The sequence below is a fragment of the Notechis scutatus genome, chromosome 2 (genome assembly GCF_049901735.1).
Source record: "Notechis scutatus isolate UNSWTSFEM ecotype Mainland chromosome 2, rNotScu1.2, whole genome shotgun sequence".
In the NCBI taxonomy this organism is placed as follows: Eukaryota; Metazoa; Chordata; class Lepidosauria; order Squamata; family Elapidae; genus Notechis; species Notechis scutatus.
Genome location: NC_142010.1, coordinates 67,847,094 through 67,919,182, shown reverse-complemented (window position 1 = coordinate 67,919,182; position 72,089 = coordinate 67,847,094). Strand labels below are relative to the sequence as shown.

Here is a 72,089-nt window from a genome sequence, read left to right as displayed (position 1 = left end):
TCTTATATGGGAACCAGGTGCCACATTGAATCAACTTGTTTCTTCAGATTAACCTGAGATGGCTGTAGGAGGCAAATGATACTGCTCTGCATAAGCCTAGTATTCCTGTTGTAGAACTGAGCCACTAATTTTTATCTAATAGAAACAGTGGGATTGTGACTTGGTGACTTTACTCAAATCAGCTCTTTTGACCTGCTTGTGACATTCTGGATATGTTAATACTCGAGTCTTATCACCCAGTTTGGGGGGATGTGAGGAACAGTATGTTGGTTGCAAAGTGACAATGAGATCAATTAATCAGTGGAACAACTTGCTTTCAAATGTTGTGGGTGCTCCAGCACTGGAGGCTTTTAAAAAGAGATTGGACATCCATTTGTCTAAAACGGTATAGTGTCTCCTGCTTGAACAGGAGGTTGGACTAGAAGACCTCCAGGGTCCCTTCCAACTCTGTTATTCTGTGATGTCTAAGCTAGAGATTGTAGCTTGAAGCAATATCATGAAGATTAATAGGTGAAGCTGGGCTTTGCTTATGGATTGCCAACCCCGTTTTTACCATGGCAGGGAATGTCTCATGAAGCTCAGATCTGACTAACATTGATTGCATGGTGTATCACTTCTGTATGCTACTAAAATATTAATTGATCACCTTGATTAAGCAAACTGTAATGGGTGGCAGAGATTAATATTTATGGACCTATTTGGTAATAACTATTGCATATCTTTTACCTTAACTTTCTTTGCTTACTATTTCTTACATCTGTTCCAGAGGTGGGATGCTACCGGTTCTGCCTGGCTCTATAAAACCGGTAACTCTGAAGAGCAGCAAACACAGAACCGGTTCTGTGTTTGCTGCTGTTTTGGCCCACCCACCTGCCCGGGCTCTTACCTGTCCTTTATTTCCTGCTTTTTCAACTTCAGCTGCTTTGCACGGCACAGCTGAGGTTGAAAAAGCAGGAAAAAAGAGGCTTTTCAAATGCTGCGCACCCACGCTCAGTGCTTATCAGCTGTCCAGGCGGCACAGCTTTAGGTGTAGTACCTGCACAAGCAGCGTGCGTCTGGCGTGCGTGCGTGCAAAGCACGCAAGCGTGCACAAAACGTAACCACCGAACTGGTAGTAACACCGGTTGAATCCCACCCCTGATCTATTCTCTGGTTTTCATAGACTGCTTATCCTGAAAGAGAATAGCAACATGAGTATATTTGCATACATGGATGCTGTTTTGAAGGTCTTTAAGGCCTTAACAATACAAAATATGTACATAAATCTTACAGAGGTTTGATATGTTATTCTGTACCTTTTTGAAAACATTAACAAATATATATCACAGAAATTTGGCAGAAATTTTACTACTGAGTTTGAGTAGCTGGGTTGGGAGGGGTGCTTTGGAGAGAAGAAAAATGGGACTAGATGGTTCACATGCACCCCATAAGATGTGGGTTTCCCACTACTGATAGAGACCTACTTTGTATAATTTAATATAGTTTTTTATGGTGTGCCTATTTAAGAATATATTCCCATGGGCGAAGTGTTGGAAGTTGAAAATGCAGCGATATCGACACTTTAGCACCTCATGCTCTACTGATGGCAAAGGGCAGTGGGGTGTTGATAGGAATTTAAGGATTTACTCTGTGTTCAAGGGGGTCTACAGCAAGGGCAAAGATTGTAGCGTGACTGCCACATTGGCATCTTGGCTCCTCTCCTACAGTTATTCCTGTCTGCATCTTCTCTTTGTCAGTCTATGCTTTATCTTAATGCAGTGTTTTTTAAGCACGGCAATTTTAAGATGTGTGGATTTCAGCTCCCAGAATTCCCCAGCCAACATGTTTGCTACTTTGAGGAGATGTCTTTTTTCCTTTGTTCCCTGATGCACGCGCACATACGTCTTCCTAATAGGCTGCAGGTTGCATTGCCCCACCCCTATGATATTCCTCCTATAAATAAATTTTCTTTGTTATCATTTTAAAGCCTGCTTCACTTGATTAATTTCCCCAGTTTATATATAAAGAGTACCTACTGCTTTGCTAGTATTCTGTCCTTTATAATTACTGACTCAATGTATAAAGGCAGACAGATAACTCTACAAAGTATCCATACAAAGTTTCTTTATTGGTTCATCAGGTATCCTCATATATAACTCACGGTTACTTTGAGATTCATCTCAATGTCCAAATCTTTGCATAGCTGAATTCATAGTGTAAAAAGATAGTGCTCTTTTCACCCCCATAATGAAGGAGCAAGGGGGTGAAGCACCAGCACGCTGCTGGGGTCCAGGCAAGAGTGAAGGAACCTCCCCCAGCCCACCAAGGGTCAATTCAGTGACCAGTCAGGATTACAGATGTGATCACATGACATGGACTACATTTCCCAAGATGCCTTAACTAAATTTACCATGATGCATTCGCTTAAGGGGACAGCTCTCAATTCCTAACTAACTATCTCAATTCCCATTACCTATAAACTGTCTGGACAGCACAGCTAGTATGCAAGACATACAAATTACAGTAAAATGTACAGTATTTCATACTGGAAAGAAACACAGAGCTTGACCAAATTGCCTAACACTCCCAGCAACTGCAACTATCTTCTGAAAGAAAAAAACCCAGACAATATCAGCTTATACTCATCTTCATTGCTTTGCTAATTTGACTTCCAGGTGTGTTTTCCTCCTGCAATTCAAAAATAGCTTCCCCCCCCACAAAAAAAGTCACCTCAAGTGCTCTTTCTTGGTTCTGCTTGAGCACTTCATTTTTCTCCACAGGCTAGGTGGAAAAGGCTGACTTAGACCAAATTCATCAAGCCAAAGAAATTATATATATGGGATTGCGTCCAGATTAAGTCATATTGAAACAGCCCTGTTTGAACACAGATGAACTCCAATTACCTATCCATAATCTGAGGTCCATTAATGTCAGTATTTATATGACTAGACTGGATTCAACAGAGAGTTTTTGGGTGGCCTATGAATTTAGAGTTGTCAAAGCTTCTTATTAGAAGAAAAGGATTTCAAGCTCTTTGCCTTGAGTTAAGGAATATCAAGGATATGGCTATTTTGCAACTCTAAAAAACCAGCAGTGAAGTTCCTTCGTGGCTCTTTGTTTAAACAATAGTAAATAATTCTGAGTTTTCCTTGATGTCATGTATACAGAGACTTCTGCTCCCAAAGACAGCATAAAGACTGATTGTCACTCTTGTGCCAAAGTTATTTAATTGCATGTAAATACCCAACACTGAGTTTAAGGTTGAACTGTTGAACAAATGTTAAGATGAACTCTGCATTGACTTAAACACTGCAAAAATATAGTATTTGGCTGTGTCTAAAAAGCTATATTCTGAAATGTATATATCTTGCTTTGTATCAAAATTAATGACTCACTGCACACGATTGAATACTCAGCTAAAATTGCATCCTTGGTCCTACAGTATATTTCAATGAATCCTTAAGTAAACAGAAACATCTGTGTGGTACAAAGTTAAATAAGACATTGTTTTTCTAATTTGAATGCATTATATTTATGAATGTACACATTCATGTGTATTGTTTAACGATTTCAGTTAAGAAAACAGTGATTATGACAGGGGTAGAAATTTGGACACAATTCCAGTCAATAGTCTGTAATATCTCCTTTGGCAGAAACAACACCTTCCAAATGTTTTCTGTAGAACCATTCAAGTTCAGAAATAGTCGTAGGTTTCCTTACATGCACTGGGTGCTTGAGATCTCCTCAAAGATTTTCTTCCTCAAAGAACTCCCCAAAGAAATTCAAGTGTAGTGACTACGAACCTATTCCAAAACCTTTATCTATCTTTCTAGAAAATACTTTATGGTTGATTATGACCTGTTTCAGACTGTCATCTTGCTGAAATATCCAGCCTGCTTTCAACATCGATGTGTTTGTAATAACGAAGCCTGGTGGTGATGGTGATCAGAACAGTCTCATTTGGGATTTCTGTAAAGGAACATAGAGATGATCTTGGGGCGGAAAAACAACTCAGTCCTGGAGAAGTGGAAAGACGAGAAGGAAACTCAAAATAACCCCATCTTGATTCTGTTTAGTATAAGATGGAAGAGAGAGAAATTCCAACAGGCTTTCAAGACTCTGCTAATGCATCCTACAAGAATGAAGTAGTATTCCTACAATCCCTGTGGTATCTGTTTCTTGACCTGGCTTATTTCAGAACCTGACAATTTCAGACTGATGAGGGCACGCCCCCTCCCTTTGGGTCCCTTGACTGCTGCCATTCTGCAGCGATCTCCTTAAAACACTGCACATTGCTGTGCTATTGATTGATCAAAATTGTGCAGTAGCACTAAAGTAGACCATTCAGCTAGATGAACCTCTGGGGCTTTAGTTCTGTAGCCCTTGGTGCTTGAGTAGGAAGCTGAAACAGTGTAATAATGGAATAACAATCCCTTTCCCAACCCTTTCCCAACTGGAATTATGAATGAATCCGGAAGTATGTATATAAAATTAAAAACAAAGGCAGGGATGGTGGGGGGGAGAGGAATCCTACAGCAAAGCATGGCTTGTGAGTGAATTCCCAATTCTATTTGACTTTTTTTTACATTGCTCAATTCTGGTTCTGACAGGATCGGCTATAGTTGGAGGGATCCAGGAAGGAGCAGAGAGTATGATCTGCTCCATGTTCACTACAATGCCATGACTGGCATATGTTTATCCTGTAGCAGATGAAGGGTGGAAGAGGGAGGGCTGTAAAACTTGTCCATGCCAAATCAGGAAAATACCATTTGGCAGTGAATTTGAACAGAGACAAAAGAGGCAGGACAGGGGTCAGCAGAGGGGTCTACAAGCATCAAGCTGGCATAATTTTCTGCCGACTCAAGCACGGGTAGAGAGCACTTTCACTCAGCAATGAATAACGGCCAGAACTTGTAATGTTACAGGATTGGTAGGATTCAAAAATGCTGGATGACTACATCATAAGGAACTTCCATCTTTCTGTACCGATATTTACCTTCATGTGCTATTATCACTTATAGTAGGACTCCTCGTTTGGCTAATGATTTTTTTTGTTTCAATCCCCAGACCGGCTGAAATGTATAGATGAACATGGCAGTTCTTCACCCATGCTGTGGGGCACACTGTTTCAAGCACACCCAGACCAATTTGTTTTTCCCTTGGCTCTAAGAAAGCATTTGTTTTTTTCCTTGGCTCTAAGAAAAGTCAGATGCTTTGAGAAAGTGATGCAGGCTGAAGTGCAGAGGCAAGAATGGACTCATTTGAACCAGAACAGCTGAAGACTAGTTTTTTTTCATGCCTTTACAGGAGAAACTGATGCTGGCCTCTTGCCATGATAAACACTAAATTTCCACAACAAGGGTGATAACAGCTGCTTCCAGATAATTTCCCACTCAAGAGCAGCATGGACAACTCTGAACCATTTTGGTGTCTTTGTTTTTAAACTTTGCCCCTATCCATGACTTCTTCAGTTAATGCAAATGATGCCTGGCTTGCTCAACCAGTGTCAAAACGAAAACCCTCCTTTGTTGAAATAACACACCTATATTTTATTCTACCGACTGTGAAGATCTTCCTTAATGGCTTCTTATTGATCTGCTGAAAGCCTATATTCCAACCCCCTGCTTTTCAGTGGGCGGAGGAGGGAAAAGACATCATCATTATTTCTCAATGTCTACAACAAGCAGATACGTGTCAAATGTGATATTGTCTAGAATTGCAAGCATGAACAGGATATCATCTATTCAGAGACAAAAGCAAAATTCAAGATAAATGGAAATGACTGCCAACTCAAGCCACCCTTCTGCCTTCCAGAGGTTTCAGAATACAAAATCCTTCATCTACAGATGCTAGCATGGTGGCTTGGTCTAACAATTGTAATACAAATGATCTGGAAGGTATTAGTTTGGAAAAAAATATATTCTGGACATAAAAAGAGCCATGTAGTAATACAAAGAGTACAATGAATAATGGGTTACCTATAATAAACTAGTTTACTTCTTCAAATGAACTCTGATGTCTAGGGGGAAATCTCACAGGTGGCTTTATCTTTGCATTGGTTCCCTCTGGGTTTCATCTATTTTACAGTTGACCAAACTTTCCATTAATAGGCTTATTAAAGCAGCTGACAGTAGCCCCACTGTGCCATTTGGACTGTAAAAATGGGGGAGGAAATGGTTGATGTCCATAAGGAGCATGACAGCTGGTACCGTTTGAAAGAGACAGGAGAGGGACAAAAAGGCAAACTTGGTTGAATAAATAGGAGATGGAGAGCAGTGAACCTGAAATAGTCATGGCTAAGAAATCTCATTCGTAACATTGGACATCGCCATGGAATGATGTTGCCACATATGCCAGCCTGGGATCAATCCCCCCTCCCTCCCCTCCCAATCCCTCAATTTTGAGTGAGGATTTTGGCAGAATTGAAAAAGATGCCAGGAAAAAGAACAAAAAGAGTTATTGATTTTCCCCTCTGAAGACGGAATGAAAAGCAACAGGTTTAATTTTCAAGAGCATCTTTCCCAAGTTCTGAATTGAAATGCTGTCCGCTCATCCTTCAGTCAGCAGAAAAATAAATGAGCATGAAATGACCTGTAAAAGCCTATATTACCACTAGATCATCACTGAGCCAATACATTCCTTGTAGGATGGACCAAACTAACACAACACCTACAAAGCAGTAAATATGTTAGATAGCATATGAGGGAATTCCTAAATGGGTATATATATTCTATGACTTGCACTTTTATGTATTTTTTTCTAAGAAGAAGAAAGAGAAAAGTCTATCTATAGTGTAAAATTACTCAATGTTCCCTTTTCCAACTCAACTTGGCCCCTTAAGCCCTTTTGCATTGTATTCTCATGTACCGGTAGCACCATTTTAAGAAATATATATATATATATTTTCGCGGGTACTTACATGTATGGTATTCAGCTTTGTTCGGGTATTTTCCCATGTCATTATAGTTGTGCTTTTAAAGTTGTAGCGTTTTTAAAGTTGTAACGTTTCGGCAGAATCTCATCTGCCATCATCAGGCTTCTGTATAGTGTTTGTCTGTGAGTCAGACTTTCACAGCCATTTCTGTTTTAAATTTGGTGCTACCCTACTGCTGTGTTAGAATGGTTTTTTCTTTACCCTGATTGGTTGGGAGTCTTGGTCTGTGTTTATTGGTCTTGGAATTTGCTGTGTTCTGCTTGATTGGTGTTTCTAAAATCTTCTGTCTGTTTGTAGCTTTTTTTGTCTTGATTGGCTGGCAACATTGTGTTTCCTGTATTGGAGGCTTTTGGCTCCGAGTAAACAGACGGCTATCATTTATTAGGAAGCTAGGTTTCATCTGGGTGCCTGGTTGGGGTGTGTTTGAGCTGGAGGTATCAGGGGGAGTCTGTTTGTGCCCAGGTGTTTGCCTGGCTTGTGGTGTGGAGATTTTTTTGTTTGAGAGTGCAGGTTTTCAGATAATTGACAGTCTGGTGGAGTCATCTCTTCTAATCATGCTTTCAGGTCTTTTTTCAATCTCTATGGTTTCCCTGATAATTCTGTAGCTGGGGTTTTCTATAGTGGTTAGGGTTTTGTTTGTTTTTTGTCATAATGGAGACCTAGAAGATGAACAGACCTATGGAATAGCTGTCCTGCCCTACATAAGAGGTACTACAGACAAAATCAGTAAGATACTACACATGCATCACATCAAGACTGCCTTCAAAACAGACAGAAAAATAGAAGCCATCCTAAGAAACCCCAAAGATAAAATTGACCTGGAAAACCAAGGCATATATGAAGTCCCCTATGCATCATGCCCTGCCACATACATTGGACAGACCAATAGAAGAATAAGTACCCACCTGGATGAACACAAAAATGCAGTCAAAAAGCTGGAACACACTTCCTCACTAGTCCAACACATGACAGCCACAGGTCATAGCATCAACTTCAATGGCACCAAAACCCTAGCCACTATAGAAAACCCCAGCCACAGAATTATCAGAGAAGCCATAGAGATTGAAAAAAGACAGACAGAGACAGACAGAGAGGAAGACACACAGAGAGAGAACATAACAAGAGCCTTAGTTAATTGTTTTTCAAATTCAATTGACTACACCAAGATACTGCCCTACAGAAGTGGGTATTGGAAGTTACAGTTCATCTGGGGTATATTTGGTTACTTTCTGGATGGTAAAATTGGGCTTCCTTATTTGGCATACCTGAAGAGCATAGATAGTGAAAGCAAATCTACAATGCTCTCCAAAAAGACTAAGAGAGAGGGAACATGTATGTTCATGTACCAATTCAGAAACTTCAATAGGATGCCAATGAATGCTCTGTGATTGGTTTCCTAGGAAGCCCAGCCCAGCCCTTCCACAAAGAAAAACCCTGCTGAGTATAACTGGAAGGAGATCCTTATTTGGAGAACATCCTAGGCTAGTGATGTTGAAAAGAGCAGACACAAAACCTCCTGGCGACCCTCCTAACAAAGGATGCAAAACAATTAGTGAAAATATTTGTAAGGCTGAAAATATGCAAGGAGTTGGAGGCGGGAGAGGAAGAGAAGGAAAACAGACCAAAACATGTGCAAGGTTTTCATCTGCCTGAATTAATGCTTCACGAGAAAGTTCAGGACCCAGCCGGTTGTTTTGCATTGGGATCCTGTTAGCTTCCTTCATCTGGATTCCTTTTACAAAACAGATTCTGCTTTCAATATTCAATGGAATATGTTCCTCATTATGGGAGCTTGGAATTGGAGGCACATATGGCTTGTGGTACAAAAATACCTGGATGATGTTAGCAGGGGCTCTTTGTTTTAGATCAAGGCACCCAACTTTTGGGGGTTGCTTGGCACATTTGGAAACTTGAGAGAAATCTGTTGTGACACCTTTGGTTAAATGATTGTTATTAGAGAGAAAGTCCATTCATATAAAGGCTGTCAGAGTGGACAGGGTTACTTCCAATTTGCCAGAAGAAAACCTGGTGATGTATTTCCTGGCAATCTGGGCCATCTGTCCATCCCCCACCTTCCTCTTTCTTTGACTGGGTTTTCTGAGCAGATGGGATTCTTCCAAACCGATCATTGCATAGCACAACCCTCTCTTTCTATTTTACAAAAATACATATAGGTGGCAAATAAATATGATGTGGGCCTTTTTATTTTGGAACTTGCTATTTCTAACTCAGATGGGGAAAACTGCAGCCCAGGAAAGGTGTGATACAATTCCCTAGTCATATATATTACCTTGCTTCTGAACTGCCACCAATTGAAATATTATATCAAAACTTTATGTCTCTTTTATATTAAACTATTTTGCTTTTATTGGGTGTGCAAGAAGAGAATGATCCACACCACTGAATACTGCAGCTATATTAGACAGGGTATAAATATACAAAATAGATAAGGATGAGTAGAACAAGGAAGAAGCTGCCTGACTGTACATTGATGGCCAAGGTGGATCTGGACAGCCAAGGTTACTTGGAGAAAGGCTGGATGGAGGACAAGTAGCTCAGAAGAATTTGAACCTCCTTCTCCTAGAAGGAACAGAGACATTAGCAATGGGTGCCTGGAAGAAGAGAGGAACAGGCTAGAATCCCAAATAGTCTGTCAAATAGCACAGGTGGCTGGAACTGGGACGGAAGCCTAATATTAGTATTATTGAAAGTTCACAGAACTGTTCAGACAAATCTGAAAAGTTATCAGGATGGCAATCAATCCAACCACCCAGCGTTATGCACTCATTAGATGTGCCAACATGGACCAAACAGGGAGCTGCATAAAAAGGATATCAGAAACAGTGTTAAAGAAGACTGAGCCTGTTGGTTTAAATTAGTATGCCTGCCCAGTACCTGGCCACCCATGGCAGCAAGGAACATTATTGGACATTCAGGTCTGATTAGCCTGCATGCCTAGGTCTAAATTCTTGTTTGGGTAATAGCTATCAGAGAACTCAGGTATAGATTTGGATGTCAGTATACAATATTTCCTTCTACTATACTATTTAAAAGTGCAACTATTATTTAGATTACATGTATGAATCTGATCAAAGTGTATACCAAATATGTATGATTGTTGCAGGAGTAGTAAAGATTTATTGAGTACCAATGACTATCTCAACAACTGATTCTTAGGGTACAAACCACAGCAAATCAAAACAGCAAATACCAATATCAGTGCTGGGTATATGGATGTACTACATTGGCCTGTTGTGATGGCCATGCCAGGTTTAGAGTTCTTTCCTTCCTTCTGTCCATCCATCGGAGTTGACTCTTGTTGGCTGCCTGGACTATTTGCTGCAGTTTTCTTGGCAAGATTTTGGAAGTGGTTGACCACCGCTTTCTTCCTGGAGCTGAGAAAGAGTGACTGGCCTAAGACCATCCCACTGCTTCCATGCCTAAGGAAGGACTAGAACTCACAGTCTCCTGGTTTCTAACCTAGTGCTTTAACTACTAGATGAAACTGTTTTCTTATCTACCATAAAAGACGAACTCCATTGTCATGGTTCATTTATAACATGATATAGCTTAGCACCAGTGCTTTTAATTTTGTAAAACAAAACAAAACAAAACAAAACAAACAAAATATAAAGCACTTTTGTTAACGTCTGGTGACTGTGACACCCAGGCATACCAAACTTCACACCATCCTATACCACTGAATTGGCTGGTGGGGTGGGGTTGGGAGCTATAGTTCAAAATGTGGAAGCCATCAAACCAATTAGAGAAGCATTTTGTTCACATTTTATGTTTACAAAGACCAGCTGGGGTGAGCAAGGAAAGGACTACATGGGTAATACTCCCCTAGCAAGCCAGCTCTTAGGGGAGCAACAGCCCCCACCACTTCCAATTTTTTTTCTTCAATGAGAGGAAAAGTCAGTTTTGGGCTCTGAACATTTTCCTCATGATCGTGATTTTTAAAATGTGGAAATCCTCAATAAAAGAGATCTAATTTAAAGGGGCACTGGGAAAAGAAAACCTTGCTACATGATACAATATACATACTATTAAAGATTTAGCTTCTGGTCTCCAGTGATTTTCCTGGAAGATATTTTATCTCCAGAATATCCACTGTGAAGTCTGAGGCCTTAACTCAAGAGGCAGTGATGTGTTTTAACATGGTTTATATCTAAAGGTCCATTAAATAGAGTATAGCAATATGGCTCCTAATGTGAACTTTACCAACCTGAAAGTGGATAAGGATCTTATTATTTATTAAGACATACAATAATAGCTGCCCATTAATATACTTTCAGTGTATCATCATCACTCTTATATGGAACAATGAATATATCTTTCAAAAAAGCACTTGAAACCAAAATGGTTTGCCAAACAATTTCAAACTGTAATACATAATTTGTGGCGCTCAATAGATGGTGCTAAAGAACACAGATAAAGACAAGAGAGTCTGTAGATCCTGGATAGCCCCATGCTTAACAAAAAACAATTGTAATAACCAGCTTAGAACCCATCATAATAATTTTTATATGGATAAAAGAATTAATTCCTTGAGCAATTGCCTATTCACGATGCGTCTATCTTCCAAGTTCCTGCAAAAAAAAGACCCAGCCAAATTCACTGTCCTCATCTTCCAATTCTCAGTTAGATTCAGGGGTGGGATACGACAGGGTTAACTACCGGTTCGGGATTTACGAGCTTCCCTGCACACTGGAGCCGCACACCTGTAAATAGTCATCAGCATGCTGTGTGCAGAGAAGCAGCCTTTGAAACAGCCCTCTTTTCCTGCTTTTTTAACTGCAGCTGTGCCTCGTTCGGCAGCTGAAGTTGAAAAATCAGGAAATAAAGATCACGTAAGAGCCCAGGTGGGTGGGTGGGCAAAAACATCAGCAGACATAGAACCGGTTCTATGTCTGCTGCTCTTCAGAGCTACCGGTTCTACAGAGGTGGACAGAACCAGCAGAAACCCACCCCTGGTTTGATTATATAAAGATTACTTTTTATCTTGTGCATAAACTATGCTACTGGTTAATAAATATTTGGGATTGTATGGTCCAATAAAGAAATGTATTTATGCCACTTAGTGGCCTGAGATATTTGATATTTATTATTGGAAAAAGGGGTTGGTCACCAAATGGAAGATTGATCCTGAAGACCAAAGTGGGAAAGTGCTGAATGGTTAGGAGAAAGAGCTTTTGTGCAGCTTGAAGATATAGTGCTCTTGTGTGCCCTGGGTGTGCGTGTATACCTTGGAATATAGCTCCAGTAATGGAGCACTCAGAATTCTGGATGCTCTATTGCTAGAGTTTTTCAAAAAATAGTCTGGACAACTGTTTGACTTGGGTGGTGTAAAGTCTGCCTTGATCAGGAGGTTGGCCTAGAATACCTCAGAGGTACCTTCCAGATCTATGATTCCATGTTTGTCCTCCCTCCCTCCACCCACCTCTGACTCTGACTCTCACTCTCTGTGTCTCTCTCTCTCAGAGTCTCTGACTCTCTGACTCTCTCTTCTCTCTATAACTTCTATATGCATAGCATGCAAGGAGACACATTAATGTTCATTCTTAGAACTCAGATATTTCAGATCAGAAATTAGATTGCAGGCTTTAAATTTTTTATTTGGAATAGTTCACACTATGCAGATATTAAAGACAAACAACAGCGTTTATTGACATCCAGGTACGTAAATGAGGTTGGGCAGCTCCCTGCTCTTCTTTGAGGTTCTGTTGAACATCTTTATCCAGGTGTTCAGCAGTCCAAACTGCGAAAAGGGTGGGTTAGTGGAAGTGTAAATATTGTAAAATACAATCTGCATGTACTTGGCACTGTTATTTGCAGCTGCTTGTCAACCAACTGAAGTCTACCTTCTAGGTCGTACAAGTGCCAAACTATTTCCTTTCCCCTCCATATAAAAAGAATAAAGCACAGTGAGTAACTCTACAAGCCTTTGAGAGACACTACATGCCTTTGAGAGACACTACATGCCTTTGAGAGACACTACATGCCTTTGAGAGACACTACATGTCTTTGGCTATGAATTAAACAGAAACAGAGAAAAACATGATCTTTTGGTAACATCATGCATAAGAATTTGTTGCTCTTCTCATGCTATCAGACTTTCTCTAGTCCAGGCAGAAGTCAACAATGACTTTCAAAGATTTTTTTTTTTTTACTAAACCTGACTATCTGGGCTGACTACAGTCAAATTTCCCTTTGAACCTGGAAGAGATCATAACTATTAAACCTAATAATTGGGGCAATTAGGATCAATTGGGCTGACTTGGACATAATCTTGCAAACACTCTTTGTTGTTCCCTGACTTGTACAGAATAACAGAGTTGGGAGGGACCTTGGAGGTCTTCTAACTCCCTGCTCAAACAGGAGACCCTATAGCAGGGGTCTCCAACCTTGGCCACTTTAAGCCTGGAGGACTTCAACTCCCAGAATTCCCCAGCCAGCTTTGCTGGCTGGGGAATTCTGGGAGTTGAAGTCCTCCAGGCTTAAAGTGGCCAAGGTTGGAGACCCCTGCCCTACAGCATTCCATAACAAATGGCTGTCCAATTTCTTCTTTAAAAACTCCAGTGATGTAGCACTCACAACTTCTGAAGGCAAGTTGTCCCACTAATTAATTGTTCCAACTGTCAGGGCATTTCTCCTTAATTCTAGGTTGGTTCTCTCCTTGGTTAATTTCCATCCATTGCTTCTTGGCTTCCTTCAGGTGCTTTGGAAAATAGGTTGACCCACTCTCCTTTGTAACAGCTCCTTAGGTATTGGAACACTGCTATCATGTCACTCTTAGTCCTTCCTTTTATTAAAGTACAGGTCCCTATTCCTGCAACCATTCTTCATATATTTTAGCCTCCCCTAATCCCCCTTGTTGCTCTTTTTAGAATCTCACCATCTCTTTTATACTGTGGCAACCAAAACCAGGTGCAATATTCCAATTGTGCTCTTACTAAGGCATTATAAAGTAGTACTAACACTTCACGTGATCTATCCCTCTGTTAATGCAAAAAGCTTTAGCTTTTTGGAGGCTATAATACACTGCTGGCTCATATTTAAGTGATTGTCTACTAGGACTCCAAGATCCCTCTAAAAGTTACTAGTACTGAGTACCACCTATTATAGACATGGACAAAGGCATAAATTGCCTCTGCCATAATTAAATTATCACCCCATATAGCCATCCTCATTGATCTTCTGGATATCTTTTAAACCCACCTGCATGACTTTAGCCATATTGAAATTCCCCATTTGTCGATTACATCTTTGTGGAAGGATAGATATCTTTTGATTCTGGCTAGATGAGAAGTCATTTTTACCATGCCTTCCACAATTCTTTATTAGTACAAGTAGTCCTCAACTTAACAATAGTTCATTTAGTGGCAGTTTAAAGTTATAACATCACTGAAAAAGTGACTTATGACTGTTTTTCACATGTATGACCATTGCAGCATCTCTATGGTCACATGATCAAAATTCAGCTGCTTCACAACAGAGTCATATTTATGATGGTTGCAGTGTTCCAGGGTCACGTGATCACCTTTTGTGACCTTATGACAAGCAAAGTCAACGGGGAAGCCCATTAGTTGTTCAGTTAACAACCATATGTGACGACTCCTCCAGACGCTTCCCTAGATGCCAGAGGAGGATGAACCAGTCCCTTCAGGAGGGGAGTTGGTCAATGGCTTCAAGCAGCTGGCTAAGAGTGATTTGGCTGAGGCACATCTGTAGCAGGACAGCCCTGAGGTTTCAGGTGGGGAAATCACCTAGCTGCAGCAAGTCCGTTGCCTTCTACACCTGATCTGAGAACATAGAGGGAAAAGGCAGGAGCAGCAAAGGCCATCCTGATTACTTGTGAGGAGGCAGCCTTGTCCCTCTTGATGGGCTGCACCAGAAGTTGGCTACATAGAAGTTGGCTACTGCACCAGAAGTTGGCTACATAAACGACCTTTGTGATCATATTAAGAGCAATTGCGTTCTCTTCGCTGATGATGTAAAGCTGTTCAATACCACAGACAATACTGCTACCCTACAAAAAGATCTTGACTATGTATCCGAATGGTCAAACAAATGGCAACTTCAAATCTCAACAAATAAATGCTCTGTCCTACATATTGGCAAAAAAATCAGAAAATAAAATACAAGCTGAATAGTCAAGATCTTGTTGATGACCCAAGCTCTGTAAAGGACCTTGGAATACTCACCTCTAATGATCTAAGTGCTAGAGCCCACTGCAACTACATAGCCAAAAAGGCATTAAGAGTTGTTAACCTAATCCTACGTAGCTTTTTCTCTGGTAATATCACACTACTAACCAGAGCATACAAAACATTTGCTAGACCAATACTCGAATACAGTTCATCAGTCTGGAACCCTCATTACGTATCTGATATTAACACAATTGAGAAAGTCCAGAAATATTTCACAAGAAGAGTTCTCCACTCTTCTACTCGTTGTAGAATACCTTATGCCACCAGACTTGAAATTCTAGAACTAGAAAACCTTGAATTACGCCGTCTTCGGTCTGACTTAAGCATGGTATATAAAATCATACATTGCAATGTCCTACCTGTCAATGAATACTTCAGCTTCAACCATAACAACACAAGAGCACACAATAGATACAAACTCAAAGTAAACCGCACCAAACTTGATTGCAGGAAATACGACTTCAGCAATAGAGTGGTCAATGTCTTGAATACTCTACCCGACTCTGTAGTCTCTTCCCCAAACCCCAAAAACTTTAACCTTAGACTGTCTACTATTGACCTCACCCCTTTCCTAAGAGGTCTGTAGGGGCGTGCATAAGCTCACCAACGTGCCTACCGTCCCTGTCCTATTGTTTCTCTTATTCTTTTATTTTTCTTATATGTACCCATTTCATGTATTCACAACTATGTATACACTTATACTTATTATCTTGTAAACAATTGGCAAATCAAATAAATAAATAAATAAAATAAAATATTTAGCACAGCAGACAGATGAAAAGATGCTGGGAGCAACATGTACATTTCCTAGATGTGTGTTTTCTGGTTGTTATGATTCCAGCCTTGCCTGGATTGACCCCATGCCTTGACTTTGGATCATGCCTGGTGAACTCTGGACTTCTCTGGCCACATGCACCCTCTTGGATTGTGGATTTAATTTTGCCTAGTGGGTTTATCTGATTTGGGAAACTTTCAAGTGCCTTGTGGACTCACTGGCCATTGTTCTGTGGACTAGCATTGGTGTGCTTTTAGCTGGACATAATTGGGACAATTCTGGGTTTGTAGTGAAGGGAATTGCTGGGGAATATTAATAAACCTACTAATCCAGTTACGTATTAGTGAGACAACACACTGTTACTAATTTAACAACTGCAGTGATTCATTTAACAAATGTGTCAAAAAAGTAAAATGGGGCAAAACTCACTTAACAAATGTCTCAGAAACATAAACGTTGGGCTCAGTTGTGGTTGTAAGTCAAGGGCTATTTGTATTTGGCAAAATTTACTAAGTGTGTGTGACTGGAGTTTACCCTGCTGTGGCTGTATGACTTCTGAGTGCATAATAAAACCAGCCCGGCAGAATCATTGGAAATTTCATTAGAATATCCTGACTGATGATCCAAGGAGTTTCCCCTACATAGCAGGACTGGCAAAGTGATAGAACTGGAATCTTTTCAGTCTTTTTTGCTGGCAATTTCTTTGTGTCATCTCTTTCTATTCCAGCTCCTCCATCCTTTCCTGCACGAGAAGGTTAGAAATAAAGCTATTTATCTAGACTTGGAGAAAAGATGGTGCAGTACCTTTAAATAAGAACTCCCTGTGAAAAAAGGGCTAATGAGATGAAGTTACACTCATGCCTATATAATGCATGGCTTGGCTCTATGGGGAGCTGTAATATGCACTGTCTAGCCTTCTAGACTCCAGCTTCAGCTCTTTGGAATGACAAGCCAATGATCCTATACATATACTATATGTAATCTGGCAGCTCTATAGGTACTGCATGTCTGGCTGATAAAGAGCACATTACATTATATGTACTCAAGGTGGCAGATTTATTTAATCAGAATAAAGTTGTGCCCCATGAGTGCAAGTTACGTGACTAGCATACAGAGGCAAGGGATGTTGAAGGTCATATGTCTTTTTTTTTATATATATAGAGGCCTATTCTTACGAGAAGAGCCAGTCTGCTGTTGTGGTTAAGGCACCAGGCTAAAAACCAGGAGATCATCTGTTGTAGTCCTGCCTTAGGCATGAAGGCACCTGAGTGACATTGGGCCAGTCCCTCTCATCCCCAGGAAGGAGGCAATGGAAAACCACTTCTGAAAATCCTGCCAAGGAAGCTGCAGGGACTAGTCCAAACAATTGCCAGGAGTCAACATTGACTCACTCACACACACAAAACACTATTATTGACATGTCAATGCCAACACATGCCCAGGCAGCAGCAGTGACCTATTTCTTGCAGTGCTGATAACAGTGTGGCAGCTGCTGGGTTTCCCAGCTTCAGCAGGTGCTTTTGCTCAAAGTTCCCTTTTCTTTGCTTTCTTCATTGTCATTTTTATTAACACCCCAGAGTTTTCCCATTATTAAACTGGGAGGCACACAAATTCCACTGGCTTCCTTATCTCAGTTTCTCTCAGTGAGGTGTGGAAAACTTGATGGCAATAAGTTATGATGAATGATCTTTTCAGCTTCACACCTTGCATGGTCCAAAGATTTCAAGGTCTCCAAACAAAGCAACGCTTAGAAGAATCATACCACAGGTTTGAGTAATTCTCATACTGTGTTAAATCTCATCTTGGATTGTTCATTTTTTAGGCCACCAAACATAAATTTTGCTAAAGAGACCCTTCAAGTTTGACAGTCTTCCTTGCCCCCCGCCCCCAAATTCTAAATTCCTAACTTGCTTGCTCCCTTTTACCTATCCATATTTTTGCCATCTGGCTTTGCTCTGATCAATGAATCCCCGAATTGTATTGTTTCCTGCTGTAGTAACGTAGTTATGTTTGCCTCTTATATAAATGTCACAGTTCAGCTGTGGAAAAGTGTTGCAGTTCATAGATATACCATCTGCTTTGCCTTGTTTTGCTTCCCAGTGGATTAGATCCATTCCCAGCATCTACTGAAGTGGAATAATTGGGGAAGAAACAAGTATTCAGTGTACAAGTTCTTGGCCTTGGAGCATTTAGAACCAACCTCAAATTCAAGGGTATATATGTTGCTGAATTGTTAGAGAAACTCTGCTGCTATATGAAGGGAAGGGCTCAAGGATCATCACATGATAGACTCCTATCTTCTCTGGTATGGTTGAAGTGATAAAGTTGCCCTTTACAGCAGGTTTTGCATGGCTATTATAAACGACTGTTTCTTCATTGCTTGATGTCTAAATATTTTAGTCCTACTCCTTGACATTTACATATAGCAATTTGCATGCTTAATGGTAAACTACCTGTTGCTATTGTGCTGCCCATTTACCTGCTTTGCTGTATTTTAATTTGAAAGTGTATTGTTTTCTTTAATGTATGTTTGTGTTCATAATTAAATGCATCCTTTTTATTTCCAGCATTGTCGTACATAGAGAGTTCTACTCTCACCTTAGGCATAAATCTACCTGGGATACCTTGAGGTGGTCACTCTTTCTCAGCTCTAGGAAGAAGCTGTGGCAAATTACATCCAAAAAATCCTGGCTGAATTTCCCCCCCAGAGATTCATCTAGGAGGGTGCCCAGAATCAACAATGATTCAAAGTCATAATGCTTCACTTGTTTTACTGAAAGTGTTCTGCATTGAGCATCAAATCACTTTCAATACTTTATGCAGATTTGGGGTTCTATCACTGCACTATGTTAGTTGTATTTCGAAAATTTATTCATTCTGCATTCTGTTGAAAGTGTTGTAAATTGAACATCAAGCTACTTTCCACACTTCAAGTGGATTTTGGTTCTGAAACGGTATTGTATTATTTGCACTTGGAAAATCTCTCTCTACAGGCACTGAAATCTTTAAGGTACTTGCAAAGCTTAGTCTCAAAAGACATTTTAATAGAACTAACAGATAATCAGAGTTGGAAGGGACCTTGTAGGTCATCTAGTCCAACTCTCCACCCAAGCGAGAGAGCCCACACCATTTCTGACAAATGACAGTCCAATCTCTTATCGAAAGCCTCCAGTGATGACACTCCCACAACTTTGCAGGACAAGCTGTTCCATTGGTTGATTGTTCTCACTGTCAGAAAGTTTCTCCTTATTTCCAGGTTGAATCTCTCCTTGCTCAGTTTCCATCCATTATTCCTTGTCTGGCCTACAGGTGCTTTAGAAAATAGCTTGACCCCTTCCTCCCATCATACAGGTTGTAAGACAGGCAGACAAATAAATATATAAGCAAGCAAGTAAGTGTTTAAGTAACACCACTCACATTTCTTGTCTCCATATATTCACACTTGAGCTAAATCTCAAGCAACTGTTCCCTTGCTTTGATCTGCTTATCCCTACCTTATCCTGAAAGAGGATCATCATCCCCAAACACACAACACAATGTTTAAGGACCTTTTAAAGCACTCTGTGTTTTAACACCCTTTCCCTATTTTACCAAATTCTGGATTCCTATGTGACAGACTGTGTACATTCCTAAAGAGGCAAAATTCCCCTCTTTACTCAGCCTTGTCCACAGACAGATTCCATCTGCTGTTTCTAATGCTGCAATTGGATTTATTTTCCAGATATTCTATAGCATGTTCACACATCATATCCTTTAAAGTATCCTTTGAACAGCACCCTGAGATAAAGGTCTGGTCCACACATGCTATTTTAACTAATTATGTTACGACTTGTTTTAATATTTTATCTGATAAATCGCCATTGTGCCAAAAGGCAACATGAAAATACTTCAGATTTTAAAAAATGCAGCTGGATAGACAGCTGCCTTTGTTTTCAACTCTTCATAGAGCTGCATAGTTTGCTATTATCATATTCTAAAATCTCTAGATAGAGAACAACAGTTAAAAATAGTTTCTCAGTCTTTTCCAAATCTCGTGCCTTCTTAGGAGGATTGTACATAGGGTAATAATACAGGGATGGGCAAAAGGTCAGAAATGTTGTACCTTATGATTCTTGATGAATGTATCTTTTCTCTTTATGTACACTGAGAGCATATGCACCAAGACAAATTCCTTGTGTGTCTAATCACACTTGGCCAATAAAGAATTCATTCATTCAATCAATCCAATCAAGAAACCATCAAGATCATTCCTACCAACACTGACAGGGGAAGCCATTAATATATGAGAGCAAACCCCTCTCCTTACAAGCAGTGATAATGTTCCGTAGTTTGGTAATGAAATCTCTGCAAGAAAGGACCAAGGACCACACAATTTAACCCTGAGCTACAGGGTTTACTTCTATCAGTAGAAGCAAGGTTTGCTCATAGACATTGGGCTAAGGAAGATGGAGATGGGTAGCAAAACTCAACATGGGACAGAATTATAACTGCAAAAAGTATTCTTTTGCCCCACAGCAAGAGAAAACATTTAACTGGGCTACAACATCTCAGCAGTAACTGAAGTGGGAAAGGCAGCACAAAATAATTGCTCCAAATTCATCAGGGTTAACTGACCTGGGCAGGGAACAGTTGCTCATGAGTTAGTCCTGATCAAGTGAAAGCATTGGGCAGATAGCTTCCTCTCTCCTTGTCTTGAATTCTTTTCATGTCTATTTTGTCTTGGCAGCCGGCCACCCCTGAGGTTTTCAAGCTGAACTGAGCTGTGGATGGGAAAAGCAGCTCTGCTTAATGGTAGAAAATTACAGTTTGGGGAGCTCACACCAAGGCGATGGGGAGAGGGCTCCCCTGCAGGGAAGGATAATGCCCAGCATATGGTAGGGAGCTCTCTCTCTCCAACATGCAGGAGCAGCAGCTCAAGAAAACCAGTTGCTGTTCCTTTGAGGAGAGAGATCATGTTCAGACCTGCCTAGGAAGAGATTTTTTTAAAAAAGGGGGGGGGTGCAATTGGCAGAAGTTCAGGCCCTGCTCAGCTTCTTGTCTGAAGCCCAATCAGATTTGATAACCGAGCAGCCATTGACACTATGGTTCATTTGAAGGTACAAAGCTGGCATTGACACCCCCGCAAAGTTCACTCCTGCCGGAGAGGCAACATTTCAGAGAAGGAGGAAACCCTAACCCTTTCCATGTTTGATATAAAGTCTAAGTCTGATTTCCACCTTGGGCAGCTTCTCTGGAGTCTGTTGTAATCCTTATTTCACCTTGCTTATAAGACATCTTTGAAGTTGAGTGTTGGAGAGACCACCAGAGAATATTTGTGCAAAGCGAGCAAAGAGAATTGCATGGATAATGAACAAATCAACACAGACTTCTCACTCTAGAAAGCACAAACGACCAGGGCTTAAATTATCCTGTTTAAGACACCTTATATGAAGACCCAGCTTTCTGGAAAGATGGAAGGAAAGAGAAGAGGACAACTGGCAGCAAGATGGGTGGACTCAGTTACAGTGGCAATTAGTGCACAGTTGGGAGACCTGAAGGATACTGTGTGGTTGCTAGGACTTGATGGTATGCAATCAGTCAACCAATAGTGCTATAGTCATCCACATTGGGAACAGAGACCAAATTGGCTCTCCAATGAGAGGAATGCTTCCTAGAAAGGCAACTTATAAGGAGCAGCCACTTTCTGGGATGAAACTTTCTGGGCCTGTCAGAATTCACATTTGAGTTTGGCAATAAAACACCAGTCCCCTAATACGGCACCTTTAGTTTAATTTCTTCATTTGACATGGTAGAAGGCTTATGAATACAGCCAATTGGGGAACATTGAAACCACACAATAGCTGATCGTTTGGAGATTTCTCAAGGGCTTGGTCTCAAGGCCTCTTCCACCTTTGCAAATTAACAGGTATTTGGCCTGATGTTTCTTGGCCTTAAAGTCAGGCAGTCGTAGTGTATTTCTGTAACAACTACCTGTAAGCCTGGGAGCTGTGGGTTACCTTTTCAGCCTAACCCCTTACAGAAATAAGCTTTTGCTTTGTAATCATTACTAGTGTTTTCTGAGCTTGGTTGTTTTCTTGAAGACTATATATAGTATAAACAGAGAGCAAATCCCATTCACTCCTAGTGCTGAAGATGTTACTTAATAGAATAATGAAACATCTGCAAGAAAACAACCAAGCTTAGAGACTTCACAGGCAACTTTGAACTGCAGATACTCTCTTCTATTGGTAAGTATGTGTTATATTATTTTACCCCCCTTCCTTTCCCCCCCCCTTTGATAAATAAACAGGAAATAGCACTACTTAGACTTCAGAACTCTGAAAAAGTTTTTGTCCACTCCAGTTTCATCCAATCCCTTTCTTTCTTTTAGGACCTTAGTAAATGAGAATCCTCTGTATAATTCAAGGCGATGGCTGAAATTACAGGATTATCCTCCAGGAACTCATTGTTCATTCTCCTTTAAATCAATGGCAAATTATCAAAGCAAGATCTGGTTTTAAGTTTTCAGTATCTTGAGCATAATGAACTTCATTACTTCTCCTGTCTGGGAAGACAGGATAGTTTCTCCTGCCCATATCAAATCTAGGAGGAATTCGTAGTTTCTTTTTTTTTTACTCCTCTGGAGGCTATAATTCATTGTTTCCAAAGCCAATATTCTGCATACGTTTAAAATTTCAGGTTAGAACTGTGAGGCTTCAATTCAAGCCCCTATTTAGTCACATCTTTGGGTCAGTTCCTTTTTTCAGCCTAACATACTTTATATAATTATTGTGAGCTGAGCAACCCATGACTGTTTTCATTCTCACCCCAAGGTCTCGAGTTCATCTTGCTGAAATTCAGTGCCAAAAGAGCTTTTTTTTTTTTTTTTTTTAATGGCAAAATTTGCATTTTGGTCTGTATGTTTCCAAAAGAAAGTGGAAATGGAATGGGAGGCTTCTGGTTCCTCCCTTAAAATTCCCAAAAATTGTGCTGCCAAGCAACCATCTTGCTCAATTTTGGCATCCTGATTATAACAGAGAGATTTTTAAGGATGGAAATGGGGTCCTCCTAGATCTTTCCTATTCCCATTCCTGCCTTTAAACTGTCCTTCTAAAATAAATACATAAATAAAAATGAGCTAAATAAAAATCTACTCCTGGCTATATGGATGATGTCACCTTCTCCTTTCAGCTAGTCAAGGGAATTGCTGCCTTTGATTAAGGAAAACTGCCCACTGCTGACTTTGGATTAAGAGCTATAAAAGTGTTAGAATCCATTTCACTTAATGTTCAAAGACATGCTGCTCTTACTTCATTTCTATGTAGCTCTAGCATTTCAAACGTCTCTGCCAGATAGTTAACTTTCTAACTGTGCTAGAGAGCCTTGCTGCTGGAGCGCTCATTCAACCATCACATGAGTTATAAATTGGAACGTGCTACCCTGATCTATTGTATGAAGGAAGGATATCACTTTAACAGCCCTTAATAAGGGCTGAGTTCAGCTGGAAACACACATCAATGCCATTCTCCCTTCCAGATCTATAGCTTGGTTCCTGAAAACATCTCACACTGGTTATTTTGGAGCCAACATCTATATATGGTCCTTGACTTGTGTGGGTCTATCAGAACCTCTGCGCATTTCCAGCTTGCATTCTTGGGTTTCTTTTGACTGTCCAGGGTGAATTTGCTTAGCCTTTCCTTCTCCCGTCTTCCTGAGCCATCTCATCTGGTTCCAAGCATGAGAGGCCAGTTTTACCGTCTTCTTTTAACACGAAGCAGAAATATATATGCATGGGAGGCAGACAGCCAGCAGGAGGTTGGGGGAGGTGGAGGGGAGAGAAAACAGCGTTTAGATGGATTATGAGCAATTTCATCCTCTGAAGGCAAAGCTTTATTTTAAAGGTATTGGAAACCCTTTGGCTCTCGGCATCTGAGCTCAGTAACTACTCCTGCTGCTCTGGTATCTTTTAGGGGGGTTGAAGTTACAGGAGTTGTTGTAGGCAATTTGGGACTTTCAGGTAAAGTTGGGGAAGGCAGAAAGAAATGAGAAAGCTGCCAACATAGACCTTTTGTGCATGACAGACACTGGAACTCAAGACCACACAATTTAATCAGGGTTGGAAATATTTTTTTTTCAAAAGGTTCAGCCGTGATCTCAAGATGACCAGAAATTGTGGATGGTAAGAAAAAGATCTGGCATCCTTTGAGGCTGTAAGTGGATTCTAGCAACAGCTTGAATCTCTGCCCTAGATGGAGAACTCTTGCCTTGAGTGGGAAGACGATTTGGGGAGTGTAGTCTAAACACATTTGGTGGGTGCCAAGTTGAGGCAAGTTAGGTGAAAGTCTTTCCCAAAATGTGATACATGCTATTCACATGCCATGTTCTAAACTGTTAACAGATTTATTTAATATTTATTTATATTACACCTTCATTAATTATAAATAATTCAAGGTGGTGAACATATACCTAACACATCCTCCTATTTTCCCCTGTGACATGAGTTGGGTTGAGAGTGACTGGTCCAAGGTCACCCAGACAGCTTTCATGCCTAAGATGAGACTAGAACTCACACTCCTGGCCTGGCCACACTTCTAGCCTGGAACCTTAAATACTAGACCATACTGGCTCTTTCATGATGATGATAAAAAATCTTAATAAGATCTTCAAAATAAATAATGTAGATATGCTAGACTGATTAAGTTTGGATCTTGATTACTAAATAAGGGGCAAGATAGGACAGTGGTTAAAGACTCTGAACTTGTCAGCTGGAGAGTTGACAGCTTGGGTTCAAGACCCAAGCTCCATGCAACGGGATGAGCTCCCGTTACCCCAGCTCCTGCCCACTTCAGTGGGAAGGTTCTGGGTGCCTTTGGTATGTAGCTATACTGGCCACATAAACTGTCTTCCTCAGTCAAGAAACAGAGATGAGCAACATGCCCTAGAGTTGGACACAACTGACAGAGAAACATTTACTTTTACTTGGTTAGTAAATATAGAGAAAAATGTTTTTTTTTCCCAGGTATTCATGGGTCTCCAGACTCCAGGCCATTTGGGGTTTTATGAATTAATGCCAGACCTTGATGATCTCCTCTCCCTCCCCCCCCCCTCCCCTCATAGGGATGGGCAGCCACGTCAGATGGCAAATGCCAGTTCCTGGGAGCAGAATAGCTGGTTTCAAGCTAATTGCAGTTTCAGTGCATATTAAAATCACAGGAAAATCATATTGGGACTTGAAGTTGAGGAGGAAGTTTATATGCCTGAGAGAGAAAGGATAACTGTAGGCTTATCTACCTTTGAGTTCAAAGAATGAATTGGGACAAGGTTCATAGGGGTGTCCCCATATTTGGCCAGAAAGCAGTGGTGTTTGTTTCAAAGGATATAGACAACATTTGATGTCAACGGTGGCCATTGTTACATCTGAAGCAGAGAAACACATTGCAGAGGAATGATGGTGAAAACCTTGAAAAGAACTTCAACAACCCTTACGTAAATATCAATTTAGGAAGGGGTGAGAAAAAAATAATCCTCAACATTGTCCCACCTTTATTCTCTACGATATAAGGTAGGCAAAAGAGTCTGTGCTGGGCTTTTAAGGTTTTCTTGCTATAAACAATAAAAGAAAACAAAGTTCCAACAGTTCATGTGATTTCTGTTTCCTGATCCAGTCTACCTCAAAGGAGCTAATATAAACCGATGGCGGGCTGTCTTCCTTCCATTCCTTCGCCTTCTTCTAATTTCCTGGGACTACTCTTAATCCAATAATTGAATCTGAACTGGTGGAATGAGTTGCAGGATGAAGGGGCTCAAATGAATTGTCTATTGTTAGGGTTTTTTCCCCCCTCCCCAATGATCATTCTATCCATTGCACACCCTCTTCTCAGCCACCCTCTTCTCACCAAGGCTGGTGTCAGTAAACACACGACACCAGCCTTGGCGGGGCCAAGAGAAAAATTCTCACAGGTTTCAAGTGAACATTTCCTATCTCACTTCCCCACCCATTCCATACCAGTATGATTCATGGGGAGATGAAGGGGCCTTTGTGCTCCAGCCAGAGTGGAACAGATATTGCAGAACCCTGCAGAGGTGTTGGGTATCAGAGGCTGCCAAATCCACCCAATTCATGCGCAGCCACACGTCAGGTGAAGGCTTGCAGTGAACTGGAACTGAACATTACACTTGTCCCCTGCTGACAAAATAGGTTTCGCTGCAGGGCTGCGTGGGCCAATTGAGCATATGGTATATTGAACAACGGGGGGAAAGGTGATAGCGGGGAACAAATTAAGAAACACAGCGTGAACGATGCATATTTATGTCCATTGATATCTAAGCCATGCACATATAGGCATATGCACCCTGAAAGTACAATGCATACATCGTACGTACAGAGCTTTGTGGTAAGTCAGCAGGCATGCATGAAGGTTTCAGAGTTGCCTCGAAGGGAGATGGGTGGCAAATAAATCAAATAAATGAACAAACAAACAAATAAATCCAGAATGTGCTTATTTATTTGCAGAAAGGTACATTAAATAATATTCCTGCAGATCCGTACATTTCTGAACACATAGATGTGCTACCCATTTTTAATCTCCCCGCCCCTCCCAGCAGTTAAGGAACTAGAGATCTGGACAGGGGAATAAATATTCAGGCAAAAAATAAGGGGGGAAAGTCTAGAAAAGGCCACCATTTGTGGACCCTATACATCCGCCCACTTTGAAAACGGCTTGGAGGTAGAGCTTTGAATTTCGCATAAATCTGAGCATGGCACCTCTATATTACTCATTATTGTGCCATGTTTTCTGCATGAGCCTAAAAAGGATGTGGCTGCTTTAAAGATTGAAATGGATTAATTCATTTTCCCTCCCTCAAACTTGTGCAGATGTCCAACAGAAAGACGTGCTACTTTAATTTACAGCTGCAAAGTGTTCCTGTGAGGTTCAAAGCCGTTCTTCTGAGTCATTTTCAGAGTGCACACAGCCCTAACACAGCTCAGCCTATTACCTTACTCTGGAACTGCCCTATGCTGCTTTAGAAACAAGCTTCTAAATTAGCAAATAGCAATAGCACTTAGACTTATATACCACTTCTTCACAGAGCTTTACAGCCCTCTCTGTGCGCGGCTTACAGAGTCAGCATGTTGCCCCCAACTATCTGGGTCCTCATTTTACTGACCCCGGAAGGACGGAAGGCTGAGACAACCTTAAGCTGGTGAAACCCGAACTGCCTAACTGCTGACAGCTGGTGATCAGCAGAAGTAGCCTTCAGTACTGCATTCTAACCACTGCACCACCACGGCTCTTATTTTCCATAATTTCAGCTCTGCATGATTGTAATGTTATCACCTAGACTACAGAAACGCCTGCTTCTGTACATATATTCATTTCAAAGAGTTGGGAAGGTATGCCAGACCCACTGGTCACTTTCAGCATCTTCTGTTTTATTTAGCTGGGAATCTCCTATGATTTCCCCATTGGGATATATTGACGTCTTTTGAAAAGCTTTTAACCTATTTTCCCCCCTCTACAACGAGAGGGTTTCTGGAGACTTGAATCACATGGGGGTTACTTTATTCCAGCTTTATCGCTGATACTGACCTCTACCCACAAACGGGCTTTAAATCGATAGCTCTGGGACTACTTTCTTGGATAACAAATCAGGGGCTCAAGAACCATGTTACAGTTTAATACTGAACATCTTCTTCCTGGGTTACCAGATTATTATTTTGGCCATTCCACTTTTCCAAAAGGCTTATCTATATTTATTTCTTCTAGATAGAAAAAGTGAACCACGTGGACCCCTGTGTGGTTAAATTTTTAATTTGTTACCAAAAGAAATAGGGGACTTGAGGGCTCAGTGGTTAAAGATGCAGCTTGTCAGCGGGAAACTGACAGCCTGCATTTGAGATCTGAGTGCTGTGTAACGGGATGAGTTCCAGTTACTTGCTCCAGCTTCAGCCCACCTAGCAGTTTGAAAACACGCAAGTGTGAGTAGACAAATAGGTGGGAAGGTAACAGCATTCCATGCACCTCAACAACTTATGGTCATGCAGGCCACTTGACCATGGAAATGTCTTTAGATAATGCTGGCTCCCTTAGCTAAGAAATGGAGATGAGCACTGCTCCCTAGAGTCAGACATGACTGGACCGAGGAAACCTTTACAAAAGAAATGCTATTATTACAGTATTTAACAGGAACAAACTGATCTTCACTTTTCCCTTTGTTATTCATTTTATTTTTTCCCCATCAGTTTCAATTGCTATTTTATTTATCCTCAATGTTTTCTTGCTTCTAGGATAAAGAGGGAATGGCTGTTTTCTCCTGATTAATCCAAGCATTGTGAGAAGATCAGGTGGCGGTTTAGTCATTTCCACAAAACCTCAAAGAGACCTATTATCAAATCTCCTCCTTCGGTCTGCCTCACACAGTCTTGCAGTGAGCTGTGGTTTGCAAACTTGTGGAAAGGACAGTATGAGATTCTTAAAATGTATGGTATAAAAATGTATAAATTTCTCTCAGGCCCTCTTTTAACACCTCAGTGACATCTGCCAGACTTAATTAGAACTTCCATCTTTCTTTGAACTCAGAATCTCCAGCAATGGGCAGGAGTCTCTGAGATAGACAAACTTGAGGGATATGATCGGGCTGTTGTTCAACACACAGAGAGGAGAAAGGTGCTATTTGAAGTGTCTTTACAGTACTGTATACCAAAATAGATACTGGAGGTCTTTGAATTCCAGTGCCAATAATCTGATTTCTAGTTATGCAACTGGTGACTCATGAGAAAATTTCACTCTTCCTTCCTGTGTTTTCTTTAGGTCAAACTTGACCTGATGTTGCATACCTTCTTCAAAGTTAACTTGATTTTTTGGGGGGAGGGAATGCAAATTGCATCTGATAGAAAAAGTGAGGAAACTTATCAATTGGGTTAGGAATTCCAATAGGTAGGGAGTGAAGAGCTTAACTCTTTCCTCCTTAGCAATGGTCCTCAGGAAAACCTCTCCCTTAAAGAAGCTACAGAGAAATTGCCCAGTGTGTATCCGAATACGCATGTACCCTTGAAAAAACTGCAGTAGAGAAGAAAAAAAAAAAAGGTTCTTCCAATCTTTTGAAATTCTCATTCCACCACCTGTCCTTCCCAATCTCTCTCTCTCCCCATTCTTAGATACCTCTTTTGGATAGTAGGATTTATATCTACAGGGAAAAAACCTGCTCTACCATAGAAGACTCTCCTGAGTCTTCATTGCTTAAGAAAGCTTGCTGAAGCTTCATTGCTTAAGAGAGCTTGTTGAAGACCATTCTATGCTACCTGGGTTTTTTCTTCCAAAAATAAAGCAGGGAGATATGGAAAAAACTTCAACAGTATTATCAAAGCCTTGCACATTATGGCACAACCATATTTTATTCTTAAAAATTTACTAGAAATAAAAGTTTCCAGCTAAGTAATTCACAGCTCTTTCCTTCTTTTTCTTACATAATCTTAATGATTTAGGACCAGATATTTGGCGCAGATCAATGAAATGGAGAAGAGAAAGATGTGAAGTTGTTCTTTCTAAGAAAAAAATTAAATCAGAAATGTGATTTATGGTTCAGTGGATTTGAAGGGAAGCTGCAGAGCTCACAGGTCTACCAGCCAGTTTATAATAATATAACATTCTGGTTTTGGATTGCTTTTAACAATAATATCTGGATCAGAAATCAATTAATTGAAAAAAAAAAACCCAAGTTATTTTATAGGACTGCAAAGTTTGAAACAGCTTTTGGTTTATTGTTTGGACACAAATAGCACCTAACTAATAAGTTGGAATTATGTGACTTACATAGAAGAGGTAAGATGAAGGAACTGGAGGACAAAACAGTGTAGTAAAGTTATAACAGCCTTGGACTTAGTATGTAATAACAGAGTAACATAATTGGAAGGGACCTTGGAGGTCGTCTAGTCCAACCCCCTTGCTCAAGCAAGAGACCCTATACGAGGGGTGTCAAACTTGCATCATTCATGACAGCGTCACATGATGTATCACAACTTTTTTCCCCCTTCACTAAACTGGGCATGGCCAGTGCGTGACACATCCGGCCTGAGGGCTGTGAGTTTGACAGTCCTATTCCAGACAAGTGGCTGCCTAGTCTCTTTTTAAAAGCCTGCAGTAATGGAGCACCCCAACTTCTGAAGGCAAGCTGTTAATTGTTAATTGTTCTGGTTTAATTGTTCTCACTGTGAGGAAGTTTCTCCTTAATTCTAGGTTGCTTCTCTCCTTGATTAGCATACGTAGCAGCCTGTTACTTATGGATCTTACAGAATGCCCTCCCCAATTATTTATTTATGTACTTTACACTGGATGGACAGGCTTATTATTTCAGTTGCTAAGCACGCCACCAACATTCTTTTCCTTTCTCTCTCCCCCCACTCCTTATAATTGCCGTCTTGCAAAGAGGCTGGGAAATACACAGAGGACTACAGAAACTGATAGAAATTCTTCCAACTCTGATTTAAAAACAGACTCGAGAGAAATGACTGAATAGAAACCACTATCATATCATCATCATGCCTATAGGAATAAAGAGGAATTTGTTTCTACTACTCTGCTTTTCATAGAATAAGCATTATGTTCTACAAAAGGATGATATATTCAAATCCTTATGTATCACCTCCTGACAACGCAATGTTTGCTTTAAAATGATAACACTGTGGTGAGCTAACCAGTCTTGTTAAGTCCAGGCAGATCTATAGGGGAAGTTTCTATCAACCTCAGGTTTTGGATGATCATTTGAGTCCTCTGTGACTGTTCAGCCCTAGTCATGCTGCAGAACATGTTTATTTGAAGTTTAAAAGCAAAACCTTCTCAAGCAACAATATATAGTGTGCCTTTGGGGATTTAGCTCTTCATTAATTTATTTCCAGGCAAATATATTTTATATTAATATTATATTACATTACTTATTTATTTATTACATTTATATGCTACCTATTTTGCAGTCATGCGACTCTGGGTGGCTCACAGTATAATAATTTGTAACTTATACATAGTATAATTTGGGTTCTATTAATGCAAACACACACACACACACACACATAGAGATAACTATATAAAGTAAAGGAGATAACTCAGCGTGACTGGCTTTCCACAAATATTGTATTCATATTTTGTATGTTTGTGTTTTACACACACCACACACACACACACACAATATTTGTCTATGAATACAATATTCGTGGAAAGCCAGCCATGCTGAGTTATCTCCTTTATTGAGGGCGTGAAACTACAGTTTAGCAGGGACAAAAATCCTGCTGTGTAGATTGTCGGTAGGTGGACTTTCAAATCAGCAGGCCTTAAAGTGTGGGGAAATATCTTGAATTTTCTGGCCAGCTAGAAAATCCTTGGCATCCTGGTAGGGCAAGAAAGTCTTATTTAAAGTACTTTGGAGCCACTTGAGTAGAGCGTGCTTTGTGGAAAGGTGACTCCAGTTTCTTTCAATGTAATAAACAACCAGGAGGCCGGAGAGTGATGGGTGGCTGATGGAGATAAAAGATAGAAACTGATACATACTTGTAGAACAAAAGAGCATTTCCCCTGCAATAAACCTTCGATAATAAAGAGCAACAAGATCTCCCTATCGGGGAGATGCCAAGCTGGGTGATTTTCAAAAGCCAGCACGCAGCCTTTGTAATTTATGCCGCTCTAGGGGTTTGCTCCCAAACTGTTCGCTTTGTTTGTATGTGTAGTGCAGAGTACAGGCCGCTGAGAATGTATATGCTATTAATAAGCCTCAGAGACAATGAGCTTAAACTGCAATGTAATGAAGACCACAGGATTGGTCTGGTGAAGTGGAATCGAGACAGAGGCCGTCGCTTTCAATCCTTTTGTCAAAAGCAAAGCATTGTGCACGTATGTCTGTATGGGCTGTTTAGCCTGATTACTTTGAATATTGTTGGACAATCGATCTCTGGGGAAGAGAAGGCCTTGACTCTAGAGCACACTGCAGGGCCCGGTTGCCAGAATTTCTGATGTGACCACTGGGGAGCAGTCTTTGCTCACTGTTAAAGGCCCAAGAAAGCAGGGGTCTGGCAGGAGTTTCATATATGTGACTTTACCCTGGGGGTAATCATGAAAATAATGCTCCTTAGTGCCCCCTGATGTGTCTAACAACAAAGAAATCCTCTAAACAAATCCTCTGTTTGGAAAGGAGTTTAGCTCCTTAAAGGATATCAGGAACGTGTGCGGAAAACAATCATTGTCAATCTCTATCAGTGATCTGCACCAGTTTCTTTAGCACAGAATAATAACACTGAAGATTTGGAGGGAAGCATTGGGGCCCTCAAGCCCAACTAAGTCCAGGAAAACGGCTTTCTGTAACTTCCATTATTCTGGGCCATTCATTCTGGAAGATAGAATAGGTCTTGATTTTAAAAACAAAGTTGGATGAGGCAGGAGTCAGGAGTTTCTAGGTGAGTTAATACCGAATCAATATTGAAAAAAAGAGAGTAGTATCCAATATCAAGGCTAAGGGAAGAAGGCCAAATTTCTATGGACTCAAAAAATGAGGAGGAAAAAGCCTAGAATCGAAACACTGGAATAAAGGAGTGCATGGATTTATTTATTTATTTATATGTTATACCTTGTATTCCAACATATTTTGAGACATGAGATTTCTTTTTAAAAAAATCAATTTTTATTAAAGAAGCTTTAATAAACAATATAAATTTAAAGAAAAGAAAAAGTAAAAAAGTGAGTAAGTAGAAAAAAAGAAGATATAAAAAGTGGCTTTTTATCTTTGTAGCAATTATAAATAAATTTATATTTTGTCTTCTCTCTAAGGTTATGTCACTGCTCCCTTCTTTCTATATTCTACCCTTTATAATTATCAAACCCATTAATCACAAGTTCACTTTTTTCATTTTCAGCAAAAAGCCCATGAAGCGTTTCCAGTCACTGATAAATGTAATTATTCCATTAGAAATCAATAATTGTAGCTCAGAATTGAACTGTGAAGTGCTTGATCCTCTATGACCTTGCTTGCTTGCTGACATTTTATTACCTAACTAGGTAACATCATCATTATAGGTGTTATGAATGTGAGGTTTGCCCTGCCAGTGATGTGGTGGGGGTATAGTTTTCTCCTTAGGAATTCTTTGATTAGGATATTGTTTTCTACTTACTTTTGTTTGTTTGCTGTTAATCCTTGCTTATCTGGGTGTTGGTTGCTGGAGAGGATGTGGTTTATCTCTGTGTGTCTGTTGATGACCAATTTGTCTGAGAGTCAGACTTACAGGAATTCCCTAATGTTTTTAGATTTAACTTCCTAGTTGAAACTACAGTTGTAGTGTCCATATGGTGTGAGATTAAGAAGTTTCTGTTGTGCTTTCTGACTGCTAGTTGATAGTCATGGATGCATTCTGCTTCCTACAGAGTGACTGTTACAGTTCTTAAACTGCAATTCCTGGGTTTTTCCCCTTGTACTAATAGGTTTTTTTTATTTCATTTACCATCTCATTTTCTTTTTGTTATTACTGTTATTAGCATCACAGTTTAGAATGGAAAGATAGGATACATACATATATAATGTATGTTATATATGGTATATAAAATCATACATTGCAATGTCCTACCTGTCAATGAATACTTCAGCTTCAACCATAACAACACAAGAGCACACAACAGATACAAACTCAAAGTAAACCGCACCAAACTTGATTGCAGGAAATACGACTTCAGCAATAGAGTGGTCAATGTCTGGAATACTCTACCCGACTCTGTAGTTTCTTCCCCAAACCCCAAAAACTTTAACCTTAGACTGTCTACTATTGACCTCACCCCTTTCCTAAGAGGTCTGTAGGGGGCGTGCATAAGCGCACCAACGTGCCTACCGTCCCTGTCCTATTGTTTCTCTTATTCTTTTATTTTTCTTATATGTACCCATTTCATGTATTCACAACTATGTATACACTTATACTTATTATCTTGTAAACAATTGGCAAATCAAATAAATAAATAAATAAAATAAATAATGGCCATCCATACATAAAAAGATGGATACTTAGGCAATACAAGGTATTTCATATCTAAGGGAGCCATTATTTCCTTCAATGCCTAAAGTGAAGGAGGTTGTGGAAAATTGGAACTTTGACATACAGATCATTATTTCCTATATTATCTAGGCATGATGATTGTTTGAGGGAAAGTGGTTTGCCTTTCTGTGTTGGTAAATATTTCAGGATGAATAGATTTCTAAACAGTACACATAAAATTAAACGTGTGTATTAAATAAATGCAAAAATTAGTGCTACTGCCATTTAGCAATTAAAAGCCTGGAGAAGGCAATATATCTTTGTACTTTTTCTAAACTCTGAGAAGACGCCAAGCACCTTTCTTGAGGAAGTGCACTCCATAGTCCGGAAACAGTGAAACAGAAGGCTTTCGTTCATAAGCGAGAAAGACAGGCCTCAGAAATGAAGTGTCTCTCCCCTAGAGATCTTTTAACAGCCATACTAGTTTGTAATAGGAGAGGCATCTCTTAAGTAGTCAGCCCCTAAGCCACTTTGCCATGGCAATTTGAGGTTAAGTTTATTAAACAAAAGTTAGCACTACCTAGACTAAACAGAACTGCCAACATCCTCCCCATTCCAAGTACAATTATTTGCGCATTATATATTATTTCCTTCTAATAACTTTTACCCCACTTCACAAACTTAGAAATTAGAACTATCCCTGCTTCAAAATGATTTGGAAAAGATGCATCAGATCACGTAAAAGTATTAAGCCCAATACCGCTATAAAGGAACTTTATTAGCTTTTTGTTCATACTTCTACCGGAGCCTAAAAAAAAAATATGAATTTTCTTTTGGTAGTTGACTCTTTAAAGTAGCTGTCACTTACATGTCATGCTTGATGGAGCCACTTTTTTTTCTTTAGAATTCTGTGAAAACCCTGAAAAGAAAAAAAGACATGGGCTACTTTAAGGAAATGCAATCTCACGGTCATGGTATTGTGAAGCATGTCTTCTAAATAATTTTTAAGTGTGCATAACCAGGGGTACATGGGGTAAGGATATGAAGAAAAAAAAAGGCTATCCACAAACAGCTTTCCTGTCCAGGCATGATAGAAACTACAATCCTAAACCCTGAAAAACCACCAAGTCAAGAACAATCATTCTACAAGCTTCCTATTCTTGTTTGTCTTCCACTTGATGACTATTTGTATTGATCAGCTCCACATGGCTTCTTCTTTAAAGAGAAAATCCTAATAAAATGTCGGATTTCCCTGTCTTAGAAGACAATTAGTGGGAAAATGAAAGAAAAAAAAGCTGTGTTTAGCCCTGGAGTGATGCAAACTCATCTTGATTTCAAAGCAGCATGCTTAGGAATGTGTCCTTTAATCATGACATTCAGCTTACAGCTGTAAGGTGGTTCCTTTTGCTGAAAACCTGGCCAGATCCCCAATGAGGAAAGAGTGGATAAATCCCAATGCGATTAGATTCGTACCCAAAGGAGTTCTGTACCATTAGGAGCAAACATAGATGTTTGTATATAATAAAGCTTTCTCCAATTTGTCCTCCAGATGTGCTGGGACATCTGGATGGGAATTCTGGGAATTCTCCAACTCTGAATATAAAATGAAATTCAGTACCTATGCGAGTGCCTGAAACATTCAAGTATGCTGATGCTTAATTAATTTGCTAGAGACTCATATTAATTTGAAGGACACAACACAGGTGTCCTTTCTTTGGTAAGCAATTTCTTTATTTAAACCGATTCTCCTGAGTGTTTCTTGCAAAAGTGTTACATGGTGCTCGCCTGTCATAATATTTCAAAACATATTTCCCCCCTTAAAACTATTTTTTGTTAGATGTTGTGGCTGACTTTCAAGAATGGTCTCCACACTAGCTAGTACTAGTTCAAAGGTGGTGTACCAGTGGTGGTATTCTACCGGTTCGGCCCAGTTCTGGTGAGCTGGTAGCAGAGATGAGCAGTGGAGACCGAACTGGTTCTCTCCACTGCTCTGCTGTTGGGTCCACCCACCCGCCCGGGCTCCCATACTCACCTTTGTCCGCTGAATTTGAAGAGCAGCTGCTTTGCGCGGCACAGAAGAGTGCCACGCGGCAGCTGCTGAAATGACCGGGATCATGCAGGCTTGCAGGAGGTGAGTTAGAAAGCCTCTGCGCCTGCGCAAATGCCTCTGCGCCTGTGCAAAGTGCGTGTTTGGTGCACGTGTGCAATCAAAGTATGTGCATGCACGCAAAGCACGCCCACCAAGCCACACCCACTGAACCGGTGGCAAAAATATTTGAATCCCACCACTGTGGGGTACCTGAGGTGAAAATCAAGCCTATCATATCTATAGATTTAGGACTTTTGAGCTGCTTAACTATTTCCACTTTTAAGCATAAGAAATAGACTGAAACTGTCCAATTCAATTTTCAAATAACTGTGGTTTGATTGTGGTATATTTTAGTTTGATCTGAAGAACAAGCTAATATTAGAAACTATCATTTGAAGTTGGATTGTGTCCCTAGTATATAGTTAAAAATAATTAGTTTTTTTCTGGTTTAGAAGCAACTGTAGCTAACTGAAAAGAGAAGAGGAAGTTGCAGCAGGATCCAATCTGGGCTGGGACCAGAGGTTTTGTCTTCCAAGATTTCAGACTCATACTGGAGCCCATCTTCAGGGAGCTTCTCTCTAGCCAACTGTATGCTGTTCTCTGTGTGGTATTTATATGGTACCTGTTGAATGTGGCTTTTATAAGTTCATTGGGGTGTTGATTGCTGCCTATTAAGTCTTTGGCTGTCATTTGCTTGTGTTGCTCAGACGTTACCTCCTAAGTACTTGAGTACAAGTACTTAGATTGGATCCAACTACATTATCCTGGGACATGTATATTTGCCTTCATTCCAGAAGAGGAAGTTTTTATTTTGATCCTGGCAGCAGCATGAGAGCCTGGTAATGCTCACAAAATCAGGCTTATGCAGGTAACTGAAAGCACCCCTTCCAAGCACATACGGTCAATCTACATGTGCCAATATTGCAACTAGGCAGTGAGGTCTAAGACTTTTTGCAAGATTTTCTTTTAATTATTTGAGATAAATGAGTCTCGCCTCAAAAATTGTTCACACATACATATTATATACACACATACATATATACACACACATATGGGTCTGTATTCTATTTCTAAGGACAGGCAAACCGTAATTCCTGGATAACGTATGCTTTGGAAATATATCCTCCATATCATAGTAAATCACATTTCCATGATTTCTCCAGATGGAAGACCTGAGAAACTAGCCAGGAACGTTGAATTGCAATTCAAACCTTGTACACTCACTCACAAACACAGACAAGGTGCAATAACAATTACAGGTACTGTATTTGGTGGCTCTGTTAACCCAATTATACCGATTGAATCAAATGCAGGAATACAATATTAGGATTGCTAAAAAGCAGGATGTTTTCTCCAGGTCTCTTAATTTTTCAGCTAGTCATTGTCTTAACCAGTCCATAGATTTTCAAATAGAAACTTTTCAATATATTCTGCTTATATGAATGTTTTATCAAACATGTGTTCCTTTTCATTTAAAATTTAGTGATAGATTTAAATTCACTGATCCAGAGTTTTCTCATAATTGCAGATTGCTATCCTCATTTTAAAATTTTAGCTAGAAATTTAATAAACACAACGATTAATATAAATATACCCTTAATCCTCATCACTGTGTGAACGAATGTGCACCTAATTACTAATCAGCCCTGTTGCTGTATTTATAAACCAAAGGGTCCAGGAAATCAAAACTGAATTCCTGAGCCCATCATAACATGTGTGATCCAGAAAGTGAAGCTGAAATGGGATGGTGGAGGGGTGGGGAGGGACATTTTGGAAAGCTAGATGAGGGGAGGAATAAGGCAGCAGTGATTTAAATCTTTTCTTTTTCCTCAAATAAAAGGCAAGTAATCTTTTACAGTATTACTAAGTGGAAGCAGGTGGGCAGGAATGAAGTGGTCTTTATAGTCTCTTCCAGATGTGGCAGGGAAGAATTCCAGCCAAGGAAGGAAGAAAGAGCCAAGAACGGTCATGGATCAACACAGCCAATCAACATCTTTCAAGAGGTTTCAGGCATGATATGAAGTGGGGGGGGGGGTAATTCTGTGTGGTCAGTTTGTCATCTGACCTTGACTTAACTTTGTTTGGCACAGTAGTCAGGGTCACAATGTTCAATGGGCAACATATTTCACCACTATGAAATGCCTCCCTAAATAAGCATCCATGCTTGTAGGGATTACTGTTCCACTATGCAGTGGTTCTCAAATGGGGGTAATTATGCCCAAGGGTATATTCTGGGGAAATAGAGCAATTTGTAACTGCTTGTTTGAGTCGAGGATTCAGTTTGGGACTGTAGCTGCCAAGATATTTGGGTACCTCAATATAGACTGGGTTTTGTGTGTGTGTATGTGTGTATGTATGTGGAGGTAATGACATTATTTGAGTCTGGGAAAAGGGATAATTGGGTCACACGGTTTGAGAACCACTGTTTTAATGACTTCTCTGCCATCCCTGAAAGTATATAAAGCATGTCCTCATTAACAGTTATTTTGACACAAGGAAGATTGGATGGCTCATAGCATCTTCTAGTTATCCAATCATTGCTGGGTCAATATAAAGGTAATAAGAACATGTTTTATATCCTTTCAGGAATGCTATGAAGTAGGGGGAAAGCTTTTGTGGAATATGACTCCGTAGGATATCCTTGAGACCTATTGCAGGGGTGAGTAACCCCATTTCTTTTGAGAATGGCAGTAAATTTTGGGGAGGTGTGGGTGTGTATGTTGTGATGGGTGAGGCCAGAGCAAAAGGAGGTGGTCCCCCTTTCTTTTTGACATATATTTCTTTTTTTAAAAAAGATCTTGTTGCCAAAAATCTCAACCAAATAATTGCAAGAGGGCTTTGAAAATAAGCCAAGCACCTCCTGTAGCCCCAAAGTTGCAGATTTTCCATCCCTGCCCAAGTGAAAATTTATCAGGTATTTTGGAGACACCCTACCTTTCTTGCTCTGAGTTGTGCATCTATGCAAATTTCATAGACATGGATTGCTTGTCAAAAAGGATAACTTCAAGTATTTCATTTAGGAAGAAAAGCCAGAAGACGTAGACATGTTGTTGAGAGAAGGTAATAGGTTAGTAACAAATAAGGAAGAAAAAGAGGATTCCTCAACTCCTATCTTACTTTGATTATCTCCCCAAATTGATCTAAAGAACAACAATTAATAGAAGATGAAGTGGCAACCCAAGATAAGTAAAGAGAAAGAGAGGATCTGATACCCTGAGCAAATATAAGTCTTCAGGGTCATGATCAAACAACATTTGAGGGTTGTGAAGGAACTTGTGGATATCATCTAGGAAACCCTTTCTTGCGACTTTTGAGAAATCATGGGTGATGGGCACAGAGCCAAAGGACTGGAAAGGTTTGTTTTGTCTTCAGAATGGAGAAGATGAAGGCCAAGGTAACTACAGATGCAGTATGCGAGTTTGAGGTCAGTCCTAGAGAAAACACTGAGAATGACTATTAAGCAATATTTAGAAACTCTTGCCAGCTGGTAGGTATTTATTTATTTATTTATTTATTTTATTTATTTGATTTGCCAATTGTTTACAAGATAATAAGTATAAGTGTATACATAGTTGTGAATACATGAAATGGGTACATATAAGAAAAATAAAAGAAGAATAAGAGAAACAATAGGACAGGGACGGTAGGCACGTTGGTGCGCTTATGCACGCCCCCTACAGACCTCTTAGGAAAGGGGTGAGGTCAATAGTAGACAGTCTAAGGTTAAAGTTTTTGGGGTTTGGGGAAGAGACTACAGAGTCGGGTAGAGTATTCCAGACATTGACCACTCTTGCTGAAGTCGTATTTCCTGCAATCAAGTTTGGTGCGGTTTACTTTGAGTTTGTATCTATTGTGTGCTCTTGTGTTGTTATGGTTGAAGCTGAAGTATTCATTGACAGGTAGGACATTGCAATGTATGATTTTATATACCATGCTTAAATCAGACCGAAGACGGCGTAATTCAAGGTTTTCTAAGTCTAGAATTTCAAGTCTGGTGGCATAAGGTATTCTACAACGAGTAGAGGAGTGGAGAACTCTTCTTGTGAAATATTTCTGGACTTTCTCAATTGTGAGTTTAACAAGATTAAATCATGCCACACTATGATAAAATATGGCCTGGACTATGCCACCTTAGAAGGATACACAGCTTGGGACACACTGTACCCCAAGAATGGAAAGAAACATCGAGTGATTTACTGAGGGATTTTGTTCTAGTTCAATATATTTGTAAATGGTTGGATGAGGATTTGAAAATTTGATTATCAAATTCACAGAGACAGGGAGGTAGCAAATACTTTCGAAGTACATTGGCAAGTTTCAGGGATTTCTGGTAAGCTACAATAGTGGCCAGAAATCATCAGAATAAATTTCAACAGGAACAAGTGCAAAGTCTTACATCCGAAGAGGAAAAATTAAAGACATCTTTATAGGAAGCTAGATGGAGAAATATACTGAGTAATAGTAAATGGAAAAAGGATCTGGGGGTAGGGCTTGATGGACATGAGCCAACAGTGTGATGCAAAATGCAAACAAAACAAAACAACAAAAACAATTCTAGACTGCATCAGCAGAAGTACAGTGTCAAGAGCCATTATTCATTATTCTGCATTAGTCAGATCATACCAAAAATATTGCACCAGGTGTAGGTATTGAATCTTGGAATGGACATTGATAGAACCTGCAAGATCATAAGAAGCCTTATCTGAATAGATCAGAGGCACTGAATTATGCATTGTTTGGAAAAAAAAGAAGACTTGTAAAAGGCACGATAGTCATTTTCAACTATCTGAAGGACCATCACATATAAAGCGGAGCAGAATGGTTTCAAACTATTCCAGAAGTCAGGACACGAGCAGTGGGTTTAAATTACAAGGAAATTAAATTACAAGGATTTTAGTTGGACATCAGGAAAAAAAATCCTCATGACAAGAGCTGTTCAGCAGTGGAAGAGACTGTATCTGGAGGAGGTAGATTCTCCTTCACTTGAGATCTTTAAACAGAAGCTTAGATGGAATGGCATAGAAGTGGTTTCTTAGACAGAGCAGTGGTTGGATGAGATGGCATTTATGGTCCCTTACCACCCTTATGCTTTAAAACTTCTCCCCAATTCTTTCAATGCACAGCTGCTTTCATCATGTTTACAGCCCTGCTAGATAGGCCTGTATTATTGTGACCAAATTGTAGGCTGGTGAATTCTGACAGCTATCACTGGATTTATGGCTGCTGCTATCTTTGAGCAATGATTTCTTGTATGAGATAAGGAGCTGAATGGGAATTGAGCTGTGCCTTTGATCAGTTGTGCAGAACCGCTGCAGGAAGAGCCCAAGGCATGAGTGTTCCTCTTGCCTGGGCAGGTGCTTTTCCACCCCACTCTCTCCCTGATCAGGTTGATTTAGGATGGCATTTATGGTCAGTGAAGAGCTTTGTAGGCAGATGACGTTTTCCTGAGAAAATGCCAGGAGGTAAGAACTGAAAAGCATCTCTCTGGGTAGTGCTGGAAGTTTTAGTGCTGGAAGCTATTTGCAATAGTTCCTGGAGCAAATTTATTTTGAAAGAGAAATGCTGGTTCTGAGGAAGGATCCCCTTTCTTCCTCCTCCCACTAAGCTTTCCCACAATATTTACTACCTCTCATAATTCCACATGTAGAGGAAAGGAAACTTGTGCTGATTGCAGCTACTGCTGGCCTGTGTTTTTCTCCTGGAGCCTTGCCCCCAGTTGCTCAGCTGACAAGCCTACTACCTCCAGGTGTTATACCTTAGGACTATGCATACATTGTAAGGAAGAATAGGTTAGAATACTTGGGTTGGAAAGCAAGTAATTCATGTGAAACCAGCTTCAAAATGGTGATCTGGTACGAAATTCACTGCTGGATCTTGAACACATGATTGTTCTTCTTCCCTAAATTAACTCGCAGAATCGATCAATATCCACCTGTCCATCCCTCCTGAAGTAGAAACAGAGATTAGCCAGCCATCTTTGAACTAACTCCATCACTTGTGGGCTTGTAGGAATATAACTGTTCTGTTTTTTTTTTTTTTTTTAATGAGATACTTTTCCAGTTTAATGTTACTTCTTTATACAAAAGTTGGGATCTATTCCATCCTTAAAAAGTTCTCTGATTTTAATGATAGTGATACCCAGAGAACAAAAACCTGTCAGGGCAGGATGAGAAATAAAAAATAAAAGAACAGATTCCTTATGAACACCAGCAATTACATACTTTACCTCTAGTCCCCATCTTCAGAAATTTCAAGAGCTAAGGACATGTGACAGAACTTAAATGATGCGCAGCTCTTGTGTATACGGGAAGCGACAAAATTGTACTTAGTTGCTGCTTTTTCTCTTCGTAAGCAGCCCTGCTTTTCCTCAGTGACACTGCCTGGAATAAGATTGCCACTCCCTGCATGCTAAAAAGTCTTCCTGGATGAAGGCCTGTTTCTCATGCTCCCTTGCTTGCAATGAAGGGGCAGCTGCCAAGCCATATTTGCTTTGTTTTCTGGCCATCTTAACTTGCATAGCTCTTTTTTTATATATAAATTCCCTGTTGCCTTCTATGTATAGACTTGTATATGTGTAAATAACATATAGAAGAAAAGCCGTTCTGATATTTGTATGCCTAATCTGGTAAGAAACGTTTCTGTTTTCTGTATTGAAAAATTCTAGGCAATGGCTGTGCTGGATTAGATTTTTTCCCCCCATTCGCTGCTGAGACTATAACTCTATGAAGAAGAAAGGTGATAAAAGAGGACCTAGAGACTCTGGCTGTGGGAACGACAGAGACTCCCAGCTGGAAAACATAACCAGCTCTTTACTTGGGTTTTCCTTTCGGAGGTGGCCTCCTTTTTTACGTAGCTCCCTAGCGCCAGAGAGACGGGAAGCTGCTGGATCCTGAACAGAGAACCTCTTTGCTTGTAGCTTGGTGTGTGTCTGGGATTTCCTTCACTGGACAGTCTGGCTTGCATCTGAGCCCAAGAAGCAAGGGGTCAAGCAAACACAAACATAACCCATGTTTTCTCAGGAGAGGTGAGGACTCTGATGCCAAAACGTCAGCAGAGGGATGGAGGAAAGATATGTATCTGACCAAAGCTGAATTACCTACTCTATTTAGACCATGTCACTTTTAGATTCAGAGACCAGCCAGCCAGGAGTCTGTTTCCCCCCTGAAATAGTTTGTCCCATATCTTACCTGCACGGTGTGATTGTTGCTGTGCTAAAGCTTTAGACTGACCACTTTTGTATTGTCTCAACTTTATTGATTTTTTTAAAAATAGAAGTTTATTGCTGAAGTTCAGAAGACAGGTATAGAGGGACTACAAAACTGAAAGTTTGGGCCCCAATGCAGACATAGAAAGCAGCTGGAACCATCTGGATCTTATTGAGAGAGCTTGTCTTACCATAGTGTGACCTAAGGCAATGGTTGTAACTTTTGACTGATAAAATTGAATTAGGTTTGTGAGTACAATATAATCTTATTGAAGGATCAAAGTTGCCAAATTTCAGATATATATCTACAAGGGTTTGGGTTTGTTTATTTATTTATTAGTCAAACTTCTAAACTGCCCAATACAAAAAGGCTCTGGGGAGCTTCACAAAATTAAAAATAAAATAATAAATACAACATATATAATATATCCTCAGCTTAAAAAGGGACTCACCTAAACCAACTAGTCTAGTCTGAAGAAACAATTAGGTTTTAAAAGATAATCTGTGGGCAGCCAAGGTGGGGACCGTATTAGTCAATGCTATCAACGAATTTACGGTAATACCAACTCAGTATTATAATTCTATCCAGCGCTCTGTGTAAAAGCAATCCAACCACCTTTTTAACAACTTTCTTCAGAATGGGAAAGGTTGGAGACTTGACAGAAGCCACCCAAAGTGATTGGTCCAATGACGACATCTTGAAGAAGTCCACTATCAACTCATCCAAGGCCCATAGAAACATGCCTTTGCTCTCAGGCCTAGGAAGGAGCTAAAGGCAAAACACCTCAGAAAAACCTTGCCAAAGAACTCCCAGGACTTGTTCAGACAATCTCCAATAAGTGGACACAACTGAATGGAATAATAAAAAAAGAAGAAGGAAAACACCAGTAAAAGACCATGCTTTTTAAACTATTGTCTCTGTTGTCTAGTCTCTCCACAGTCTCATTTGTGACTCTACACCAGTGGTGTCAAACTCACGGTGTCATGGCAGCACCACGTGACATACCGGGACTTTTTTCTCCTCCGCTAAACCGGGCATCGGCATGATGCACCCATGGGCCAGGAGTTTGACAGTTTACACAATAACTAATACCTATCACAGGGGTGTCAAACTGGATTTCTTTGAGGGCCGGATCAGCATTGTAGTTCTTCTCTGCAGGCCAGTGGGGGTGGGGGTGGTTGGATGGATGGGATGGATGCCTCCTGCAGCACTCTGCCAGCTGTTTTTGCCCCATTTTTGCCTTGTTTTAGCCCATTTTTACCTATTTTCTGACCCATTTTTTACCCATTTTCCAACACATTTTGGGGACAATTTTTGGCCCATTTATGCCCATTTTGGGCTGTTTTTTGGACAATTTCTAACCCATTTGGGGGCCATTTTTTCCTCATTTTTGGCCCTTTTTCAGCCAGCAGAGTGCTGCAAGAGGCCACGGAGGGTGAAAATGAGGCATGGGGGGGGGGCACACAGCCCGTTTTAGCCACCAGAGGCACTGCAGGCCAGTCCTTTGATATTTCCAGGCCGGTCCCACAGACTGGATTTAAGCACCCTGTCAACTGGATCTGGTCGGCGGGCCTTAAGTTTGACACCCCTGACCTATCAAGAAAACTTTGTTTACCACAGTCCCCAGAAGTAATTTGGATTCCTTTAAAATTTTAAATGTTGGCTTTATGGTGAAGCTTTGGGAAAGGGTTAGGCTAATTAAGAGAACCTAATGGTCTCCTTAAAGTCTCCTTTCTCATGCTCCTTTCTTGCTAACCGCTAATTGATGTATCGGCATCACTCTTATATATCTGCAGAGAAACTGAAACCCAATGGAGTGCTCTGGAGGTTATGGTATTCAACTGACAGCTGGAGCCTGTGAGTAGGCCACATTCAGATGTGTAGTGGCAACAGGAGCACCACCGCTCCACTTCTGAAAGGAGATGATAAAACTGAATGGGAATGAGCTACTCAGAGCTCATCATTAATGTGAATTGATTGCTTCTGGCTACAGAGCCTTTTCTAAACAACAACACAAAAAAGTGGGGAAGAGGGAGAATTTATGGCAGGTTAGGTTTTCCACAAGGTATTGCTGTTCTTTGTCTCTTCTTATCCAAAGATATTGATTCAACGGCATCTATGTCTCCTCAAAATGATGTTGTGTAACTTGTGTGGCTCAGTACGCAAAAGAATAGTGAAGCCAAGTTAGTTGTTTCAGCCTCTGCAGCTGCAAAATCCAGAGGGTGCATGTTTGGCTGATTTAGAAGGTGGTCCCTCTGGCACTAACCACTTACAATTTCTCTTGGCTTTCCAAAATACAGCTTTATGGCACTATAATGATGGTTTATTTATACCAATTGCCTTTTAATTATCTGTATCAAGTCCTATTGGGATATCTGATATATCCCCCTGCTTTGATTATTAATATCCACTATAAATCAGATTCAGAAATGTGGACGCTATACCTTGCAAAGGCTCTGCAGAGTTCTGCTATTCTTTTGGTTTTGAATTTGGGAGGGTATCCACAAGAGTTCCATTAGCAAACCTACGGTCTCCTAGAGAGATGGCTGCATTTGCCTTAAACTAGCCTATTGACTTCTGAAGCTGAAGTTATGACCTCTCAGAACTCTAATTCTAATCAAATATCACTGTACTAGGACAGTGCTGGCTTGGCTGGAGGTTATGTATGTTCATGTCACAATGGCTAAAATCATAGAGAAGGACAAAAGAGAAGCAATTCATATATACAGTAGCAATGGGGCTGGGAGATATTCTTCCCAACCTTCCAAAGTGCACATTCTCTTCTGACATAGCTACCGTTGGATTTGTGATTGCACAAACATTCAGGGTTTCTTTTCTTCCTTCAGGCTCTTTGTTCTCCTTGCACAAAAGTTAAAGGAGGACATTTGGATTGAATAAAACAATATGGCTGCTACCATCCCATCTTTGAACAGACAGATCGTTTCTGCACAGAGTTTATTTGCTGATTTCTTGTAGCACAAAGGTGTATGGACTGCTTCTATGGGGTCTTCCCTAGTGCAGTTTAGACAAAGCCTTAATAAAAGTCCAGAGCAAGTGTTGCTATGGCCTAAATCAATCTTATCAGTTCCAGCCAGTTTTTAAATCTCCCTTGATTGTTTTGGTCAGATCTGGCCTTTAAACTCATACAACTTGTTAAACACAAATATTATGGCTTGGTTTGTTGTAAATTTAGCCAGTTGGGTCTTTCCTCGAGGTATTTTGGACCACTCCAAAATCCAGCTATATGTCTGCAGTGAAGTCAAATTATTTCTGGCTCAACTTCATTTTGTCCAAAATACTAAAAATTGATTATGATTTCTGTTTTTGAATTGGCAGGAATTCTTGTCTCTGTTTGCTCCTAGACTTCAGCTGATATAGGCTTATATTCTCAGATCTTTAAATGGGAAAAGTTGCTTTATATCACACTCATATCGTCACAGTGACATCAAGTGACACATCAGGCCTTTTCCCCCCTTTGCTAAACTGGGTACGGGCACGACTAGTGCAGGATGCAGACAACCTACAGGCTGGAAGTTTGACCATTCTGCTTTATACCTTTGTAGTTTCCATAGCAGCTACTTGAGATCCCCCCCCCCCCAAACAATCTGAAAATTTACACTAATTTGATGATTCCATTGGGATGGATACGGGTAGTTTTGACTATTTACAGATCCTTGCAATTGTGCCTACCTATGTGGTTTTCCAAGCCGATGGAAAGGGATGACAATAACAAGACTTCTGTCTCACCCCCCTCTTTTGCAAAAGGTCAACCAGAGCACAAAGTGATAGTGATAGTTTTAACGATTCAGTTGTGTCCGACTTATAGATAAGTCCTCTCCATCGTATCCAGTTAAGCACAGCTTCTTTCAATTGGTGGATGTTCATCTTTGTATCAGTTTTGATGTTATCAAGCCAGCATGTTCTTTTCTTGCCCCTTCTTCTTGTTCCACTAACCATTCCTAGTAATACTGACTTCTCCAATGAATGTTGGTTCATGATGTGGCCAAAGTAAATCAGATGTGGTCTTGTAATTTTGATTTCTAGTTTTATACAATTCAGCACCTGTCAGAGCACAAAGCACCAGGATACTTAATTGTTTCCCCACCAAAAGTCTGCTTGGTGAGTGGGAAGGGATGTGCTCTTAACTTATTTTCTTCTTCTTTTGTGGAATGAAGTGTGGTGCAGTTCCAGGTTATAAGTAGTATTTTCCCTCTCTGACACATTTTTTTTGTTTGTTATGGATATATTCTCACAGACTTCCTATTAATTCCTGTTCTTTGATTCCTATCTGTATATGCAAAACGAATATTCAGTACTTCCACTTGTCAACAGATTATTTATGATAAAAGCCATAGGCTGATCCAGGATACAATCAATTTCCAGAGTTTTCTTCCCCTGCCCCACATTAAATTGCACAGCAAATTAACATTTAAAAGCTTTGTCAGGAAGCTTCCCAAAGTCACTATAACTCGGAAATTGTTTGGTGAGGTCTCAAAATCTGTGGAGGTTCTCAGTCATCCAGATCATAGTTGTCTCAAAGGCGTTTGTTTTTTCTTCAAAAGACAACTGCACTGTTTTTCCTTGAGGATGAAGAAGAAAACACTTATCCAAGAAGCTTTTGAAGAAAAAAACAACTTTGAAATGCCAAAGGGACAATTTCTGTTTTTTCCCCCCCACTAAGTACATGATGGAAAGAATCAGGAAGAACTTGGGTCAGAATCCTGCATTCTCTGTGATCTGGCACTGACCCTCATCACATATACATTTTTTTCCTACCCAAATCAACCAGTTCAGCAAAACTTTTACTCTCCTAATGAGTTTCCATCCTTGCATTTTGTCTCCTGTTCTTCAATTGCATTTTTTAATTTGAGGCCTCAAGGCTTGTACTCTGTAGTCAAATGCCAATTGCTTTCCCAAACAATTAAATCCTATTCATACTGATAGAGCAGGATAAAACAATTTTGTGATGCAGCCAAAAAAAGAGGAAAAATGTATCCAATATCTCTGACAGCAAATATGTGAATGTAAACATGTGGATACTTAGAAGTCTAGATCTTTGTAATTTTGAACAACTCTTTCTTGAACTTGTTTGCAATATGACTTTATTAGTAAATTTTGAACTAAATATATTTACTGAATTATTTTATATAGAACTATTTATTTTGATTCCAGCTTTCCTTCAAGACCTCAAGGAGGTTTACATGGGCCTTGTCTTCATTTGATCTACACAACAGCAATGCCTGTGACTAGGTTGGGCTGAGAAAGATTAAAGGTGAAGGTAAAGGTTCCCCACACACATACGTGCTAGTCGTTTCCAGCACTAGGGGGCAGTGCTCATCTCAAAGCCGAAGAGCCAGCGCTGTCCAAAGCTGTCTCTGTGGTCATATGGCTGGCATGACTAAACACCGAAGGTGCACGGAACGCTGTTACCTTCCCACCAAAGTGGTCTCTATTTTTCTACTTGCATTTTTACATGCTTTCAAACTGCTAGGTTGGCAGAAGCTGGGACAAGTAACGGGAGCTCACTCCGTTATGTGGTGTTAGGAATTCGGACTGCCGAACTGCTGGACTTTTCTGATCAACAAGCTCAGTGTCTTAGCCACCACATCCCCTGGGGAAGATTAGCTAGTGTAAAATCACCAATGAATTTCCATGGCTAAGAGTAGACTTGAGCCTGGATTTTCTAGTCTTAACCAATCCACTGCTTTAACCACTGCATCAAATTATATGGGGGAAGGAACTATTTAGGATATAGTCAATCAATGTTTTACTCAATTCAGGCAAATTAAAGTGCCCCTACCAGTCAGCTGTTTAGCTTTTAGTTGAAAACATCTGAAAAGGGAGAGTCCTCTAATTCTTTAGGTAATGACTCCACTGTTGTACTGTTGTTCCTGTTAAGAAATGTTCCGCAAAGTTCAAGTAGAATGTTTTCCTAAAGCACTTTGCAAATAGAATTCTCTGATGAAGTCTCTATGAGCCAGTTTGCTCTAGTGGTGAAGAGACCAGGCTGGAAACCAAAAGACTATGAACTGTAATTCCGCCTTAGGTATGAAAGCTATCTGGATGACCTCGACTGAAAAAAGTGCTCACTCATTCTTTGTCATCCCAATCCACATCACAGGGTTGTTCTTGTGGGGAAAATAGAAGGAGGAATGGGTATGTTGCTGTCTTGAGTTATTTTATTATTATTATTATTATTATTATTATTATTATTATTATTATTATTATTATTATTATTATTATTATTATTATTATTATTATTATTAATTAAGGGTGGGATAAAAACAAAATAAATAGAACTAAAATACACTAAAATCAGAATTTTTGCAATGCTCTCGTACTGCCTGCCTGCCTGCCCAGCATCTCTGAGCCCAGTCAACCAATTTCTGCCTAGCTTAAGACTAAGTATTTCTCAAACATTGAATCACTTCAAGAAGAATCCTGATTCATGAAAGCCTTGCAGAGACTTTAAGACTGACTCCATTGGCCATCCCTAACCTTATTCTACTGTCTCTGTTCCAATCCTTGCAATTTCCTGACTGCCCTCTGAACTAAGAGAAGACAAGTCTAATGGTTTTAATATATCTGGAGACTACCCTTGGTTGGTACTGGGTTTAGCACTACTTTAATAAGAATTCAGCTGAGCTTAACTTAAGCCTCTTTATGCTCAAAGGCTGCGGAGAAGACGAAGGCAACTTTACAGGGACAAGGAAGATAAAGAATATTGCTAAACCATCTTTGTGCCATGGTTAGATGTGAGTCTGGACATCTAAGCCTGGTTACCAAGCTTAGAAAATAAAACCCTGATGGCTGGAGCTTGGTGCTGTTTCTGGAATTGCTTTCCTCCCATCTAGAAAAAGGAAAGATTAGTTGCAGGGAAAGAGACTATTCTGGTGAAGATAATTCAGAGGTTGAAAAATATGCACCATTAACTCATGCAAAATATGATTCCCATTTTGGGAGACTTGGTTTGATGTAAATATGTACAGAATTGGAATCTTAATTAGTTGATTTACCAATTGTCATAAATATGTTTGTTGTTTGGACAGTAAATGTGACCTGACCATAAAACTCTTCCTACATAGCACAACAATAAATTTAAGATGGGTTTGAACACAATTCTAGACTAAAATCTGACTGACTGCTCTGTATTCAATGCACTGTAGTCAGTGTGATTTGTTTGTAGTTCAAAATGTTGTATAAACCCAGACACTTTGAATAATTCAATAAACTATGGTTAAGTACACTACAGGTTAGTGTGTCTGTGCCTCAGCCATTCATCTGCATCTGGCAGATTCTAGCTTTGAGTGTCTCCAAGTTATTTTGTCTGCTAAAGGCCTAGAATATTCTCCACAGAGGCTCAAAACATGGTCTTGAGGTTCACCACTGTTCAATAAAGTGTGGGATATCTGAGAAAGAACTGCTGGTTGCCTTTCAATGGACTGATCAGGGTGGATAAATCACTCTCTTTTGCTGACCTTATCACCATGATGTAATCCCTAATGTGGGCTCTTAACATGTTCAGTCAAATCTCTGTCTCCTGACACATCATCTGCTAAGCCAAACAAAGGTCAGTTTTATTGTGTAAACATAGTGTTGGTGTACAATGGGACAGTTAGCAGTATAAGACTTCAACTTCTAAAATATCCTTTTGACTGACTCTAGTATGGCTGTGCATACATGACTGTTTTCTCACTCTACAGTGTTTATATTTCCAAGCAATAAAAGGAAGGTACTGAATGTGTTTTTAATTTAGCAAAATATGGTGCATTTTAAGTATGCTTCCTCGGAACTCTGAATATTTTCTTCCATTTATAAGCAAAATAAACGAATGCAAGATGTTGGAGCAGAGATGGACTTTATTTTCTCCATCTCTTTCTACCTGTTGTATGTTTTTTCACCACCACTACCATGCAGTGGTGGGATTCAACCTTTTTTTACTACCAGTTCTATGAGAGTGAGCTTTGCGCACATATGTGTACTTTGTGCACACGTGCAACATTCCAAAACTGCCAATTTTAAGCTTCAAAACTTACCTTCTATTCAGTGCTGGTGAGTAAAACAGCTGAGGCACGAATCTTGCTGGGCTTCCCTAGAGGTAGCCTGATCTTCTTGTAGCCCCAAGGCACTGGCTGCTTTTGGGGGGGGGGAAGGGTAAAAAAGGAGACCTCCAAAGATAAGGAAATTAGTTGAGACATTTCCCTTAGACATTTCCATGTAGACGTGTGTCTGCTGTACAATGGGGAGACTGAGCAGGTTTATGCCAAAGAAAGAGGTGGCAAGCGAGACTGGCTCTATGTCACCTGCCTCTGGAGACAGGGAGGGTTTTGGCATGCTGTAGAATAAGGACAAATGCTTCTGGGAATTAATCGGACAGATAAAAATAGAAACTGGCAAGATCTATGATGGGACTGGGTGGGGGTGAGGCTTTTCTCAGCACACTCAGCTTTTCAGTCTATTTTTTCATACATGGGAGACCTGTGTACTTCGTCCCTAGCAGAGCACATTAGATCCAATCTCTTCTCTGTATTGACTCTCTCTCTCTCTCTTTTGCAACCTTTAAGTCATTCCATTTTTATCATCACATTTCCACACTGTCCATCTCACCTAAGTGATGTGACAAACACCCTTCTTATCTATCCTTTCTCCTTCCCTTTGGGGGTGTATTTTTAATTTTTTTTCTTCATACTGGCTTATGCTTGCCTCCTTCACTAGATAAACAGAAAATTTAAATCAGATGCAAACCTTATAATAGCCAATTTCCCCAAAGCAATGCGATGTTTCAATGCTGTTTGATCCATGTTGTATTTGAAGCCTGGCTCTCACTTTTCTTTGTGGGAAGACACTGCAAACATATTTGCCAACCAGAGAGGAGATGCACTTTACAAGAGAATTACGGCACAGATACTATGTTGTTATAATCTCTTGACCCAGGCAATCTCAAAACCCCAACAGTTGAGTGAGTCCATTAGAAACTGCGCCAGATCACTGAATTCAGGATAATCTGCTGGCTGCAAACCTTCAGCTTTTCATACCAGAGTCTTTTTCAGTATTACTTGAAAATATCAGGCATTGAACTTGGAAGCTTCTGTACACACAGCATGCACTCTAATAATGCTCCTAGTGTCATTATGAGGAGTTTCTTGGTTGTAAACAAGAGTGTAATCCTGGCATTAGTTTTTGGAATAAATGGAGTTTTGTTTCTGCCAATGGAAATGCAGACAATGATCCATTTCCCCTTAAATTATAACCAGGAGTTTCAGTGGTAGGCAGAGTTGGCACTAATGCAGCTGGACTCCAGATACTCTACCTTCCAAGCAATTTTTTTTTAGAAGAAGAGCAAAGGGATGGGCCAGGCAGACATAAATCACAAACTGAGGACAGGAAGAAGGCAATAATTATGTGAAGCTTTAAGATTTTTTTTTAAAAAGGAAAACGTGTTTGGAAGAATTTGGAAGCTTTCAAAGTTGTAGGCCATGAATTTCTGTTCAGTTATTCTGTTCTAGAGACATTACTGGTAAAAACTTCCAAAATTTCAATATTAGGATTATGGCAGCTTTGGATGCGCTGAATCCAAATGTCAATGCATTTCCTTAGATCCTGTTTCTCAGGGATGCCAGGCTGGAAGTGGCATGTAGGAAAAAAAACACAACACGATCTTTTCTAGGGTTTGTTCTGCTTCTTCAATTTTCCCTTTGCATTGTTGTATCAGAAACCAAAGATAGCAAATGGTATTCTTTCCTGTAATTTTATATTTTTTATTATTTATTTATTTTTACCTCATCTTTATTATTTTTTACAAATAACTGAAGGTAACGAATATATCCAACACACCTTCTTATTTTCCCCAGAACAACTCTGTGAGGTAGTTTGGTCTGAGAGAGAGTAACTGGAGCCAAGGTTCACCCAGCTGGCTTTCATGGCTAAGTTAGAGACTTGAACTCACTGTGGTTGAGTAGCCTGGTGTCTCAATCCCTAGACCAAACTGGCTCTACTTCTGATATGGTAAGAAGCAGTGGTTGGGATTCAATTTTTTTTACTACCGGTTCTGTGGGTGTGGCTTGGTGCACGTGGCATGGCTTGGTGGGCGTGGCAGAGGAAAGAATACCTTAAAATCCCCATTCCCTCCCCACCCCACTAACCTGCTTTCCAGCTCCATTCTCTTGTGCAGGGCAACAAAAGAAGACCCAGCAGATCAGCTGGAACTCGGGAGGCAGAAAATAGATGGGGGTGGGGCCAGTCAGAGGTGGTATTTGCCAGTTCTCCCAACTACTCAAAATTTCCACTACTGGTTCTCCAGAACTGGTCAGAATCTGCTGAATACCACCTCTGGTAAGAAGCTTCTGAATTCATTATATCTGCATTTTTTATATATGCACGTGGTTTAGCTGAATCCAGATATGTTCAGCATTATGGAAGAAACACTTTTATTTATTAATCAAGTTTGTATAGCCACCCATTTCACCAAAAGTGATTCTGGGTTGCACACAATTTCTCATCAACTGTTTCTTGAAGCTTTACTGGTACTTCCCCTTGGGGGCTGCCAGAAGCCCTTCAGGGTTGGCTGTGAATCTGTGCTACAATTAATCGCTTCTGGCATGCCACTGACACCCTCAATGCTATGATATTTCAGGTGTCAGTTCTCTTGGAAACCTGGGCTCAGCTATGGTTGAAGAGCTTTTAGAAACTTGAGCTCCTTGGGAAGGATGCATGGCTGGCTGTTGCCTTTGTTATTTCTGAAGGAAAAGAATAAGCAGTCTATGACAGAGGTATCTTTCAGGCCTCAAAGCTTACATCATCCCGTCTTGAGGAGGTGGTGAGGAGGGAAGTATTTAATTGAATCTTGATGAAAATAAATGTGGGCTTCATTTACCAGAATGGCAGGAGGTAAAGTCTTTTTTTAATTATTTAAACCCAAAACATCTGGAAAAAGCCTGATGAGAACCTCCAAGTCCTCTGACTGATTGCATCTTCCTGGGTCTTTCCAGATGACATTTAAAACATAGATGCTTATTCCCACACAAAGGAAGAAGGCTTATGTGATACCTCAAACTTTGATGGAGCCCTGATAATACAACATCTGTCTCCTTGTAATATTGGAGGCAGGTTCTTTGTAGAATGAGGGAAATAATTGCATCAGAAAAAGATGGGTGGGTGGGGGAATTATGTACCTATTGCAACTGGGGAAAAAGAAGTATAACCAGATATTTAATGTGCTTTCGTGCTGAAAAGAAGCCATAGCACTTAGATTCTGCTTCACAATGCTTTACAGCTTTACCTGCTGGTAATAACACTGCAAAAGTTTCTAATGAACCTATCCAGGATGATTGGTCTAGCTTATTACATCTTATTTCAACGCTTTAGTCTTTGCTGTCATCCAAACTTTTGAGTGTGAAGTTGCATTAAATCTGTAAGGTGTCATAGATATTCTTTGGAGTTTTGCTACTGACATGAATTGCCAGCATCTTTTTATGATGTAATATTCATATGCAGCAATAGTGAAAGGAAATTATAATAAAGCATAATGGAAAATAAGTAAAAACAGGAGATAAATAGGCCCATCCCTGATTAGTATTTGAGTAGAAGATTGCCATGATGTACCAGGCCTGTTGATCTAACCAGGAAATTAAGGGAGGAAAAATCCAGAAGAGAAAGGAGCCGATGATGGTGGCAAACCACTTTTATATGATTTCCATGACATCACTAGGAGTTAAGCTCAAAAAGATGTTTCTTTTATTTTCCCCAGCAGGTTTGCCCATTGCAACCTCAGGGTCCTTCAACTTTTCAGTTTGTCCTCCAGCAAGTAAAAAACATCATTTACCACTGCTGAGCGGAGGTTTTCTTTAATTGTTTCATTTTGACTGTTGCTTATGCTTGTAGACTAATAGCTATGTGACTGAACTCACACAATCAGGCATCCTATTATTTGGAAATTTCTCTATTGGGATCTGTACATTATTGCGATTTCCTCTTTCCTCTCTATTCAAATAAACTTTTTTGCTTTTGGATAAGGACAACCACATGTCCAAGTGACTCTTTACCATGGAATTGGACAGTATGGCCAGGCCTACAGATGCTGAACCAATATCATGGATGTGCCAACATTTACTGGTGCAGAGTACATCCTTGGAAATATCTCCCCCCTCCCATTTTAACGTTCAGCTGAGAGTTGTGTGCTATCACTGTTCTGTAACACTTCCTGTTAACAGGTTGCCAACAGATTCAGAGAGTCTACTTGCACTGAATATGAAGCCCCTTTGCATTTTAATACTGCACACTTACTGCTACATGTGAGGAGGGGAAAATGTAATTCTGATTTCTAGCCCCATTTTCCAACATTATTTCTCTTTACCCAGCCACGTGCTTCTTTTTTTAAAACAACAACAACAATCCTCTACTATCAGCAGTTTTTAACTTTCCCGTTATTGTATGTTTTGGAAAATGTGCTATTATACATCTGGTTGAGGGAAAGGATGAAGTCTTCCTGCATACTGCAGTTCTAGTCACCACACATTTACTCTGAAATAAAAATGGAAGGTGTGCAATATAAATCTTACATCGTGTAGTTTAGCCCTGAAACGTTCCATAATTATTAAGCCCATGCAAAAGGGGTTCTGCTCTGCCTTGAGTTGTCACAGTGAGCAAGACCATCACAGCAGTCTGAAAAAAGAGGATGCTTTAACCCAGAAAAGTCCACACACGCACACACGCACACACACACAGCCAATTGAAGCCTCGAACCTGGACAGCTTGATTTGGTCACCATTTCCATCTGATAGAAAGGAATATTTCTGCATAAGCTGCTCTTTTAGTGTCTGGGCTCAAGCAAGGGAACTGATCCAACGTGGCATTTTGGAGGGGAATGACATTTTGATTCAGTGCTTTGTCTCAAAGGGGAACCTGGACCAAATCAGTGTGAAATCAAGGTGACTCTTCAGAGTTCTACACAACCTTAGCAATTAATTGACATTCCAAATCAGGCTAAGGAGAGTTCACTCATAATTTCCTCCAGAGTGAGTACTGGTCACATGTGTTTCTCCAAACAAAAGAATAAAAGAAATTTATCTGCATAAAATATGCACGTACTGATTTATAGGTATTGATGCAAAGTTAGAAACTGCAGCTCATGGGACTGATGCCACCAAAATGTTAGGGAGCTGCACAGGAGTCCTTTTTATAAATGAACAAGGTCCTGCTAAAAACATATCATTCATGCCCAAATGCATATTTCTTTCCTTGCTATTTTTGGGGGGACTGAACGGGTTTAACCAAGTGACCAAGATTAAGAAGCGGCTTCTTTCCTACTATTTCCTAGTTTTTCCTCTTGCAAGAAGAAATCCTCGAGAAGGAGATTTAGGGTATTAAGAACAAGGACGACCAGATTTAAGAACAGTTTTTATCCAAGTGCAGTTTGAGTTTGAATGCAGGGTCATAAGATTTTTGTGGAACTTAAATGGCTGAGAGTAATGGGGTATTTACATTTTTAAATTGCATAGAGATTATTGTATGGTTGGTTGTGTTTAGTTCAATTTTCTTTTTCTTTTAGTGGTGTTTGTCCAGTTTTTACTTTGTGGAAGAGCACCTCATTTCATTGCACCCGCGAGCGAGTGTAATGACAAATAAATTCTTATGTCTTATGTCTTAAAGTCTTTCTGTCATTTTCCAAATAATTAAATGAAAGAAGCACATAACTGAAAACCACAGGGCACTTTCCTCTGCACAAAATATGCTCTGGTAATTCATTTTTAAATTTCCTTTCCCTTCTCATACCACCAACCTTATGCCACCAGACTTGAAATTCTAGAACTAGAAAACCTTGAATTACGCCGTCTTCGGTCTGACTTAAGCATGGTATATAAAATCATACATTGCAATGTCCTACCTGTCAATGAATACTTCAGCTTCAACCATAACAACACAAGAGCACACAATAGATACAAACTCAAAGTAAACCGCACCAAACTTGATTGCAGGAAATACGACTTCAGCAACAGAGTGGTCAACGCCTGGAATACTCTACCCGACTCTGTAGTCTCTTCCCCAAACCCCAAAAACTTTAACCTTAGACTGTCTACTATTGACCTCACCCCTTCCTAAGAGGTCTGTAGGGGGCGTGCATAAGCGCACCAACGTGCCTACCGTCCCTGTCCTATTGTTTCTCTTATTCTTTTATTTTTCTTATATGTACCCATTTAATGTATTCACAACTATGTATACGCTTATACTCATTATCTTGTAAACAATTGGCAAATCAAATAAATAAATAAATAAATAAACTCCTAACCGAAGCAGCTTAAAGGCTTCCTTAGCTGCTCCAGCTTTAATGTGTTTTTTTCCCCTCTCCTTTTCAGACATTCTTGGGTCAGCTCACCTTGGGTTTGAGGGAGAAAATAGGGAGTGCTAAAAATGCCATCTTGAACTCCTGAATGAAAGGCAGCATATCAACCAATCGTAGAGGTAAATAACAGTAATAACCCTCCCCGCTTTTTACAAGCCTGTAGTTCCTATTCAGGGTAGAGTTGGGACAACTAGATAGAGCTGAGCAGAGGTGGTATTCAGCAGGTTCTGACCAGTTCTGGAGATAGCAGAACTTTCGGTAGTTCGGTAGCAGAAATGTTGAGTAGTTCGGAGAACTGGCAAATACCACCTCTGACTGGAGATTTTATAGTATCCTTCCCCTGCCACGCCCACCAAGCCACACTCACAGAACCGGTAGTAAAAAAAATTGAATCCCACCACTGGAGCTGAGCATTTACTGGCTGGATGCCCTTTCTGACACTTATGCAGAGTTTGCAGCAGTTATTTTTTCTTTGCACCTTAGGAGAGAAACATCTGCCAGTACCTAGGACTGAACTCTCAACCTTCTTTTATGGGAGGTGAGTGTCTTCTCCACTAGGTCACCACATTGCTCTAGAAGTAAATAATCAGTAGCCATGAATTACTTCTTGCTTGTTTCATTGATAACTACTGCTCATGGAGTAGGGCTGGGACCTGACCAGCTCCCTCTGGCCATCACCTTTAGGGTCTTCTGCAGGTATAGCCCCCTCCTTCTACAATCACTGGCCTTTGAGCTTGGCTTGTAAGAGATGCTGAATACCTACCTTCATAATGTCAGTCTGCTTGCCGTTCTCACACAGGTATCTTATGAACACAAGTTGATGGATATTTTAAAACAGCTCTAAACCAGTGTTCAGAAGTATCTTAGCTGACAGTTCCAAGGCACAGAAGAATAATACAAGGTGAAGCAAGATGAACATATTTTGATGTTCCTGCTTCATGTAGCCCCTCATCCATTCTTGTGACGTGTCAATGAGGGTACTTTTCTATAGGTAGTCACAACAGGTACAAAGGACAGCACCCTTCATCAGCCTTGCTATTGTTGCAGAATGAGGATTAGCAATAGGCATAGCACTATTATCCTAGTTCACAGATAACACATAATTGATGGGTAACAGAACCATCTGAAGATCTCAGAGTGGCTGCAATCCAGTGGCTTGCTACCTCAGCATTTTCACCCTGGTGTCACCATGAGGTTTCTCCTTGCAAGAGTCGAAGAATTCTTTGCTTTAGACCAAATGCAAGTTACTTGTCAGCAAAAAGAACGATCCATCATTGTCAAATGGTGTCAGATCAGGACAAACAGTGTTGCAAATCTTTGCAATTGCTTTCACATCCCACCGTATTCATTTGTGAGCCAGTTTGTTACGGTGGTCCGAATGTCGAACCAGGAATTGGGAGACTGGGAGACTTTAGGCACAGAAACTGGCTCAAGGATTTTGGGCAAGTTAATCTTTCTGCTTAACTCAGAGGTAGGGAAAAGGAAAGAAAGAAGCCTTAAGTACACCACACTGAAGTTGTACAAAGCAGAAGTAAGCCATAAATCAAACAACAGTACAATGAAATTGCAACCTTGTTCAATGTGCTCACCATATCTGGAAAAGTGAACTTAAAATGTCTAAACTTTGCTGTCACAGCAAAGCCATAACAGTTAATATAAGTAGAAACTCATTAAGGAAAAAATGGTTGGAAACAATAAGCAAAGCAAGTTAGAACACAAGAAAAACCTGCTGAATTGGACTAAAGACCCATTTAAGCTGGTATTACAATTCCAGTCAGATAACACCAGGCAATTTATTAGTCTCATGTGCAATTAAGAACATTATTAAACCAATAGATCTTCAAGGCTATTTATTATTTCTCCAAGGAGGCATACTGTTAAGTAAGCATCTGATAAAACAGAGTGCTTGAGGCTTACGCTTTATTTACCCTTTACATATTTTCGAATCCCAGCTAGGGCTTTTCAGTGTCCCTTGCAAAGTTGGTTCAGGATTGGAGGCAAGTCGGAGTGAGTGACTCTACCTTCCAGCTTCTTATAAAAGTCCAGTTTCAATGTAGCTGAAACTGGACTTTTATAGGGAGCTGGAAGGTAGAGTCATTCACTCTGACTCGTCTCCAATCCACAGTGTCCATGTGCTTCTCAATTTACTCTCCCTCTGCCATTGTCAGAGATTCAATCTGAAGGTCTGCGATATCAGGACCTATTTACTGTTCAGACTATTCATTATCACAACTGAATGTTGCTTCTGATTGACTCCAAAGATTCTCACAAGCACAGGAAGATAGATGCCTTTAGATATACTTATGCACAATCTAACCTCATTCTCCTTTGCAACCTTAGTCATTCTTCTTACTAAGTGAGAGTCATGCCACACTTAAACCAAGCAATAGCCCTACAGCTTGTGTTTTTCCTATTGTTCACAGGGCTTTTACAACAATCTCCAGGCAACAAGCAGTCTTATTTTATACATTGCCTAATATTTGTTGTATTACTTCTGGTAATATTTATTTTAAATACCCATATCCTTGTACTTGTTTGTGATTGTTTCTCTGATAGGATGATGGTATTTTCTTACTTTATGCTATTTCACCTTTTGATCTCTGTAAATTGAGAAGGGCAGACAATAAAGTCATTGTTAGCACCTGCACGGCAGTGACTATCAAGGTGCAGAACTGCATAAAACCACAGGTACGTGACTACAGTGTCCTACAGATGGGGCTTCGTGCATGTATTTGCTCTGGCACTTTTATAAAAAAGCCAAGAGGTATGTAAAGCATAATAGTATAATCCCAGAGTGCTTTAGGCATGGGTTTTACTCTTTACATTTACAGAAAAGAAAACAATTCAATGAAATACACAATTAGCTACAGGTCTATTTATACTACACCAAACAAGAGAGAGCAAATGTCCACACAATGACATTTCCCCCCCTTCTATATGAAAACATTTTTCCCCCTTCATGAAACCAGCTGCAGGTATGATCTAAGCCAACTTCACACACAAAGACTGTTGACTGAATTTCTCAGGATTGATTTACAATTTGATTGTGCACTGATGAATAGATAGGGCTAGAGATTTATAGCCACACAAAATAGCCAAGGAATAAGATTCCTTTTCTCTCTCTTTCTTTCTCTCATTCTCTGTGTAAGTTAAAACTCCATGAACTCTAATTAGAAGAAAATGAAAGGTTTTTTTAAAAAAATAAATGAATATTAACTATTGGTTCGTATCCAGAAAGGAGTCATGAATAAATGGCTTATTTTCATGATATGAACATGCCATTGTTGTTGAGTGGCTAAGGCAGTTGCTTCTAGTGGATCCTGAATGGAGTGAGTGTGACATCCCGCCACTTGCCCTGTTGGACATCTCAGCAGCCTTTGGTATTGCTGATTACAGTATTTTTAACTTTTTCAAGAAGCCACTGGAATTTATAGTTTTAAGATGGGCACATGCACATAATGGTGATACCCAGTTCTATATGTCTACTGGAGGTTGTCAGGGGTTCTATGAGGATAAACAGGTTAAAAATCAACCTCAGCAAAATGGAGTGGCTGCTGATTCCCACCCTATATTTGGGGTGGTGTTCTCCCACAGAGGGCAGGGTAACAACTTGGGGAGTGGGGTGTTCCTCCTGGATTGAAATAGGAGCCACTAAAGATGATCAGTCATGCTTGCAATTGATTAGTGGTTTGCTTCTGAGTGCAATGTAAGGTGCTGATAGTTGCTTGTCCAACCTGGACAACCAATGAGTTGAAAGTCCTGCCTTATTATTCAAAACAATTAAATAATAATAATTAACATTCTATAGGAGCACTTGTAATTGAACATTTACATTTGAACCAAAAGTTGGAGATTTTAAAAGAGCCCAGGATTCTAGAGGCACAACAATTTTTTTAACAAACAAAAAAGAGAGATAGAAGAGGCTCTTGAACACTCACGGCATTTGGAAAATTAAGGACAAGTTCATCCAATATGGCTCTTGGATTAAAACAAAAAAAGTTCCCATCCATGCTGTAGATTTAACTGAGCTCAGAAGGAGTACAGTATTCCATCATAGTGCAAGCAAAGGGAGAAATCAGGATTAAAAACTGCTATTTCATTGTTAAAGTTTAGCTTAACTATTCCTGGTTAGGGCCCTGCATTAGGAAAGGCTCAGAAACTCTTTTAGAATGATTGAGGCCAGCTGTATTGAATTAGGAATTAGGTACTTAAATGCACAATGATTACAAAACTGTAAATAATAGTTTTGGAGACTATTATGAGGATATGGGAGTTGCAACAATTGGAACTTCTGGGTAAACGGTTGTCCAAATTTTGGAATCTGTCATTTTGTACTGTGGTCAATTATTGTAACTTAAAGAGTCTGTAGGACATAGATATCACTGCCTTGCTGAATGAGAGCTTGGAGAAAGCAGCCCCATGCAGAATGCTGTGGGAATCAGAGCTGGGAAAAAGAGAAGAAGCTTAGGGATTCATAATAATGAAGAAAGTTACAATTTGACAGGTCAGACAAATTGTATCTGTGTTATAAATGTATCCATAGCTAACAAACATAATTTATCAAATTAACTCAATTTTGTGGGTTCACATGACACACCAAACCACTAACAACCCACATGGGCTGAGTTTGTGCAATACACTAGATTAAAATGTGACTAGGTAGTTTGTGGTTTGGTGTGAGGCAAACAATTCAACTTCTGACAACAGATCTGTCACAGTCAAATTTTTTGACGTAGAATTGTCCATAGACTGAATACATGAGGGTTGGCATTCACTAAACCTGAATGGGAATTGTTGGGGATGTTCATTTTAAAAAAAATGAAGCAAAACTGTCTTACAAAATATGAAATGAATCCTAACTTACATAGAGTGTCTTCAGAATAACTATAGAGGATCCAAGTGTGTTCCAACCTTAGAAGGAGCCCTTGGCTCCTTTGAGGTGTACATTGAAACATACCTATGGGAAAAAAAGCAGCAAAACAAAGCAAAAAATATACCTTTGAAAAAAGGGAAAAAAAGAACCTTGCTTCTCTTCATCTGGGAGAAATAGCCACAACTATTTGTTCTGCATGTGCAGAACAAGCTCTCAGTGAAATGGTCAGGCTGATAGAGTAACATGGCTCACTGAGATGCTTCAAGTACACAAGGTGAAGTAGTTAGTTGAGGCAGCTTGCAGATCTACATCTTCCATATAAAGCCTTATATTCAAGCAATTCAATCTTGACCTTAAAAGTTTCAAGAGCCAAAGGAAAAAAATAAAAAGAATGGGTTGTTCTTATACAAAATTGTGAATTTGTAACCAGTCTTTGAGCCATAAGGCTCTGGGTTATGGCAACATAATCTATAGAAAAGCAAGTTTAAATATAATGGCCATCCAAGAAGTACAGAGAGGTCAATATGGAAAAATTAACAAAATAAATCCTGGAAAATAATTATACAACCATATAGGGGAAAGGAGAAATAACTGCTGACTTTAGTTACTGCAAAAATGGATGAAAATAGTAAAGTAAACATATTCTAATTTCATCTGGATGTTGACAATGCCAACCTTATACAGTTCCTTGAATATGTTGCTCTGCTGATCTCATTGGGATCAAAGAGAACTGAACTCAAGATGATGTTAGAAATGGTGTAACAAAATCCATAAAATTTCACCCATGTCGAGGGGCATCTTTGTAACCTTGGGAACATTATAACAGCAATAAGCAATATATTATGTTTTTCTGGGCCAAGAGAAGCAATATGATTCAAATGATTGAGGGAGGGAGCAGAAGAATGACTCAGAACTATTCTCAGAAACTAAAACCCCCAAACAAATGCAATTTTTGATGGGTGCATATCTTCTTGAATAAAACAACATTCTATATGCATATAAAAAGTTCAGTATAGCTCAGACACATTTATATAACCTCTGTGAGAACTAGGCTTCTATAATGTACGCTGCTCAAAAAAATAAAGGGAACACAAAAATAAGACATCCTAGATCTGAATGAATGAAATATTCTTATTAAATACTTTGTTCATTATATAGCTGAATGTGCTGACAACAAAATCACACAAAAATTATCAATGGAAATCAAATTTAGCAACCCATGGAGGTCTGGATTTGGAGATTAAAGTGGAAAAAAACACTACAGGCTGATCCAACTTTTGATGTAATGTCCTTCAAACAAGTCAAAATGAGGCTCAGTAGTGTGTGTGGCCTCCACGTGCCTGTATGACCTCCCTACAACACCTGGGCATGCTCCTGATGAGGTGGCGGATGGTCTCCTGAGGGATCTCCTCCCACACCTGGACTAAAGCATCCTCCAACTCCTGGACAGTCTGTGGTACAACATGGCATTGGTGGATGGAGTGAGACATGATGCCTCAGATGTGCTCAATTGGATTCAGGTCTGGGGAACGGGAGGTCCAGTCCATAGCATCAATGCCTTCATCTTGCAGGAACTGCTGACACACTCCAGCCACATGAGGTCTAGCATTGTCGTGCAATAGGAGGAACCCAGGGCCAACCACACCAGCATATGGTCTCACAAGGGGTCTGAGGATCTCATCTCGGTACCTAATGGCAGTCAGGCTACCTCTGGCGAACATATGGAGGGCTGTGCAGTCACCTAAAGAAATGCCACCCCACACCATTACTGACCCACTGCCAAACCAGTCATGCTGGAGGATGTTGCAGACAGCAGAATGTTCTCCATGGTGCCTCCAAACCCTGTCACGTCTGTCACATGTGCTCAGTGTGAACCTGCTTTCATCTGTGAAGAGCACAGGGCACCAGTGGCTAATTTGCCAATCTTCGTGTTCTCTGGCAAATGCCAAACGTCCTGCACGGTGTTGGGCTGTAAGCACAACCCCCACCTGTGGACGTCAGGCCCTCATACCACCCTCATGGAGTCTGTTTCTGACTGTTTGAGCAGCCACATGCACATTTGTGGCCCGCTGGAGGTCATTTTGCAGGGCTCTGGCAGTGCTCCTCCTGTCCCTCCTTGCACAAAGGCGGAGGTAACAGTCCTGATGCTGGGTTGTTGCCCTCCTACGGCCTCCTCCACGTCTCCTGATGTACTGGCCTGTCTCCTGGTAGCGCCTCCATGCTCTGGACGCTACGCTGACAGACACAGCAAACCTTCTTGCCACAGCTCGCATTGATGTGCCATCCTGAATGAGCTGCGCAACCTGAGCCACTTGTGTGGGTTGTAGACTCCATCTCATGCTACCACTTGAGTGGAAGCACCGCCAGCATTCAAAAGTGACCAAACCATCAGCCAGAAAGCATAGGAACGGAGAAGTGGTCTGTGGTCACTACTTGCAGAACCACTCCTTTATTGGGGATGACTTGCTAACTGCCTATGCTTTCCACCTGTTGTCTATTCCATTTGCACAACAGCATGTGAAATTGATTGTCAATCAGTGTTGCTACCTAAGTGGACAGTTGGATTTCACAGAAGTGTGATTGACTTGGAGTTACATTGTGTTGTTTAAGTGTTCCCTTTATTTTTTTGAGCAGTGTATTTATTTGTAACATTGGAATAGCCACCATTTTAAAACTGGACTCTGGTGGTTTATAAGATCTTTGAACTGTGTTGAAAATTAACTCTCTGCCTAATTGAATCTATTCTCATTGAACTGAATGGAAATTAATACACCAATCCCACAGAAGAAAAGCATGAACTCTGCATAATTGGAGACACTTAAAAAAAATCCTGCTCACAGATAGATCCAATTGAGCTAGTCATCCAGCTATTGATAAAACAGTATCATTTTATGGCACAAAATTATTTATTCAGGTACACTGTCTACCTGGATGTTTTGAGGTAGATGACAATACTTTTTGCAACAACAAAGGAAGACATTGGGACATTGCCAATCTTTTTCTCCTAATCATGGACAAAACATTGTTGAAATATCTTCTAACTTTGTGGCTTTCCTGCACCAACAAAACTTTTCTCTAAACATAATGCTGAGGATAAACCAGTATCAGCAACCATCCCATTCTCACATGCTTTGAATCTCCAGGAATCAAAAGCCTAACTGTCAAATCCATAAGTCTTCTTGCCATGCTTACAAAGCCAGCAACAATGCTTGTAGAAAGCTCTACAGTTTCATTTTTGTGAGGAACTTCCTAAAGCAAACCAGCAAAACAAGTTTGGAGAAAAACAACAACAACCCCTTCTTGCACAAACAAAAAAAGAGAGTTTTGATTAAAGACTTCTGAATACTAAACAAAAATATTGGAAAGCTGTCCAATTGAAACCACACACAGAAGAGTGTAGTAATGCAAACCTGGAGGCAGCTCACCGTGACACATGGCGTGACTAGAAATCAAAGCAACCAAACCCTGGGAAAGTGTCATGAAACCAAGCCTCTACTCTCTAAAAACAATAAACTTTTAAAATCTGACCTTATTTTCTGTTCATACGAATAAAATCTTTTAAAACTTTTGTAGCTCCATGGGAGGATGGAAAGGAAAATGGGTTGCAGTGTTGCACTCTTTTCTTGAGATAGTCTAAGCTCAGTTTTTCAGAGGTGAATCAGTTCTTCAGTAAAGCAAACATGCCTAGGATTACAGTATAAACTCCTAATGTAATATCCTATAATTGGCATGCACATTCATGGAAAAAACATTTAACAGAGAAGAAGAAATCCTTCCTTCCTTCCTTCCTTCCTTCCTTCCTTCCTTCCTTCCTTCCTTCCTTCCTTCCTTCCTTCCTTCCTTCCTTCCTTCCTTCCTTCCTTCCTTCCTTTCTTCCTTTCTTCCTTCCTTCCCCTTCTTATCCCTTCCTATCCCTTCCTTCTTTCAACCCCTTCCTTCCAACCCCTCCCTCCCTTCCTTCTTTTCCAGCTTGAAGAAGCCAAATATATATTATCTTAACTTGGAAGAATCTGCACTATAAATTGTCTTTTTATCTCCTTTTCTTCCTTAGCACAGATCATACATAACCACAAATGTATAGGCTTTAACAGTAATGACTGTCCCAAGTTATTCCTCTGTCTGTGGCTAGGGATGAGGTGACTCCAGAGGCAGAGTTGGCTTTTTCAGAATTGTCTCCAGGGTTTAAAGCTAGGCTTGGTTTCCCACATGTGACTCATTTCAAGTTTGGCCAAAACTGCCATTGGAGGGAGCAATATGTCAAAGACATATTCTTCTTTCCTCCTTCCCCACTTATGGCTCATCATACCCTTTGTGGGCTGACCAGGAACAATGGACTTAACTGCAATGTTCTAAGCAACAGTGGATAAAATTTGAGGTTACAGGATTTCTCCTGAGTTATCTTTTCCTAAATGCTCAAGATCCATCAAACAGATTAATAAGAAAGAAATTATGGCTTAGAGCCCAAATGTATACTTAGAATTAACAATAAAGAGCCTTATGACACTTTAACAACTAACAAATGTACTATTGTGCAAGTTTTGATGCCAGTAAGACTTTTAGTTGGTGTTTTTTTTTTTGAAAGAAACTAACATAGTTACTCCCTTTTGGAAACTTTGAGGCTTTCCAGATCAGTAATCCATCTGTTTCTCAAGCTTTTACAACACCTATTTAAGTGTATTTGGAATATATTCGTGCTATTTATTTTTCTACCGCTAAGCTAATATTTATAGTGTTATAACCATGAGCATAATTAAATTTTGGGGAGACCATTACTCAACCAGCTTTATCTTACTTGTTTTTAAGTTGCCCAATAGCTGACTGCTCTTCTGGTCTCATCCCAGATAACTAAGTTGAGAATTGACAAAAATACCTTCATACCTGCCCTTGTAAAAAGAAAAAAATGCGAATACCATGCATTTGTCTATATTGGTTTTATGGTGTTTGTGTGTGTATTTCCAGTCAGAAAGGCTGAGGATCTGACAGGGCAGATCCCTAATCATAAAGCCCGCAATATTGCATTCAGAAGCCCTTTTGAGTAGTTATGATATGGTGGCAAGGGGACAAACCAGCATTCAGAAGTCTTTCCCAGTGGCTGTAAAAGTGGCAGCACCACACCAATCTGTGTTTAAAAACATCTCCCAGTGAATTGGTGGATATCTGGCAGCGTTAAGGAAGATCAGTAGTGCATATACAATTGCTAAGATATTGAAAGCCAAATCACTATTGGCTCTAGAAATGTAGCAGAGCTTCTCTGAACTTGAATTTTCAAAGGAGAATTTTCATTATTGGAGAAAATGCAAAGGAGGACATATATCTGGTTATGTCCAAAAAATCTTCTCTGTCAAACAAATAGTTGGGGCATTATATTGGGAAAAGCTTTAAAATGTCTTAGATTTAAGTAAACGTTGCACTGAGGAGTTATGTTCTTCTTTTCTACTTTCCCCAATTGGCCTGTTTTCAATTTTTCTGCTAGCAATTGGACTTTTGTGTAGCATTCCCATTTACCTATGCCAGCCACTAGATTAAATTAAAAAGATGAATTCCTTTCATGGAGAAAGAGAGGGATGGGAAACGGCCATCTGGAGATCTCTTCAGTTTTGGTCTTCTGAACATGTAAACACGACTGTCTCCCAGCATAGATAATGCACAACATACATATTGCGTTAAACTGTTTTCCACAAAACAGTGTGTTCCACCTGTGTTGACCCAACTTCCATCAGCTAATCCCAGCTGTCACTGCCTGTGATTGCTGGGAGGAGAGGGAGTCATAATTCAATATATCTAAAGGTTAATAGTTGGTGAAAGCTGGCAGAAAGGACACTGAGGGGTTTTTTTTGGGGGGGGGGGGGCGGCGTGTTCTGTACATACAAAGACCTACCTGCTGGCCAGAGCTAGAAAAGCAAAGCCACAGGAAAATACAGATTCTTGTCAAAATCACTCTATTATTATGTCACAATCATTTTATTATTATGTCCTTTTAGAACAGACAGGAAGAAGAAAGCGAGTTTCGGAAATGAGCTACTGAGAAAACCTTGGAAAGCAGGCACCTCATGTTTCGCCTACTGCAAATTTCTTGCAAAGATCTGAAACCTGGTTTTGCACCATTATTACTCTTTTGCAGAAGACTCCAAACACCTGAAAAACCAAGTACAATTTACAGGAGGCAAATTGCTTAGTTTCTTGGAACATAAAACTGCCGGCACATTTTACACTACAGATGCTCATTAATAAACATTAAAAAACAAACAAAAAACAAGTGGAAAATAGTTTCTTCCTTTGCTGGCTGCAGGAATGGGAAAAAAAGATGCAAAAAAAAAAAAGGGGGGGGTCTGACTCCAGCTAGTGTCCTCTGTTCAGCTATGAATTCATTCCAAAGAGAAATAGAAGAAAGCCATGACCTCATCTCATCACTATGCTATGGAAGACATATGAATAATCAGTGGACAGGAAGAAAAAGTAAAATTTAGAATGTAGGTGCAGCCCAACCCTTTTGTCCAAGACATTAATGATTTACTCAGCCTTTGTAAGAGTCCCATTATTTCCCAGGAGTAGTCAATGACTCAGCAGTTCAGCGTATTTTTTTTTCCTGATGACTTCATCACATAATTATCTCCAAAACCAGCACCTCCCACCCCTTCTCAAGCTTTAGAAATGGATGACTGGGTTGGACAAACTTCTGGCTATTCTCCCCTCATACCTTCCAGTGCTAACATGCCATACCACTTGTTATGTGGTTCACACAGTTAGTGTGAACTTGAATAGGCACCCAGAGAGTGGAAAGGATATGTATGAACATAAAATACATGCTATTTTATAATATCTACCCCACAGCTGACATTATGACTTTACTACAGCAATCATGTAGGTCAGGGAAGTTTCTATTCAAAGAATCTCTGAAGGCTATATTGACTTAGAAACCTTAGAGTTCTTGTATGTATAATATAGTTTATGTTGATGCTTAACCAAAGAAGTGATGGTGTTTGCTTGATAATCCCTTTAAAAAACCCTCAAATGATTTAAATTATATAGAAGATATTGTATTATAACAATAGATATTCTGCAGAGGCTTTGAAGAAAACTAACAGTCTATATTTGCTAAGGAGGACTGCCAAGGATTTTTGGGTTATAGGAATGTGTTCAAGATACTAAAGATGACAGAGACCAGGTGCATGATGAATACACAGTGATCATAGATAACATCTGATATATGTGTATGTCTCTCCTCCCCCAAAAGTATACTGTCAAGTGGCCGGCCCCCATAAATTTATTGTAAGACAATATTTGGTAACTTGCCAGATTATGATTATTATATTATTTATGTTAATACTCTCCTAGTCTTTTTCATTTGTTGTCTTAGGGTCTTTTAAACATAGGTTTTGAGTTAAACCAGCAATGCTTTTGTGTGTTTTTGATGTTCATAGTAGTAGTGGGATTCAAATTTTTTTTACTACTGGTTCTATGGGCATGGCTTGGTAGGCGTGGCAGGGGAAGGATACTGTAAAATCTCCAGTCAGAGGTGGTATTTGCTGTTTCTCTGAACTACTCAAAATTTCCATTACTGGTTCTCCAGAACTGGTCAGAACCTGCTGAATACCACCTCTGGTTCATAGAATGGGCCAACAGCACTGGTGGTATTCAGCAGGTACTGACCAGTTCTGGAGAACCGGTAGTGGAAATTTTGAGTAGTTTGGAGAACCGGCAAATACAACCTCTGGCTGGAGATTTTACAGTATCCTTTTACATGCCCCCTTCAGCTGGGGTAGATTACACTCCCATTGTCCCAGCCAGCCTGACTGAGAGGTAGGAATTATTGCCCAATTCATGTGGAAGAAGTTTGATTATACAAGGATGCAAGCATTAATTGAGTTATATCAGAATCATTCCAAGTTAAATTGGTATAGGGTTACAGTCGTAGTGGTCTTGGTATTTCAAAACTACTAGGTATGCAGGGGCTGGACCAGCATTTTTTCTTCTTCTTTTATTTTAGAAATGCTTAACTCTGCTGTGTTTGCAAAATTTGAAAAGGAGTGGAGAACAAAAAGAAGGAACTTGAAAAGGCTACAAAATAGGTTAGGAGATTCAGAATAAGCAAAGGGAGAAACAAGTTGAAAGGAACTTTCACGGAGTTGAGAGTGATGAATAGATTAAAGAAGGAAGGATGACAGGTGGTGTGAAAGGCTTCTGCAAAAACAAAAAAATGCTACTAGTATAGGTGGATGCTGCAGCAAAGCTAGCGACTCTTTGAAAGGAAAATAAGATGCTTCCTGATGGGAAAAATGTGCACATCTGGACAATGCAATTACCTGCTTACAACTGCTTGTTCAGATAGACATGGTCAGATACATGACTGGCAACAGAATGATGGCAAGATGCCCACAGTAGACATAGAACTAACCTCATGCATTTCTATTTGACCGCCTTAGGTATTTTCTAAGTAGTGCTATTCCTGAGGAAGGTGTCTGCGGCCTTCAAGCCAGCAGAGTGCTGTCAAGGCAGGATGTAGCGTTAGATCAATTGGACGTTTTGCAAATTATTTTCACTCACTGTAAGAAAGAAGAGTTTGGAGGTATATCTCTATGGTAGAATGGCTCCCTATACTTTCTGATCTTGCTAGACCCAGACGGTCAGAGAACTGCAGCTACTGTCTGCTACCAGATAAGCCTGTCAAGAACCACTAATGGGAAAGGGAATGCCCCAGAGATTTCTCTGCTTAGCCATATCCACCGCAATGCAGCCCTTTAAGTAGCTGTTGCTGATAGACTTACAAACAGAATGTCAGCAATGAAAGTCTAGCGGTGTGCTTTTAATGGTGCTCTCACGGTGAAGTCTCCCAAGCATTCTACATGCTTATAAGTTCTCCTTACCGAGGGAGTCTGAGAGCTCAGATATCCCAGACCTAAATAAATAAACACCCCCCCCTCCAGTTTCTGCATTCCATATTTCAGAAAGGATATCTTTTAATTGGTGGCTCCCCAGCAACCATGGACTTCAATAAAGAGCCATTCTTTCTTGCACCACCATTAATGCTATTATGTGGGACTTTGCAGACTTAAGATAATTAATACAGGTTGACCTGATGGAGTGGCCTCGAATTGTTACCGATGTCAAGCATTTGCCATGGTGAATGAGAGGCACATCCAATTATGAAAACAGCAAGGGTTGTTTTGAATAACAGCTGGGAATAGGGATGATCTAATAGACATTTTGGCAAAAAAACAACAACTTAGGACTGATTAATATTATGATTATCCTCTGAGCTCTGGATCGTTCCCATTCCATCCAGGGTGTTCTGTTTTTGGATGCAGTCCAGTATGATGACTATGTGTTCTACTTTACAGAGGATAGTCATCTGATTGAAGGCATCCTATATCTAGGTCATGCAGTCCAGTCCATTGAAAATAACTAGAACTCGAAATTGACTAATTATGTCAATTTCTGTGTCGATTTCTGTGTCAGTACCTGTCTTGTGGAACGCCATCCCCAGAAATCCAGACGACCCTGACCTTGCTACCATTTCATGAGGCTCTGAAGACCTGGCTGTTCCTCCAGGCCTTTGGGTCAAATTAGGCAAGCTCTTTAGTAGATGAGATTTTAGGACTGGACCATATTATTGCCTCAGATGTCATGGGTTATTCTTTTTTAAATTGGTATAGTTTTTAAATCTACTGCCTACTGCAGAGGTGTCAAACTTGCATCATTATGG

At 40.1% G+C, this 72,089-nt stretch overlaps 1 long non-coding RNA gene across 2 annotated transcripts; it reads left to right on the top strand.

Annotated features, from left to right (window-relative positions):
* Window positions 1-22,027: 22,027 nt before the first annotated feature.
* LOC148132060 (uncharacterized) lies at window positions 22,028-68,597 on the top strand. 2 transcript variants are annotated; one of them, XR_015747281.1, is made up of 4 exons: window positions 22,028-22,128; window positions 53,027-53,180; window positions 57,527-57,642; window positions 68,384-68,597. It is a non-coding gene; the product is annotated as an uncharacterized LOC148132060 (long non-coding RNA). The 2 variants fall into 2 exon arrangements; XR_015747282.1 differs by lacking the exon at window positions 68,384-68,597 and adding an exon at window positions 57,997-58,051 and having other exon boundaries at window positions 57,527-57,632.
* Window positions 68,598-72,089: the final 3,492 nt, after the last annotated feature.